Here is a 72,089-nt window from a genome sequence, read left to right as displayed (position 1 = left end):
GCATTTAATAGACATTTCCAATTGGAAAAGTGTGAGACCATATATTCCTTAGCTAGAATAATTTTATCAAAGATCATATGTCTAAAAAAAATTGTTTTTTAGATAGAAATACTCAAACTCAATCATTCTGATAAGTCAGCCTGAAAGGTGACACAACTTTGTACTTTTACCCCTCCACTATATTTTCCAATTTCTCAATGATTGGCTTGGCTCCATCAAGTGCAGGTAGGTGAATACATCAAGAAATATGCCCTTGATATCATGAAGTGCTTGTTTCTACCTATGCTCCCTTCTGAGAAGTTCTTGATGTCTTTTTTTGGCTAAAGCATCATGCAATTTGTCCATTTTCTATATGGTGATTGATGTAAGATCAAACTTTGGCACTTCAATAACTTCATCTAAGTTGATATTACCATAAGATGTGACCTCATCTACCTTAGATGTGCTAGGACTAGGCCTTGATGACTGTAAGGGTGTAGCTTCTACACTTGGCCGATGAAGTGCTTGACAAGGAATAGGAGTGATATCATCTGGTAACGTAACCAATGTTTAAATTGCTATCACTTCCTCTGGTTTCATAGTCAAGACTAAATCTTCAGTCCTATCCTTCTCCTTTTCTCTGAACTCTTCATCACCCTATTCTTGTGTTGTAGGTACAGAATTGGCTTCTTGACCTGTTTGGACTGGTGTCCCATCTTTCTCATTTGTTGAAATTGCATGTACAAAAACATTTTGCACCAATGTGCTGATATGTGAGGACATTATGTCTTTCCTTTGATAAACTATCATAGGCATGGTAGGTTGCACTTCTATAGATTGAGGGAGGGCACTAGATAATTCTTGAGTTTTCTTCCTTGCAGATACCAATTTTTCCTTCTCAATCTCATCCACACTCACCAATACAGGATGGTTGCATATTTTTTCCTTTGTGGTGGAATCAACCAATATCTTCTTCATATCCTCCTTTGTTAAGGGATTGATTTTCTAAGTGGTGTTGTCAAAGACATCCTTGATCTTTATTGTGTCTATTTGTCAATCCTCTTTGTCCACATGAGGTGGAATGACACTTGGCATATGTACCTCTACTACATTCTGATATTGTTGTTGCTCTACCTTAGCTATAGCCTTTGTATCTACTTCTTTTATAGTGCCTTCCTCATGTCCTTCCCTTGAAAATTCATCTTTTGTTACCTCAACTTCCTCTTGTTCTACTTTGTCTTCACCTACTTCCATAGGTGTCTATTTGTTTGACTCAATTATTGTTACCCCATATATCACTTTCCACATCTGGGTGGTCTTTTGGACAACATCTTCAATATTGTTTTTAAAAATGTTAAAGGCTTTATATTTTGGAGAAAATCTCCCCTTATACTTATTAATGGCCTTTGTCATGGTAGACTTGTCCAAATTTGGCATCACTCTTCCTAGAGTAGTCTCTCTAATATTCCTTTTAGTTGAGAGACTATATTGCCACCTTTTCTCAACTTTGTAAGATAGACTTTTGGGTAAAGAGTTGGCAATCTCAATTGGAGTTTTGTTAAAAGTTTCCATCATGGCATACATAGATTATTCTACTTTATTCATTTATATCTTCCCAATTTTATCAAATTCAACATGTGCGAACCCTCATAAATCAATAGTGTCCTTGATATTATCACACAAGTTGTTTAAATTAGAAGAGGGACTCTGACTTACCACTTTGAATTGGATGTTGTCATCTGATTCAGTCCTCTCCTCATCTAATTTAGTTGGAGCTATATATTTCCTTCTTTGTCTTTTCTCAAATTCATCTTCCTTAGTAGCTATACTAGCTCTCTTTCCTTTAGGCTTCTAAATAACCCGAGTCATCTTAGTAGTAGCTCTTGTGCTAGCCATGGTGACAGGAACTATAGGCTTTTGTTGTGAAGGTTTCACAACTTTCTTTGGTTTTCTTGTTGTTGGCTTCTTTTCTTTTCTCTTCTTCCTGGCTATAGAGATAGGTGCTTCATTGGCTTCTTCTCCCTTGACACCTTCATCAAATTCTACTTCTTCTTCTCCTTGGTCCTCACCTTGACCCTATGTGAGAGCAAGTGCTTCTTGGGAAGGTGTAGCTTCTTCATCATCATCTTCTTCTTCATGTCCTTCTACCTCTTCACCAAATTGTTCCTTGATCTTTTTCACAATCTTGTTATTCATTCTCATCATATAAGTTGTCTTCAAGTCTATTGTGATTTTAGAAATGGCTACATCATAATTTCCAAATTTAGTAGCATTCTTGTCTACTTCCTTTGCTAATAAAGAAGTGATGGTTTCAGATGCATCATCCACATTAATTCCATAAGGCGATGGCTTGAGCCATCTCACCCTTGGAACAACAACTTTAACATATGTGAAATCAACACCAACTAGAAAAAAAACATCATTGAAATGTCTCTCTACTAGTGATACTAGCATCCTCTATCTTTTTTATTGACTTCTTAAAGTCTTCAAAATAACGTGTCATTATCGTCTCAAAATTATCTCCAAGTTTCTCTATGTATTCTCCAATTTGTACTGCAATAGACCTGTTGATCTTCCAAGAAAATTTGCCAAATGATGGAAAAGTGTTTTGCACATAGAAAAATATACAAACAAGTATTGAACCAAATTTGCATTGTGCACTTTTGTCTTTCTTATGGTTCCCAAGTTTTCTAATAACTGTTGGAGTTGTAACTCGGCAAGGTCATAAAAGTGGTCCTTCTTGACTATTATATAGCCTAAATCCACAACTATACATGGTACATTGTTCAATCTACTAGATTGAAAGAACTTATGTGTAATGACCCTTACTACAAATGCAATTAGGGGATCAATGATTGTATCTATGGTCAAACCTCTCTTATTCCCTATTGCCCGTGCATTCTTTTCAATTGCCTCTTTTGCATCACTCCTCAGAGTCTTTGTTTTGTCTACAATAGGATACCTTGTTACCCTTTGAATAATTCTCTTTGTGATCTTAATAGTTTCATCTTCTAACCATATAGAGTTGTCATGTATCCTACTGAGAACTATCTTAATCCACTTTGTCTTGAATATGTTAGGAAAATCTAGGGCACAGTTCAAACCTTTTCTCTCTACAATTTTTTTTCCCTCTTTCAACACTCCACTTTCACACAATTTTCCATACAAGTCTTTGATTTCTATGTCTCCTATACTTCCTACCTTATAAGTTGAAAGTGAAAATGTGAAAGTTGATTATTTTCTAGATACTAAGGCAATTGATGATTCAAACAAGAAGGAAACAAATACAAGTTAGGATATGATGTTTATCCAACTACAAGTGTAAGAAATTGACATGCAAAATAATAAAGAGAACGAAAAGGTGCAACTAGTGAATGCTTAGAAAAAGAACAAATACCTGAACAAATATTGTCAAGGTATGTGAGATTAAATCACCTTTCTAATTAGATTATTGGAAATGAGAATGTACGATGAACAAATACTTGAACCAATATTGTCAAGGTATTTGAGATTAAATCATGTTTCTAGTTAGATCATTGGAAATCAAAATGCAAGTGTGTAGATAAAAAGGAAAATAAGAGGAATTATGTGCTTACTTTTTGAAGTGGATCCAAGAATAGATAATGAAACCTTGAAGTGTGGTGATTGAGTTAAAGCCATGGAAGAGGTACTTGATCAGATTAACAAGAATGGTAGTTGGACTTTGGTGCTTAGACTAGAGAACAAGAATTTTATTGGTACAAAGTGGATCTTTGGGAATAGATTGAATGAGGATGGAAAAGTTGTTTTGAACTAAGAAAGATTGGTATCTAAAGGTTATGCACAAGAAGAAGGTTTAGACTATGGTGAAACTTTTGCATCAGTATCTAAAATTGAAGGAGTAAGGATTTCATTGCTATATGCAAGCCACAAAAAATTTAAAGTATACTAGATGGATGTAACATCTACCTTTTTTGATGGATTTTTACAAGAAGTCCACATAGAGCAATTGGATGGGTTCACTCTATCAAATTATCAAGATATGGTCTATACACTGAAGAAATATTTATATGGTTTGAAGCAAGCTCTAAGAGCATGGTAATTTAGTTTACATTCATACTTAGTGAAGATTGGTTTCAAGAGAACAAGATAGTGATTTGTATCTTAAATTGAAAGGGGAGAGATTGTGTGTATCCAAAGATTTTTTGGATGATGTTATCTTTAGAGATGATGATACCTTGAGTATGGATTTTGCTAAAGATATAAAGTAAAAGTTTGAGATGTCTATGATTAGAGAGATAAAATTCTTCATTAGACTATAGGTCATAGAAATGCAAGATGGAATTTTCATTTGTTAGCCAGAGTATGTCAATGAGGTTTTGAAGATGTTTAGGATGAAATATTCAAAACTAGTTGGTACACCTATGGTCATGGGTTATAAACTATCTAATGAAGATACCTCAAGTTTAGTAAATGAAACTCTTTATAGATCTACGATTAGTAAGTTTCATTATATATTTTATAGCATGTTGGGTATTGCTCATGAAGTTAGAATAGTAGCAATATTTTAGTCGAACACCAAGGAAGCACATATGGTGGTAGTGAAGAAGATATCTCAAATATCTCAAAGGGACAATTGATTATGGTTATTGGTATTCTAACAATGGTGATTTTTTCTTGAAGGTATTTACTAATGTAGATGGGGAGGAAATATACATGAAAGGAAGAGCATAGGTGGTGGTGCATTCTTTCTGCAAGGAAGATTAGTTTATTGCATCAGTAAGAAGAAAGATTATATATCTTAGTAACCACTAGAGTCAAATATGTTGCAGCATCCAATAATTGTTCGCAAACTATATGTATTAAGCAAGTCTTGGAAGGAATTAATGTGAAGTTTACAAAACTAGTTACTATCCATTATGATAAAAACAATTTTAATAAACATATTTAAGAATCTAGTACATCATCTAAAGACAAAACACATTTCCATTAGGTATCATTTTCTAAGGGAAAAGTTACAAGAGAGGGAAGAGGGAATGGATTGTGTTACATAAAAGAAGAAAGTTGTAGAAATTTTTACTAAACCATTACCTAAAGATGTTTATGAGTATTAAAGAGGTAAGTTATGGGTTCATTCCACTTTCAATTCAATTAAGATGCAAATGGGAGCATCGATTCATAGGAATTAATGATTGTCTTTCTATGGATTGGTGTGATGAAGGTTACTTCTCTAGCAAGGGTAAGTAGTTGGTTGGATTAGTTGTTGATTGATTTGTCAGAAAGTTGTTGGAGATTCAAAGTATTAATGTGGAATCATAAGTGATTAAAGAACCTTCATTATTATTGTTAAAGGGGGAAAATAAAAAGTGAATATAAGATCAAAATATACAAAAAACTCAGGAGAAGATCAATGGGGATGATCAAAGAAGAAGACAAGGAAAATGGTAGAAAGATGAAGAAGAATAAGAAGTGAGAGAAGATAACAAAGGGGGAAGAATTGATGATCAAGGAGATCATATTCCTAAGGGGTGAAATTTTTAGAAGTAGAAGCATATATAATAACATGTCAAGGAATGTTTAGTTAGTACTATGTTAGTTATTGTTGTTGGTACTATTTGGTGTTTTTATCGATGCTAAAGGGTGATATTGTTGGCATAATTGATGATTACTGATGCATATGTCTTCAAGAGTTGCTAGAAGATTGTATAATGTCTTTAAGAACATTTTTGGTGATGATTCAATCAATTGTTGTATTCTCAATAATGCCAACTTGATAATGCATGTTGAATTGTTTATTAGGAAGAAATTAACTTATTATACAAGTGAGAAATAAAGTTTGTGGTTTATTCGTATGATGACTTAATCTGTGTTATTGGTATAGGAGACTTAGATATGTTCTAGTTGCTATGTTTTCAATTTCATGTACTCAACATAAGATTTAAGTGGAACAATCTTATCAAGTTAGTTCATCACAGGTAGTGAATGATTGTATTGGTTTATCAAATTTGTGTTGTTTCAAGAGATAAAACTTGGGTTTTATGAAGGGTACTATGTTAATGAATTAATGCTATAGTTATAGATGTTAGCATGAATGTTGATGATACTACTTTGGGGGAGTATCCTAAGCATTGGAGAGTATTGACATGTTGCATTCATGACTGTGTTTTTCATTGATGTCAACATAGTAGTAAGTCTGTGAAGATTGCAGAGTAGCAAAGAAATATTGTAGTTGTACAAACAAGGTGTTGTTTGTCTAGTGATGTGTGGTCATGGACATATTTAGTACTATGTTCAGATGCCGTGATTCAATTCACAACACATGAGTCAAAGACATACAAAATTTGTACTTGATTTACAAAGAGCAATACATAAATAGAGTATTAGGAAAGTAGTTCTTGATGTTTGTTCGCTATCTTACATTTTAGATGCACAGTTAGCCAGTGACAGAGGATAGTCTGTTGGTGATGTCAACAAGTGTGTAAACCCTAGTATTGCATGTGTGAAGTTTTGTATAAACTATTAGTCGATAGTTCTATTGTAATTGTAATAAATAAATTATCTTATAATAATTAATTGGGAAAGCCTCAAGGCTAACTCAAGGAATTATTTTCCTTATTTGTAATGTGTTGTGATTATTTTATGAAATGAGAAGTGTCAAAAGGAGTAGAGTGTTTACTAAATGTGAGTAAGAGATGCAAGGGATTATTGGATGTGAGTTTTGTGATCTAGTTACAAGATTAGAAGGAGCAAAGATTTGTTTGATAGGATAGAGATAAAGGAAGGAAGTACTATTGATTTCTATTATTCTACAAGGAATAATATATAGATCATTTAGATAGTGGGTTCATTGGTCTTAACCTCGAAGCTATTTGGACAGTGGGTCCAACTATCTTCTACAACTCCTAAAAGGGTTGAAATCTCCTAACAGGGATTCAAAATCTCCCAACAGGGATTGATATGTATTGAATGTATTCATAGACACCTAACAGGGTCCATCCTCTAACAAGGAACATTTATATTAGTACATTATCTTATGGGTACCATCCCCACCAGGGTTTTCCCTCTGATCAAGGGTTTCCCTAGTTAACATATTTGGTGTTATTGTGTATGAGTATCTTATTATGGTTTATGATTATATTACTCATATGGTTAAGTTTTGTTTAAGTTTGATAATTGTGATAATAGTTGGATTATTGATTTACCCCCCCCCCGTCCCCCCCCCCCCCCCCCCCCCCCCCCCCTCTTAGTTATATTTGTGGACTATATATTCTAAAAATTTCTATTAGAGCATCGGGTTCTTAAAGGATAAGCTTAACAACTTTGGGAGATTCATGGCGAATCTTTTTAGAAAGGATAGTCCTAAATTTGATGGGGCCAACTATGATAGTTGGAAGGAGAAGATGAAAACTCGTATGTTGTGCATGGGTCTGGGTTACTAGATTTTGACAAAGAGTGAGAAGACCATTTTAAAGAAGAAAAGCTTGAAGAATGTAGTGAAGCATAGAGAGATCTATTAATGTGTAACATGAAAGCAAGAGAAGCATTACTATCAACCCTCTCTGAGAATGAGTACAGTCAAGTAAATTCACTTCAAACATCTCACAAAATTTGGAAAGTATTAGAATCTACTTTTTGTTGGAATTACAATAGGAAAGGTAAACTTCTAAGAGGGAGGGGCATGAATCAGTAGTTTAAACTTGGACCCATTAAAACTTTCACCACACATCCATCTCATACATTTACTAAGTAAACTAAAATACCATGTAAAGCATGCACATCTAAAACATGAAAGCAAGTAAACTTCGACACACATATAACACTAGATATGATTACCCTCCAACGAGAAGGTAAAACTAGGGTCAGGATGACACCCACAAATCTTCACTATTGAAGTAATAATATCCAATGAAGTTTGCAATGTTTTGAACATGAAACATGATCTACCCTGTGAAAGGTTTGTCATGTTAAAGGCTTACAAAGACTATTAGGTCTCACCTTTTTAAAGGATTTAAACACCCTATTATAAGTGTGCCTTGTCAAAGGACTTCAACTCACAATTAAGTAAGCACCTTGTTAGAGGATTTCAATACAGTCTGTTAGGACTACCTTGTTAAGAGATTTGATTGATTCACCTGTTAGAATGATTCGGCAATGATCCTGTGATTAGCACTTGGTTGCTTGATGAAAGATCACCTCTAAACTAATGTATTCTTGATCCTTCTTAATCAGATGTCTATTTGTTGTATACTCTTCTCTTTCCTCTATTCTACTCTAATTGATTCTACAATCTTCATAACTCCTTAGCCACCATGAATGCTCTATTTTTCACATGCAAACTACTCTCTTCGCTCCTTCATACACCTTACACATGCTAGAGAGTTTAGGGTTTTTTATCCTTAAGAAGACTTTGGTGACTTAGGTTTAGGTATGAATCAACAGTTGTAATTCATTCATTTTGGCACTTAAACCTTCCCTTTTTTAGATTGGTTGCATGTAATTGCATTGAAAATCTAACATAATATTCGTCCTTATCTCCAAAATATCATAATTCATCCTTAAGTTGGCTAAAAAAATGCTTTACAAAGTTGTTTGTGCCTTTACAAACAATTATGTCAAAACTATGTCACTTGAGTCTCTGATGCTTAGCATAAACTGATCTCTATGCTATGACTTGGCTTCTGTATCACTCGACATGCACTATTTACTCAACTCCTGAATCACTCAGCATATACTGTCTATTCGGTACTTTAGTGACTCGGCACATGAGTGGCTCGACACTCGCTATTAACTCGACATGCTCTATAATATATATGTTGTGCTCGACATGTATTACTTATTCAGCATGAACTAAGTAAATGACTTAAGTGTGTGGACACTCAATTGTCAAAACTAATATGAGATCAATACTTTTGAAGGTGATACACATACAAAGAAAATTGGATTTCATAATTGGATATGTGCATTTCAAGATGCCAAAATGATGGAAGATGAATCTGTAAGAAACTATATTAGTAGAATATCTTAAATTATTGCAAGAATCTGGTCTTATAGTGGAACCAAGGAAGAAAATGAGGTAGTATGGAAGATCTTGAAAAGTTTGACACAACCATTCGAGCAAGTCAGATGATTCAACTATTGATACCCTGCATTAAGGATTTTACCAAGGAAATGTTGCTTGGAAGATTAGAAGTTGCAGAAGTAGATCTGAGACAATCTGGAGATCTAGCAAGAGTGGAAATAGCTTTTCAATGCCCTTAACATTCGACCTAATTTGACAAGGAGTGCAAGCACACATGGAAATTTTTTTGGTAGCAATAGATTTGATGAAGACAAGAAGATTGAGGAAGGTATAGCCCTTCCTGTGAGAAGAGAAAAATATGGCAAGAAAATCTTTAAATGTTGGACTTGTGATGAATTTAGTCATTATGCATCTAAATATCCTAAAAGAGAGAAAAATTATAAGGGAAAGTTTAAGCCTAGAATAGACTTATTTGTTTGTATGCAAATGAAGATGAAGAATTTGATGAGAGGTCAAAGTGAGAGTGATAATGAATTGAGATTTTGGCTATCAAGGAAGATGATCTTGATAGAGAAATTAGAGAAGAAAGAGCTCTATTTTCCCAAGTTGAAAAGAAATCTAATTGGATAATTGATAATTGATGTTCACATCACATGACTGGTTATATGAATAAGAGTTGGTAACAATGCAACCTATCATATAACATGAATTGGATCCATTACTCTTGATGGTAAAACTAACATTGATGATGTTTATTTTGTTGATGGATTAAAGCATAATTTTTTGACTGTTGGGTAGTTAGTGGAAGTGATTATCAGTTACAATTCACTAAGAAGACCTGCATTATCAAAGATAGAGATGGTAAGTTGATTGAAATAGGCACAAGATCTAGAGGCAATGTATTTCAATTGAATCTTGTTGAAATGACATGTTTGGTAGCTAAAGTGGACAAAATTTGGTTATGGAATAGAAGATTTTGTCACATAAATTTTGATAATATTGTGAAATTTAGTAGTACATTTGCAGTCAGAGACTTGCCTAAGATAATAAAGCCTACTAATGTTCTTTGCAAAAAATGTATTTTGGCTAAATAGAAGAAAGTATCATTTCCTAGCAAAAAAGTTCACTACCACAGAGAAGTTGGCAATCGTTCACACATATTTGAGTGGTCCTTCAAGAACAAGAGGATTCTATGGTGAAAGCTATTTAATGATTTTTGTTGATGATTTCACTAGAATGATGTGGGTAGCATTTCTCAAAGAGAAGTTTGAAGCTTTTGATAACTTTAAAATATTTAAGAATAGAGTTGAGAATGAATTTGGTGTTAAGATAAAGTGTTTGAGTTCAGATAGAGGAGAGTACACCTCTAGAGAGTTTAACATGTTTTGTGAAGAGAATGGAATCAAGAGACAACTATCCTCACCTAGAACACCTGAGCAGAATGAGATTGCTAAAAGAAGAAATAAATCAGTAGAAGAGGTGGCAAGAGCAATATTGTTTGAGAATGATGTTTCTAAGACTTTTTGGAGAGAAGAGATCAATAAAGCAGTATACACTCTAAAAATAGTACAAATCAGAAAAGGTATGAGACAGACACCTTATGAATTATGATTTAGTCATTCACCATCAGTTTAGTATTTTAGAATATTTGGAAGCAAATGTTACATTAAGAGAGATTATGACATTGGTAAGTTTGATCCAAGAAGTGATGAATGTGTGTTTCTTGGTTATTTATTGAAAAGAAAGGCATACAAATGTTTTAACTATAGAACTAAGACAATAGTTGAATGTGAAAATGTAAGGATTGATGAAAAGTTTGGAACTAAGGAAAAGATGGTAGATTATAATTTAGATGAAGAAGAAGATAATTCTAGAATTGTTAGACAAAATGCAGAAATTTTCTTTGAGACTAATAATGATCTACAAAATGATGTGTTAACTGTTGAGGAAAGAGGAGAGCAAAGATCTGAACCTAGAGATGAAATAAGAGTTGAGATGTCAACTCCTACCCCTAACAAGAATATGACAAAGAATCACCCTCCAGAGAAGATAATTTCAAGCAAAGACAAAGGTGTGATGAAAAGAAATAGAAATAATGAAGACATATGTTTGATTTCTCAAGTTGAACCTAAGAGTGTAGATGAAGCATGCAAAGATGATCATTGGATTGAAGCAATGAAGGAAGAATTAGATCATATTGTGAAGAATGAAACATGGGAGTTAGTTCCTAGACCTAAAGATAAGAATGTGAAAGGAATGAAATGAGTATTCAGAAACAAGATGAATGAGCAAGGCAAAGTTGTGAGGAACAAGGCTAGAATTGTATGCAAGGGATATTAATAGCAAGAAGGCATAGACTATGAGGAGACATATGCACCTATGGAAGCAATGAGAATATTCTTGGTTTATGAAACAAATAAGAAGTTAAAGGTATTTCAGATGGATGTTAAATCAACCTACTTGATTGGAGAACTTAAAGAAGAGGTATATATTGAGCATCTTGAAGGATTCCCTCTGATAGAAGACAAAGACATGGTATGAAGACTAAAGAAAGCTTTGTATGGTCTAAAGCAAGCACCTAGAACTTGGTATGCAAGGTTGGACAACTTTTGGCAAAGCTTGGATTTGCTAAAGGTACAATAGATAGTAACTTATATTTGGAAGACATATAGAATGGTTTGTTGGTAGTAGTAATATTTGTTGATGACATCATATTTGGAGGTAATGACGAAGCAAGTGATGAGTTTGCTAAAGAAATGAAGAATGAATTTGAAATGAGCATGGTATGAGAAATGAAGTTTTTCCTAATATTGCAGATTGTGTAGAATAGTGAAGGAATTTTCATTCAACAAGCTAAGTACCCAAAGGATTTGTTGAAAAGGTTTGGATTAGAAAGTTGTAAACCTATTGGTACACCTATGATAACTGGTCACAAGTTATCCAGCAAAGACGAAACACTTGCAATAGAGAAGAAGAAGTACATATCCATGATTGGAGGTTTCCAATATCTAACTCACACCATACCAGACATGGAAAATGCAATTGGGATTGTAGCTATAGTTTAAGTTGATTCTAACAAATATCATTATGCAATAGTAAAGAGGATATTTAGATATTTGAAAGGAACATCTATGGAATTTGGTATGATAGATCGAGTGATTTTACTCTATGTGCATGTACTGATGTGGATTGGGCATGCAGTATGGAAGATAGAAAGAGCACCAATGGTGGAGCATTTTTTCTTGGAGGAAGATTGGTTTTTTGGCTAAGCAAGAATGAAGATTGTATTTCATAGAGTATAGCTAAGGCAGAGTATGTTGTAGCAACAAAAATCTGCAACCAAGTAATGTGAATGAAACAAATGTTGAAGGATATCAAAATTGAGTTTGCAAAACCTGTTATCATTTATTGTGATGACACAAGTATAATGAGCATGTCTAAGAATATTTTATTGCATTCTAAGAATAAGCATATATCTATTAAGTACCATGTGTTGAGAGAGAAGGCAACAGAAAAAGAGATTAGATTAGAGTATGTGAGTACCAAAGATCAGATTATAGATATCATTATGAAGCCTTTGCCTAATGATACATTTGAGTACTTCAGAGGTATGCTTGGGGTCATGCCCTTGCCTACTTCTAAGAAGATGATGCAGTAAGTGCATTAGTCCAGTAGTACAGAGAACTATCGTTAGAGTGGATTAAATTTTGATGCTTCCCATATAGAAGAGTATCTGTGATGAGCTGAGTCATTAAGGATTCTTGGTATTTGGCCTTGAACAATGTCTTTGGACACTTGAGGTGGTTGAAGACTTGGATTAGTGTATTAACAATTGGTATATTGTCATATTGAGGCCTTTGACATTGATCTCAATGGGGGAGAATATTCATGAAAAACATCTCCTAAGAATGTATGAGGGAGATATCTCTTTGGGGGAGAAGTTGAGAGTTGTTTAGCATGTGAACAACTGATGCTAATCCTAGAAGTATTCCAGAGGATTTGAGAAGATGAGAACAACAACAACAACAACAACAATAGAGTACTATTTGGTATTCTTGGAACTTTGATATTTTTCATCTATGTTGACATCAATGCCAAAGGGGGAGATTGTTAGCATGAATGTTGATGATACTACTTTGGGGGAGTATCTTAAGCATTGGAGAGTATTGACATAGCAGTACGTTTGTGAAGATTGCCAATGTAATAGAGAAAGATTGTATATGTATTGACAAGGTGTTGCTTGTCTAGTGATGTGCGGTCATGGACATATTCAGTATTGTGCATGGATGACATGGTTTAATGCACATCATGTAAGTAGAAGACATACATAAGTTGTACCTGATTTACAGGGAGTAGTACAAAAAGAGAGTATTAGGAAATAATTTCTTGATGTTTGTTCGCTATCTTACACCTGAGATGCAATAAAGAGATGTGTAGTCCGCTAGTGACAGAAGACAATCTGTTGGTGACATCGGCAAGTGTGCAAGCCCTAGTATCGAATGTGTGAAGTTTTGTATAAACTATGAGATGACAATGCTATTGTAATTGTAATTAATTAGTTATCTTATTATAATTAATTGGGAAAGCCTCAAGGCCAACTCAAGGAATATTTTGAAGATAAGGTATAAAGGAAAGATGTTTTCCTTAATGTGTTATGATTATTGTATGAAGTGTGAAGTGCAAAGTGTGAAAAGGAGCAGAGTTTTTACTCGATGTGAATAAGCAATCCAAGGGATTATTGGATACGAGTTTTGTGATCTGGTTATAAAATCAAAAGGAGCAGAGGCCTGGTTGATAGGATAGAGATAGAGGAAGTATTATTTATTTCTATTATTCTACAAGGAATGATACATAGATCATTTGGACAGTGGATTCATTGGTCTTAACCTTGAAGTTGTTTGGGTAGTGGGTCCTGCTATCTTCCACAACTCCTAATAGGGTTGGAATCTCCTAACAAGGATTCAAAATGTCCTAACAAGGATTGATATGTACTAAATGTATTTATAGACTCCTAACAGGGTCCATCCTCTAACAAGAAACATTTATATTAGTACATCATCTTGTGGGTACCATCCCCACTAGGGTTTTCCCTCTAATCAAGGGTTTCCCTAGTTAACATATTTGGTGTTATTGTGTATGAGTATCTTGTTGTGGTTTCTGATTATATTACTCATATGGTTAAGTTTGTTTAAGGTTGATAATTATGATAATAGTTGGATAACTAATTCACCCCCCCCCCGTTGCCCCAAGATATATTAGCGGACTATATATTCTAAGAATAGAAGGTTTGGTTTATAGGAAGGTATGTTTTAGATTGATTGAACTTAGTTTTGGAAGAAAAAAAAAGAACAATAGAAATGTTAAGTTTGATCATGAATTGGTAACATGTATGCCATTTTTGGTAGATATTTCAAGTTAGTAAGATGGATGATGACATGGAAGCAAAAAAAAATTGAATGATAAGATATACATTGGAGAATAAGATAAAATCCTTAGAATTGTGTTTGTTCATTGAAAAGGGTGAAAAGAGAAGATGTTTGATGTTAGATTGATGCATGATTGAATATATTGATCATGTGGGGAAGGATAATTATGGAATAGGGTTGTATAAAATGTTTTGGTCAAACATTCTAAGATTTCCATGGGTAACATATTTAGGACAAGGGTTATGTAATGATGCAAGGTGCATGTATATGGAAGAAAGATCATGTGAAGTGTGAATAGAAAAGGAGTTATAAATTGATGATGTAGGTCCGCTCTGATACCACTTGATAGAGGGCCACACCACTCTAACAACTCACAACCAAGAAATGCAACAATATAGAGACCAAGAAAAAAAAAATGCTTCACAAATAATTTTATTATACTTGAAGATTCTTACAACACCCACAAGATGATATCAAGTCTCTCCTTGAGCTTCTCCTTCCACAACTTCTACTTCTCAAGTTCTACTCCTCGAGCTTCTCCTTGAGCTTCTCCTTCTCGAGCTTCTACTCCTCAAGCTTCCCCTTGAGCTTGATTTAGAAATGCTCATATGCCTTGCTTAAATAGGCACTTACCACCCCATGCATGACTTATCCACAACCTTCTAGAATTCCTCCACAACCTTCTACAACTTCCACAACCTTCTACAACTTCCAAAACTTTCTACAATATACATAACTTTCTAGAATTCTACCCACTCACCTCGATAAATGGAATGACAACCATTTATTTTTTTATTTTTTCCTATTTTGCCACCTATGCACCTCGAAAATAGAAATTACCTTTTCCTTTCTTTTCTCCTTTTTCCCTTTTTTTATTTTTTTATTATTTCTCCTCTAATTTTCGTCACTTTCTCTCTCCTCCACAAATTCTTTTTTTTTTTTTTTTTTTTAAATTTTACATTCAACATGTCTCCCCTTTATTTTGGATGCAAGATGCTCCTGCATCAGACTCCCCAGGTCCGAAAAGATGTTCTAATAGCTGGAAGAACATCTTTCGGGATTCAGTACATAAATCCCAAACTGGTTCTTCACATATATGTCCTCCAAATCTTCAACCTGCACACTCTTTCCCTTGTTTTTCTTCTTCTCCTTTACATCCACCATAGGTGTTCTATAGGTTTGCTTCCCATGCTGATTTTCAATCTTCTCAAAATTTGCCAACTCAACTCGACTGCCAACACTCAAGTTTCTCCTACCGAGTGCTTCATTCTGCAAAGGAATCAAGGAAAACTTCCTACCACCTTTCTCAATAGTAAACACATTCCTAACACAATCATGCATAGCCCTGCAATCATACTGCCAAGGTCTACCAAGTAATACGTGACAACTGTTCATATCCACAATATGGCACAATACTTGATCCTTATACTGCCCAATCTGAAAATCAACAAGACATTGCTCTCTCACTTCCAAAGCATGCTCACCTTGCAACCAGCCAATTCTATAAGGACAAGGATGTCTCAATCTCTTCAAACCAAGTTTTTGAACCATCTCCTCAGCAACAAGGTTATCAGTACTACCACTATCTATAATCACCTTGCAAACTTTCCCACCAGACTTACAACAAGTTTTGAACAAACTAGTCCTCTGACAAGAATTCAATGTCTTCTTACCCATTAGTACTCGCCGAGCCAACAAACTTTCTCCTTCCTCAGGCTGATTTTCCTGGACTTCAACCTCATTCACAATAGTAGTTGTCCTACCAATAGAACATTCAAAAGATCTATGCCCTTCTTGACCACACTTGAAACAATTACCTATGAATACACCTCCACCTGTCCTTCTTCTTTGTTCAATAGGTTTTGGTTCACCTTCTACTTTTGGTTTAGCTTGTACCGAACTATCTTGCTTCTCCTTCCCTCGGGAACTACCTTGATTCTTCCTCTTTAGCTTCTCCTCTGCTCTCAAAGCATACTGATAAGCATCCTCAACTGTGGAAATATTCAGCATACCAACCTCATCTTGAATATTGAATCTCAAACCATTAATATACCGTGCTACCTTCTCCTTTGACAATTCTCTATGCCCAGACCGAATAGTCAACTTGTAGAACTCCTCAATGTAATCCTTCACAGTCATATCCTTCTGTTTCAGATTCTGCAACCTCTTAAACAATTCAAGTTTATAATCAGCCGGAATGAACTTTGCCTTTAAATTGGTCACCATCAATTTCCATCTAGTGATCTTCATTTCACCTTCCTCTTCTCTGTCTCTTTGTAGTTCCTTCCACCAAAGAGCAGCATGTCCCTTCAACTTAGTTTGTGCCAACCTTACTCTCAATGGATCTTCAATACCCTCAAGCTCAAAGTAGTCCTCTAATTCACCAATCCAATCAATTAGGTCTTCAGGATTCAAAGTACCTGAAAATTTAGAAACCTCCATCTTATGCTTCAACTTCAACTGAGATCCAGGTCGAGCAAACTGACTAGCCCTAATTCCAATAGGTCTCTCCTCATGATCACTTCTATCCTCACTAGTAGCTTCAAAGTCTTCAGCAACTTCGTCATATCTGTCTTCAGTACCCACATGCCTAGGTACACCACCCAAAGCACTCACAATTTCAGCAATCATGTCACTCTTTATCAATGCAATTTCTGATTTGACCTCTGCTCTTATCTTCTCTAAAATTCTTTCTTCCATCGCTTCACTAAGGTCATCATTTTCCTTGGGGTCCAATCTTCTTGGAGGCATCTTCCAAAAATTTAGCAAACCCTAAACAAATCCACCAATCTAAAAGATCAATCAACCACAAGATCAACCTTCTTTGCAAATCCTGGTGTAAACTGCCTCACGTTCGGCGATCTGTCCACACACTCAGGAACTCCCGCTCTAATACCACTTGATGAAGGGTCACACCACCCTTACCCACTCACAATCAAGAAAGCAACAATATGGAGACCAATAAAAAAAATGCTTCACAAGAAATTTTATTATACTTGAAGATTCTTACAACACCCACAAGATGATATCAAGTCTCTCCTTGAGCTTCTCCTTCCACAACTTCTACTTCTCAAGTTCTACTCCTCGAGCTTCTCCTTGAGCTTCTCCTTCTCGAGCTTCTACTCCTCAAGCTTCCCCTTGAGCTTGATTTAGAAATGCTCATATGCCTTGCTTAAATAGGCACTTACCACCCCATGCATGACTTATCCACAACCTTCTAGAATTCCTCCACAACCTTCTACAACTTCCACAACCTTCTACAACTTCCAAAACTTTCTACAATATACATAACTTTCTAGAATTCTACCCACTCACCTCGATAAATGGAATGACAACCATTTATTTTTTTATTTTTTCCTATTATGCCACCTATGGACCTCGAAAATAGAAATTACCTTTTCCTTTCTTTTCTCCTTTTTCCCTTTTTTTATTTTTTTATTATTTCTCCTCTAATTTTCGTCACTTTCTCTCTCCTCCACAAATTTTTTTTTTTTCCAATATATATATATATATATATATATATATATATATATATATATATATATATTTTAAATTTTACATTCAACATGTCTCCCCTTTATTTTGGATGCAAGATGCTCCTGCATCAATTGAAGAAGTGATCGACAAGAGGTGTCCAATCAGGGTGATAACTGAATGGATGCAAGAGGAAGAGAACAATAAGTTGAAAAGGATATGTTCAAAAAAATGTGTAGTGTTATTCCCAGATCATTTCACTTGGTTAATCCTAATAGGTTAGCAAGTTAAAATCCTCTAATGACGTCACTTTTAACAAGGTGAGCAAGATTTTTAGTAGGATTTGACACTAATTCCATTAATAGGGTGGATCATTAATTTTGAATAGAAATCCTCTAATGAGGTTACTCCTAACAAGGTAAATATCCTAATCAAGCCATAGGCAAATCCCTTAATCAGGTGACTCTAAACATGGTCTATTCTTAACCAAACATTATTGTAAGGTCCTCGCAGGGCTTAGCTCTTAACCATATGCATTTTAGAAGAGTGCAAAATACTTGTGAGTCTCAATCCTTGTAATGGATTTTCCCTTCGACCAAGGGTTTCCATGATAAAAATACCAATGTTAGTATATTACTTATGTGAATGGATCTTATGTGCTTCTTTATGATTAAGTTTCACAAGTTAACATGTGTGGATGAATGAATGATTTGATGATAAGATTAGTATTGGTTAATTAGTTTGATAAGTTTGTGGTTTAAGTTTTAAGATAGGTTAAAGTTGGTGATCACTAATTCACCCTCCCCCCACCCACCCGCCGCTCTCCCTAGTAATCTATGACCTTTAATATATTAATAACCTTACCACTGAATCTTCAAGTTTATTTTTAGGAGTGTGTATTGATCGTAATAAATTCCAATTAACTCGTCTACCTCCTTATATTTGATTGACTCGTTTCCTAGTAAATCTCCAATGCTACATAATATCATAATATCTTCAATTTCTTCTTTTCTCACTTGATAGGTTTTGCCTAAAACTACGTATACACTTTTCAATAACTAGGTACAAATCTCATGCTCACAAATTGGACATCTAACTAAGTAGCTATTTGTCCTATGGAAAGGTTCACTTAATATGTCAATGTAGGGGTGTAACTTGAAATGGTTCTACACAATCCATGCAATAAATTTCCATTGTAGCCACACCAATAATTATTAGTAAAAGAAAGTTGCAAGAGAGTAAGTACTTGAAAGTAAACCTATCTAAATCCTATCTATAAAAACATAACTGGACATAAAAACTAATATAGATTTACTAGGCATAAACTACTTTTCTCACTTTGGTTGTAGGAATAGATACATGAACTATTTTTGTGTGGCTACATGAATAGACAAAGGACTAAACAAAAACAAGGAAAATAGTAAAAATGCAAACGATTACTCACCAAGTAGGACCCCTTGATTGAGTGAATCCAAGTTCTTAACACACTATATGCTTGGAACAAAAAATGCTTTATTCATTTAAGTGAACTACATTACACATAGTATCTTGAAATTGGAAATTATATTTTTGAAATCAATTACATCAATATTAGCCTAGTTTTGATTAACTTCTTCTTTTCTAGCTTACCATACATCTCTCTCCTTAAGTGCAAAGAGTGATTCAACAATTTATTTATGCTAAAACTTATAACTTAGTTTGATAACCACTTCCAACAGATTGAGCATATGACATTATATATTACATTAAAGTAGAAATGAGAAACTTTCTCAACAACAAAGGAAGTCTTTTCTTATCTATAAGAGAGAATATAGTATAACTATTGTCAATGTTCTTAGGTACTAAGATGGGGGGTGAATCAATGCAAACAAATAATGTGAAAATTCAACCATCGATTTGCTAAATTGAAATATCGACTTCCACACCACTAAGAAACCCTTGGATAAAGAGAAAAATTGTGGTGGGGATGACACCCACAACTCTTCACTATAGTAAAACATTATGTGTTGTTAGGAGCTACAATTGTCACCTTCAAAGTGATCTACCCTATTAAAAGTGATTGATACATTGTGAGATGTATCTTAAGTCCTAATAAAGACTTTATAGTGTTCACACAGTTAAGGGATTTACAATCAAGTCCTGTCAAGAACTACCTTGCTTGAAGGATTTTACAACTTGTTGAAACCGTTAGAAAAACAAGATAAAAGTGACCTATAATTGCCTTCTCCAAAAGTTGTTCAAATTATTTATGCTTAGTGTATGCCCATACACTCCTCCTGTAGACTCTTTGAGATCACTCCTCGATTGTGCATCAATTTCCCATTCAAATATTGTTTTCTCATCATGGGTTCTTCATGATACTTAATTCCCTTTTAATCCCTTCTTACCTTTGCATAGAAAACCTAATTAGGGTTTTAGAATCTTCCATGGCTTCCTTTAGAATCCAACCATCGTCAATGACAAAACTAGTGGATGCACCTTGTGATGGAAAGCTCTTATCCACAAGTTGAGGGTGAGCATTAGCTCAATTTGGACACCCTTATCATTAGAGGTGGCCAAGGCGACTAAAATTTGGGGTACAAAAGACACTATTTTGTCCTCCTCCAATACAATTGCATGCACAAGAGTACAAATTAAGTTCCCTTTTTTATTAGAAGCAAGAGCAATGTCCAAGGCATTTGCAACAACTGGGTTTGGGCCCCAAAGAAGTTTCTTGGAGATCTCCAAAAGTCTGGAAGCCCATCCATAGAAGTATATTCATCAATATCAATATCAAAACCCAAAACTTTGAGGGCGCATGAACCATAAATGTGAGGCAATGATACCCTTTAGTTTTCGTTACTCTTTCTCATGAGACTTACAATTAGAAATCATATGGCCTGATTTGTTCTAGTTTTGGTAGAAGACCCTGGCAGTCTCATAGTAGCATTATTCAAAAGTGAAATTAACTCTTTATAAAAATTAGTAGAACTTAATTGATTAGCGTAAAGATCGCATCCTAGACAACTTCAATGTAATGACTTAAAATAACAAGTTATTAAAAGGATTTAAAGTTGATGTAAATACCTCATTAAAAAATACTTTATAAAATTTATAAAACAAAACAAAAATGAATTTCAATTGCTCCCAATTTAATTAAATAATTAAATATTTTATAAATAACAAGAAACGTATTTCTATAAAAATAAAGTCAAAGTAAAAAGTACTTTTCAATCCATTTTTTTTTTTTTCCATTTTAAAATTTAAACCTTTGCAATGCCCACGGCAGCGCTCCAAAGGCATTTTTTATAATATGGCCAGGGTTCTGCAATGTTGCTCACACCAATTACATTTTAAGGTTACCAAGGTCTTTGCGGTGCATATCATAATTCATGGGGACAATAACTTCTAATGTGGTTGAGGGAAATACCCTTCGCAGGGATTCTAAGGCAGCACCTCAAAGGCACTTTTTAAATATAGGGCAGTTTTTCAGGGTTCACTTCCACCACCAACACAAATTGAGACTTAAAGGGCTATCAGAGTCTTCATGGTACATATCATTAATTTATTATTTGCAACCCACCATTAATAAAGGATTTCAATCTCTCAACAATCAATTTACAGTCACCCAAATAACAAAAAGCATAAAAATCAGGCATGTTTTTGCAAACCAACAGTATTTTTGTTTTCCCATCAGGTGAATCTCTGCAAAAACTCACCGAGTCTAGGCTGAAATCTCGTTAAGCCTCATCAAGAAACTCGTTAAGCCTCATCAAGAAACTAAGTATCGCAGACTAAAACTTAAGTTTGGAAGAGTCCATGTTGCATGTAGAATGTCGCTATTTTCAGAAGACCTTCGGAGGGTTAGGTTCGTGTTAGAAATTCTTCTATACCATATAAATATGTTTTGCCAGAAAACAAGCTATGATATATCAATGAACCGAAAACCCTGCTGCAACTCCGATTTGATGTTGTGGATTCCTAGCCCATAAATAAATAATTACATCAAATCCGATGGTGTAATTACGCACATGATCAGCCAACACTGGTCACGGTACATTTGAATGCTTGTCAATGTTGATACAGTACAGTGGAGTATGTACAATGTACATATATAAAGCTAGCAGGTGGCACAAGGAATAGGATCTTCACCCAGGAATGAGAAGTTTTCGTATGTTTAGATTTATTCATATTGGGTGGTTTTGATTCCTCATCTGAAATGATTGGCAAAAGCTGCAATTCCACTACAATTTAAAAGTTTACACTTTCCAGATAAAGTGCAGGAGGAACTTTATTTTAATTCACGATGTTCCTGGCCATAAAATCTATTTAAAAACAATTTGTGATCAGCAGAGATTGAAGTTTGAAAAAGAATTGACCAAACAAATATTTCTTAAATTTGCAAACAAGGCAAGCTGCCACCTTGGAAAAGTCTTTGGCCATTTTCATTAACATTTGCACTTTTGATAGCATTGGTGTCAAATCCAGTCGAATACAGAATTCTGGAATGTACCAAAACAATCTGCTCTGTCGGGTCCACCCGCTTTTCTATAGTTTTTTATTGTTACAATTAATTTTCTGCTTCTCTACGAATTCATATCACAGCCACCACGATCTGCTCAGCAGAGCAATTAGAATATTCCACAGGTTTATATTATATTGCTATTATGTGTGTGTGGGTCGTTTTTGGAAACCAAGTTTTTCATATTTTAATTTGTTCCCTCTCCATTTGAAAATAGGTTTTGGGTCATAGTAACCATGGTTTGGAGGCTCGGAACCCATCAATAATTAATATGTTTGAGGTCTTGTTCATCAAAAAACTTATAAAATAATAGCTTTCAAATTTTCACTCCACATATTTATACCTCCCCAACTTAGTAAATTATCAAAATATTAGCCATCCCTGACAAAAGGCAAGGAAATAATAAGCGAGTTGGGCAGAGACTTGTTCATGTCAGCAAATAAAATCCTAACTGAAACCTGGAATCTATAGCCTTGTGAATTTTGTGCAAGATATTACGAACCCAAATAACTATCACTGTCACTGACAACAAAATAATTGCGCTCGAAACCAGAGTCATGATAATATATTATAATATTTGTGTTTCTCTGATTGTTTCGACTATAGCTCTCTATTTTCCAAGCACATCTCATGTAAAATGTAAATTTAACTTGAACGTTCAGTTTGACACCACTGTAAGTGCGAGATGAGAAATGGTTAAGAGAGGCTACATTTGAGAAAGATATTTGATCATGGTCAACTTAAAAATAGTTGGAATAGACAAAACTGGTCTAAAGTTGGATTTTTGAGATTATTTCCACAGCATTCATTTTGTGAAGCATCTAAATGGACATCATTTTTGTTCAATCCACCTCATTTTACCCCACTAAATTGAAAACAGTGGATGTCCACAAATATGTTCAAAATAGTTTGAAACATATATTTAGCCTTCGCTGGTCAGTTTTAAATATACTGATAATCAAGATCCTAAGGAAGAACTTCCATTTGAAAAAAATTCCACTTGACAAACCTCACACTGAATAAATTGAACTGCTCGTATCACAGCTCATAAACTGACGAGTCTACAAGAAGTGTAATTCAACCGGGAAGAAAATCATGCAACTTACTGGAAAAAGTCAGTGCAAAAAATCAACCTTTACATAAATCGTGAACTGGGTAAAAGAAACAAAATACAGTTTTCTGGCATCATTATGCATTATCTGATATGTCAACATGTCAACAAAATGAGGAATAATTGATTGCATGCAATAGCCTATCATCAATAACAACAGAACTTGAATGTACATATCTTCTCAGCATTGAGTTTCCAAAAACATTCATGAGAAATTTTGTTCCATTCAAACAAGCCTGTGTTGGGGCATCAGGATGCACCCATCTACAAATATCAAGTTTGAAAAAGTGAAAGAAGTTTTTGAAACTATGAAACCACTAGTTAAAAATCTGTTAAAGAAAACATCCTCATGTACCTCATAAGCCCTTCAGAATTTTAGCCTAAATTTGATATTTTATATATCTTAAATTACCAAATGCCCAACAAAATTGAGACAACATATCGAGATAAAACCAGTAAAATAGTTTGCGCAGCTCCTCTTAACAGTTGATGCATCTAAGCAAGATTAATTTTGATGCAAGATACAAATCAATTGAAGAACAACACTGTGCAAAATATTTGCAAGCTTGTATGTGTTCTACAAAACCAATCACGTAGAACTCAAAGGTGTTCTCCTTTAGGAAGGCTATTCAACATTAGGACAGAGTATAAAAACAGTGGATGCAGCATAATCATACATAAAGCATCGTGTCTGGATACTTAGGCAGTATAGCAAAACGTGATATAAGGTCTCAAAAATAAGATTATTTAACCTGGAGTAGGCTTACATGGCTGATTATATCCATTATGTCAAAGCAAAAATTAACTTTGCAAACAATTGAAAATTAGTTTGTTATAAAGCATTCACCAATGTTGCCAAAATTAAATGTGACGGTTTCTGTATTACATTCAGTCATCAACAAGTTCATAGACGATTTCATCAGCATCAGTCAGAGAATTTCAATAACCAAAATTTGCAATATTTCCAATTTTGAGCTATAGCAAGCTCATATATAAATAATAAGATCCACTTGCAACACATTTTGGCCCATGAACAATCACCCTATATACTCCAAAATAACCTCTATACCATACTGGTAAGCATATTGATTTTGTCTTTCATAATGTCTACAAGCTGTTGAGTCTAATTTCTTTATGTAAGAATGCCATTAATTTAAAATTTTGCAAGTACTTCAAGGTATTCCATATGGATTACTGAGTTTCAGCCAGGTCCTCACATAGTTGGATTAGCTTATCTATCATATAGGTTTTGAGCTCTTTCCTGCACAATAAAAGCCTTCGATCTTTCATGATCTCCTAACTAAGACATTGCGTCTAAAGATGAGTGTGTGGCATGACTACATTCTGAATCTAGTAAGTCAAGGAATACATATCAAAACCAATTTCCGTGAGATTTGACTTGCAAATTTATTTTTTCCCACAACTCCCAACTCTGATCCATCATACAACTCAAATATACATTTAAACTTTGAACACTGTCCTCTTCAAAGGAATAATGAAATGCAAAATTATTGCTGTCAGGCAACTGTTTAGCACTCAATTGTCCGGATTTGATTTGAAACAAATATGCTTTCTTTCCACACAACAAATACTGAGATGGCATGCAAAAGGAAAATTGTTGATGTTGGATGCAATGTAGAATCTAGAACAGATATGGATGAACAGAGTAGATGAAAGGATCAGGAGTGGAGTATAGGATTGAGATGCAAACAGAAGACTTAAATTGACCAAGATAAGCAGTTTTGTAGCAAACTGATGAGAAGAAGGATGCAAGTAGAAATAGGAAATAGGGAAACATGCATAGAAGAGAATAATAGGGTGTCTGAGGTGTTAACAGCAAATACACCCATGAAACGCTTGTGGTAAAAGGATCTAGTGCACAGAGGTTAAATTCCAATACCGCTTGGAATGAGGCTTAAGGTTCACATCATACTTTTTATATATGACTAATAACTTTTTAATAGTACATTTGAGTACATACAAACAGACAAGGATGTATTGCATTTGACTCTAATTCACCACTGTCTCTTATGCTCTTTCCCAGTTTAATATATTTATAACGTTGTTGGAAAATTAGAAACAGGTATTGTGGAGTTGTCATCTCTATAACAAGAGATAATAGGGCTTTGCTCTAATCGTACAGACTCCAAACATCCCCCACTGAGCTATACCTGCAGTGCAGACTCAATTGAAACTACTAATAAAGCGGTTCAAAGTGCAGATTAAGCTAATCATGAAAAAAGAGTATAGAATGTCACTAATTTGCAAGATGGATGTCTAGTTGGACTCTTGATTCTGATGTACATGTGTCTGTAAAACAGCAATTCTTTTTCCAGTGGAATTAACATTTTAGAAGATAAAAGAATCTAAAAACTTGCGACTTCTGAGATTATAAAAATGCAAATTTACAGAAAACACAGAAGAGATGCTAACAAGGCTCAGAAAATGCAGAAAATGACCAAAAAATTACAAACTAGGTCAAAATTGTTATCTTCCACTTAAATCATATGCCTTGAATTTCAGGCAAGAATTATTGACAGGAGGATTCCATAAGATATAAATGAAGCTTATGTACTACTACCTTTAGCCCGTGAGACCACAATAAAATCTCTTATGGATCAAAAGATCATGCTAAACAATATTGAAAACCCTTTAACATAATAATCTTGACCATTGATGACAAACTCAAGCCTTTCACTAAAATTATTGCATTAACAAGAGCAAACTACAGACCACAACTGTTAGAGGCAAAAAAAGTTAGACCAGCTCAATAACTAGCAAACGAGTAATTGCAATAGTAAACCTGAAAATGAGAACATTTCACTGCTAATACTATGTAGACTACAAAACCTGGATTTTCCTATTATTTCATTTGTATGGGGAGCCTCACCTCAAGCGCCTGTTTTAATTATTCCTAAGCAACCATAAAGTTTATGGTGCTTCAATTATTCTATCTTGGAAGAAAATCTATACCTCCTGAGACTAACTCAGGCATTCACAAATTGCAGGTGTACAGAAAAAATTAAATCGCAAGAATGGCTCTTCTTCTATCCTTAAATTTCCTTATAAGGTGGGTTATAATATGTGTACTGATCTAATAGAAAAGGTAGCAGTCATAATAATGAATAATCCTAAATCTATAGGACGAGGATCTACAGCTGTACTGTTCTCACTGATCAAACTCAGTTTGGAAAGGTTGTGTGAGTATTAACAACAGAACTGATGTACAAGATCAATATTGGAGCTTGGGTACAAATAAACTCGCTCCTCCTCGCTCTTTTCTCCCTCCCTTTGAAACCAAAACCATAAGAAAGGGTAACAGAGGCAAAGAGAACAGTACAAAGAATTCAATGCTAAACTCCTAGATTTAAATGTTACATTGCCGGATCTGGGAAAACCTCATTTAGTACATCATCCTCACCGTTTGCAAAAAGCTCTGCATCTTTCTCTTCCTCATTAACAAAGTCCCTCCGCTCCAGCCTTGCATGTGAGGCAATGAATATCATCTTCTGGACTCTTTCCATAGCTGCCCTCGAATGCCCGTGAGTGTATACCCACCTCATGAATGACCAATTACATTTCAGACCACAAGAAGTTGCATGAAGGAATATCAATCGGACAGCTACTTTGCCAAGGGCTTTGAATTCACTCAAGCACGTCTCCCACACAAGCCTACTGCTCTGGGGATTGGCAATTTTCATTTTACCTGTTATAGGGTCCCGTTGTTTTACCTGAACTGCTTGAGCATACAAAGGGTCCAGACCTTCCGCACGCCACTTCATGAGCTCCATTAGGGCAATGTGTGCTTCCTCTCTTGACACCAACCGAGTGATCAGCCTATCCACATCTTTTTCTTGTTCTGGTGTCAGGAATTTGAATGGGGGCAAGTATTTACCGCTGGTGTCTCTGAGGAGATATAGAGGATCGAGAATAAAAGCTGCTGACCACGCGGGATGGTAATTCTTGGCAAACCTTTTCTCAATGACGTCTTCCACAGGTGCTTCTTCTACGTTATACTTTGCACACCAATCCTTCACTTTGGTCCTCAGATCCTCCCAAAGTGGCAGGCATTGTCCCACCAAAGGCCTCTCCGTCTCAATCTCCTGTACCATCATCTTCACAAGCTTTACTAGTGACAACACTGCATCTAAATCATTCCAAAATCTCATGTCCCGGATCATATCTGCAGCTTCTCTTCCGTGCTGATCCTCAGCATATATGACCTTATATGCATCATCCAACACCGTGAGCTGCAGAGCACGGGCTGAGTTTGCAATGTCTTCAATCATCGCATACACACACATATAGTTGCCACTAGCCAAAGGAGGATCAGAAGGAACTCTTATCTGACTCACATGATCCATTTCTTGCATCTGATACTTCTGAAAGTAACTCCTTGCAGAATTCTTGCCATTGAAAAAGGTCGCCAGCTTCAAGCAATCCATGGCAACAGACCGAAACAGGACCAAATGCTTGTGAAAATCCTTCAGCAAGCTACTGAAGCCTTGAAACTGGCATGGAAGATTCACCATCCACCGGTTTTGATCCTCCAAATCACTGAGCGCCTTTGACTTCAACCTATCGGTGTCTGCAACTATGCCTACACATCTCTCTACCACACCCCCACATATCCCTGTTATAGTTTCCCACAAAGTTTCCTCTACATACTTCGCCCCCACCACCCCCCCGTTAGTAAAAACTGCCTTTCTGAACAAGCTGGTGCCATTGGGCAAATTTAGTGTCAAATTCACCAAGCTTTCACCTGCTGATGTGGATGATGATGATGACGGGGAAAAGGTGTTGCAGGTATTGCTCTTCCTCTTCCAACCATCCGATGCTAGCTGGAAGAACATGGCATCCCTGAGTTTTGCATCAGACTCAGTTCTTACTTCTTCATATTTTGCATCCAATTTAGTGCCGGCTATATATTTTCTACTAATGGGTGGGAGGCCTACCTGACTGAGAAAAGCCTTGAACTTGGGGTGCTCCACACAAGATAATGACACAGTTCCGCAGGACTCATAGAGCCACTCCGCCAGCAGATTGAGAGCTGAATCAATCTGAACCTTGGTTAAGGCCTGACTAGGCGAGCAACCCTTTCCACCTGGTGATTTGAGCTTCTTTACACTGTCCTCCAGCATTGCCAGAGCACCAAGGTCCTCCTTTCCACCTGAGAGCATCAAAGGAGCAGGTGGACTCACAAGTTCTGCACCAATCATGGTTAATGGCAATGGAGTTAAGGCCTGAGTCTGGGTTAGGGTTCTCTTCCTGTTTAGCTGTTGTTGCGATGAAGTTGAAGTGCTTGCAGTGTTGATTATACTGATGGGTGTCTTCGAAGAGGGGGTTTGTATTGGGCGGGGTATTGAGCCATTAAAGTTCGGGCATGTTCCTCGCTTCAGATGTTCGGATGCTGTCCTCGAAGGGTTTGATGCAGAGAACAATGCACTGCACAGACCACATCTCAATTTTACTGCTTTTGCTGCACCTGTTTCCTGGTTTTGCACTAGAATGGGCTCCAAGTGTACCCAATACCATGCCCCTTTTCCCTTTATTGCCTTGCTTCTTACTGTCACAAGACCCTCGTATCTTTTCTGCAGAGCCTTTGATGATAAATCTTCTTCATTACTGTTAAGGAGGCCCGGCGGAGCTGCCATTTAAAAACCTCCTCTCCCCCTTATAACCCCCTCATCTTCAATAAACCAAAACAATAAGGCAGGCGCAATATCACTGGTGCTCCTTAAGACCTTCTTATCCTCAAGAAATAAAAGCAGTCAAACAAACACAATGTCACCGGTGCTCTTCACAGTCAATGGCGCTGGTGCTGCTTAAAATATATTCATCGCCTTTAAACAAAACCAATTACACAAACGCAATATTACTGCTGCTTCTTAAAACGTACTCATCGATGGTGACAATCAAACAAAGATAACTCCACTGGTGCTCCTTACAACTGTAACATCACTGATGCTTCTTACAATCATGAGATCGTATCGCCAGTTATGCTCTTTAAAACCCACTCATCCTCAATCTGGTGCTCTCTAAAATCTTCTCTGTTCAATCAAACAAACCCAATGTCACTGGTGATGTTTACAATCACGTAAACCAAGCTGCTCCTTAAACCCTCATCATCTTCAATCTGGCACTCAAAATCTCCGAAACCTTAATTCGATGAACTACTTGCCACTGGAGCTCCTTACAGTGATCCAAATGCCACCTAACTAGTGCTCCTGCCCCTCAAAATCATGATCCTTGAAACCCCCTTGCCGTCAATATAGGTATTCCTAAAAACCGCTTTGTCCTTAATAAACACAAAAAAGTCGTTTATAATCATATGCTTCTTAAAAACTCCCCATTTTCGAACCTGCGCTACTTAAAACCTCCTCATCCTAAACCCATCCAACCCCATCCCCACCCTCCCAAAAAAAAATCAATCACAGGTGCTCCTTCCATTAAAATTTTGGGTCACGCTTAGTGACCCATCATTAATTAGATGGCAAATTCAAGCTCCTTATATAGATATACCCATCCTACTACGAAAATAATCGTCCATATCTACCACTGCATCCTCGTCCTCCTCCTTATTCATCTCATCTCAATACCAATATCAACAACAATAACAAACATCGACCTGATACATAAACCCGTCGCCCACATACAAAAAATTAGTGTCTCAATCAATTTCTTGTTAAATCAATCTTTCCCCTTAATGCAAACAACCAATTTCCTAATCAATCAAGCTTTCCACTTTTGCAAACGAATATCTTGACCCCGATCGCTGAGTAACACCCTTAAAAATCACCAAACCCAAACAACTCCACCCAACCCAGATTAATCAGCACACAAAGCAGGGATTTTTCAGAAATTCTCTCTCTACAACCAAACAAAGACTTCAGATTTTTGGGTACTTTCCTGAACACCCAATACAAGAATTTTGAGGATAATTTTCTATACCCAAAAACAAGGCTTTAATATTACTTCTTTTCTACATCGCATTCCACTACATTGATACATTCTGTTGCCCTTCGTTGCATTGAAATGCATTACAGAGAATATCAGTGGTGAAATGGCTATATTTCTACAGAGAGAGAGGGGGGGAGGGGAGAGACAAAAAGGCCAAATTGGCATGTGGGTCGAATTTCATGTGGGATAACAGAACCGCAAACGGCTTATAGAGGGACACACATATTGCATGTTGCCCAGTTAATGATATTTTCGTGCCTATAGTCGAATGCCGCTACCATGTTAAGAAAAACTTTAGCTCAGAGCATAAGCAATTTTTTTGTTGTTGTGCTTTATTTTCCGCTCTAGCATTTGCTTGACAATGAATTATTTCAATCCTAAAGAGCGCCATTTTCTTCTTCCACGTATGCTTCTCTTCTTTGTGCCCTAAATTTGGGCAGTCAATCTAAGCCGCCGATCACATGAACTTGCAATAGAGGTAAAAACATACTGTCCCTTTTTAACTTTTGTTAGGAACAAAAATACAAAGTCTTAAATGAGTATAAATGAATTAATGAAGGAATTTTGATAGCCTCTATAAACTAGTGGTTTAATGGGCTATGGAATACCAAATTAATTTGAATTTTCTCTATGTTGGTTATGTTGGAATAATTAATCAGTGTGTTAATCTTTTCATGCATACAGTAAAGTAGATGAATGAATGGTGAATTTGTTATTATGCTGAATTGGTTTAAATTTTAAAGCTTACTGATTCACCCCTCCCCTCTTAGTAACCTTGTTAGTCCTGAATATTTCCAACAGGTTATGTTGGTTCTTTTGCTGTGAATTTGAAGTAAGAAACTTGTTGTTTGTGTAATCTTACCTCTTTGAAAAGTTCATTCAGATTGTTCACATTTAAGTTGTTTGTGTATTGACATAGATTTATTTGTATGTTGCACATTCTTTGATAAAATGTCATTAAGTTTCTACCACCCTTTTGTTGCCAAAATTGACACTTCTTTGGGCACCATCCATCTATCACTTTTGTATCTCAAATTATGTGAGCTAGTCTTTAATTGTGTAATTAGAATTACGGCCTTTCTCTTGATTGTGGATCTTGAATAGTTGTTATCCTCATGTTCCCACACAGGATTAAATTCTTTACATAATATGTTTCTTCCACCTAATTGTTTTGTCCACGTTGTTGGTATGTTTGTCGTTGCACCAAAAGCTCGAGCTATCAACAAATGTCACAAACACCAGACTTACCCAGATCTGCAAGAGGCAATTAAGCCATGTTGTAAATCCTGAAGAAGGTGTTGACCACCAAGTCAACAATCTCCCCCTCAGTACCAATTAAGGGTTCCACATCGACGGAATGAAGGGGACCTCCCGAGATTCGAACCCATGACCTAAGACTCTGATACCAATTGTTGGAATGCAAACACCAATGAGATGGGGGGGGTGAATCGGTGGTTTAAAATACTTTTCAAAACTTGAAACAATCACAAGTTATAAAATTTAACGCATGAGAAAGATAGGTTATGCAAAACAAAGTGACACACTATTTTAACATGGAAAACCACTTAGGGTAAAAAACCACTTCAAATTTGAAACTTTATTGGCCTCTTGGGCAAATCTTTTAGAGCTACAACTCTAGGAAGCACCAACACCTTGTTTTAGAAACACCAATTTCAAGGAACGTCAATCTCTTACACCTGAAGCACCAACTTCATGAATACAAGAAGCACCAACTCCAAAATGAATAAATGAGATATAAAATTAGAGGATCATCTCTATTACAACAAAAATCATGAATCACTAGTTTCAACTTCTTGTTGAAAACATAATGCATGATATATTTCTATTCTCCTCAAAACATCTAGAATTCATCTCTATTACAACACAAATCATGAATCACTAGTTTCAACTTCTTGTTGAAAACATAATGCATGATATACTTCTATTCTCCTCAAAACATCCAGAATCCAAATATATTTTCTTTTTCCATTAAAAGATTTGATCAAATACTGATAAGAATGAATGAAGAAGCAATATATAACCCTTCTTCTACCTATGATAAACTTCTGCAATGGAAATCAAATCACAAATAGGAAAATAGAAACATAAAGCATTACCCTCTTCTTTGTTGTTAAAAATTTGCCTACAAATTGTTAGGTCTACAAGGAATTCCACACAAATCCTACAACTTCTATCAAAACCACTTATTGGATGTTTAGAGGAATGTATCATTTACTTACAAACCAAGAAAGTCAAAATTTTGGAGGCAAGTACATACCCTAAACTTCAGTTAGACCAAAACCGCTCACAACTACTAAAATTGTCATAACAATTTGGTAACTACTTATGATAAATAGAGTTTTCCTCTTCCCATACATGTGTTATGCATAAAATAACAAAGACCCATTTTACCTAACTCAAAGAAATTTCCAAAAAGGTATTATAGTTAGGGTCTAACTAATAAAAAGGCTTGTCAACTTTCTAATAGACCAAGACTATTTTTTTATAACTATTTTTTTAATCAATGTGAACATTAAGTGTTAATTGTATAACACTTAAGTGTTTGTCTTGAAGATATTTTGAACAATATTGACGGACATCAAATAAGATAATTACACGATGTTAACCATACCAAATGCTCATTATAATTTCATTATTGACATCAATGACAACAATCAAAGACCAAATACTAAGGGTTCAACATACTCCCCTTTGACATTGATGTCAATACCAACTTCCACATGTATATCCATGTGCACCTATATATTTTGTATTTGTACCTGTATATCCATGTGTACATGTATCTGTATATCCATCATGTAGACATCTTCATCTTCATTTTTCTCCCCCGTTGACATCAATGACAAAGGAGATATACCAAGGTTTTAGTGTAACAAAAAGATAAGCAAAATATGCTCCCCTTGAAACCTATCACTCATTTATGAACTTATGCAAGACAAAAGAAGGATAAAAACCCCATCTTGTTCTTAACCCTTCAAATATGGCCCTTGAGAGAGATTTTGTAAATATGTTAGTCAGTTGATCTGAAGAAGGAGCAAATTCTAATTCAACATTATCATTCAAGACATGTTCCCTTATGAAATGATATCGAACATCAATGCGCTTGGTGCATGAATGCATAATTAGATCCTTGAAACTACTAGCAGTGCTCAATTAGAGTGTAACATTTGTGTAACATCAATGACAATATACAATTGAATAATTATTTTCAACAATTTCCCTCTTTGAAATTGATGTCAACATAACATGTCATAAGAAAATGAAACGTAGAGTATTCAAAATGATTTGTAAGATTTTATAATATCCTTAGTTTCATTGTGATTCTTCATTCATGAGAGCTCCCTCTGAGATTCTCCTCTGACATCTTAACTTCAAACTCCATCTGATTAAGTTCTCCCTCTTTTCTTTTGATATGAACATGACATATTCAATCTCTCCCTCTTTGACATCATATGCCAAAGACTTGATATAATGAGTTTATAATGTACCTTATGTATTGATTCATATGCAATGAGTTTTGACTTATTTGCATTAACTTGATAGATCTTCAATGTAGTTTCGTTGATGCATCACTAATTTGTACTCTAGTGAGCATCAGATAGGGAAATAACCCCTAGCTTTCCTCTGAGATTGATGTAACACCCCAACCTTGCTTCCAAACCCCAAGCTCTCTCAAGGCTACCTTAGGTCATTCACTAGACCCACTAGGGCTTCTTCACACCCTATGCTTACTAGGACCTTGCTCAAGAGATCCTAATCCTTCAGTTGGGGCACACCAACAAAGTAACATCAAATTTCTTACTGGCTGGCTCCATTCTGCTTCTAACCCTCAAGTCCATCTATAGCTCCAAGGGTACTAGTTCTTCATCCAGGGTTTGTTTAGATTCCTTCTAACATCCATGACCCTAAAAAATGCTGATTTCATAGGTGCATTCAATTTGCTAGGGAAAATACACCAAATTGCTCCAAAAAGACTACTAGGAATTAGCCCTCCTAAATAGTTGGAAACAAGATTTCTTGAAAAAATTCTTAACAACCCTGCAAAAAAAATTACATTTATGGATACCCTTTTTCGAGTACTTCAAGATTCTATGATTTTGCAACTCCCAAACTATCCGTACAACCAAAGTACATTTTTAGGCCAAAAATGAGGATTTCAAGTGCTTTATCGCTATTGGGATGGAAAACCACCTTGGAAAATGTTCCAAGACCTCTCCCTTAGACTAAAGAAAGGTTAGACCTTCTCCTTACTCGTTGTGTGTCCGGATTGAGGTGTTTGCATGCTCAATCCCCTCCATAGCTCATTTTTCCAACTATGATTCCTAGCCAAGTTGCATTTGGCTTGCCTAGGGCATCACTTTAAAAATGCTTGCTGATGCTTCCAAGGGCCCTCCTTCCTGGTAAATAATGTACATGGACCTTAGTTCCAATTCCCAAAATACCAGAGGTTTCCAATGGTGGGAAGAGGCCCTAAGATCCCATTTTCTAAGTGCAACCTTATTCAGATCAATAACTTGGCAAGAACAAAAAGATTTTCTAAACTAATACAAACAAATTGAAATGATCAAACCAACACTACAAAAAGATGAAAAACAATATTTCAGAACTTTTCCAACACAAAAATCAGGCCATTCAATCCTCCTCTATTAAAAATGCCTTCAAATGCATAAAACCGACAACAAAATACTTGCACAATTTGTATAAATGCAAAACCAACTTGTCCAACCCATGAAAATGGTTGTCCTCACCTTTTTAAAGGATCCTCCATCAGTTCCATAACTGTTCTAAATAGTTAGGATGTTGCAAACTCAAAAAATGCAACAAGTTTCTTTTTGCAAGAAAATGTTGTCATGACAACATGACAATATTTTAGCAACTTTTGTTCTACATGGAGTTAGACCTCCAAATTTGGAATAAAGACCAAGTAGACATATAATATGAATAAAATGACTTCAAATAAACTATTCAAAGCCATTGGAACCTTTCTAGACCATTTTAGCCTTTACCGGACCTAAGTCACCTAGTTGACAATAGTCGACAACTTCTAGCAACTTGGTCATTTTGGGTCTTGCCAAGTCTCCTAAACACACCTAAGGACCACATAGGACCTATTATTAGACTAGTGATGTGGCTAGCATCAATACAAGCCAAAATAAGGAAATACCTAGGTTTCACACTTAGCTTGCCTAGGTGCTCCTGCACCAGAGATACAAAAATGCATCGTTAGGCAATGGTTTGGTAAATATGACAACAACTTGCTCCTTTGTGCTCACATATTCCAATATAACCTCTTTATCTTGAATTAATTCTCTTAGAAAATGATACTTGATTGCAATGTGTTTGTTGTAGAGTGCATCACTAGATTTTTGGATATGTTGATTGCACTTGTGTTATCATAATAGATAACCACTAGGTCCTTGATTTCTTCCTTTATTCCTAACAACAGTTGCTTGATCCAGATTGTGTTGGAACAATTAACTGCTACAACAACATATTTTATCTCTATTGTAGACTAAGAGATGTAATTCTACTTTTTACTGGTCCATGACACTAGCCTTTTTCCAAGAAAGAATGCTCCTCCATTGGTGTTTTTTCTATCATCAAAGCTTCCAGCCCAATTTGCATCAGTAAAGACTTTCAACTCAAGGTTTCCTCCTTTCTTGTACCATAGACCATAGTCTTAAGTACCTTTTAGATATCTCATAATTCTTTTGACTACCATCATATGATTTTCTCTAGGATTTGCACAGAACCTTACAACTATACCAACTGCTAATGCAATATCAGGTCTTGTGTGAACAACATATTGAAGTTTCCTAATCATAGATCTATAAGGAGTCTAATTTTCCTCTTTTGAATCATCATTCTTGGATAGTTTATGTCTAATGTCTATTAGACATAAGTGTTCCACCTAGTTTCGAATCTTCCATTCTGAAGATCTTCAATATCTCCTTGATATATTTTGACTAAGTAAGGTAAATTCCATTCTTCATTTGATGAAATTTTAAACCAACAAAGAATTTTATCTCTCCAAACATTGATATTTCAAAAAATTTCCTCATTTTTTTAACATAAGTCATCATGACCTGTGAATAATATATCATCCACAAATAATTATGCTAACAATATCTTATTTTATGGTCCTTCTTTTAAATAAAGACTACTATTATCATTGATTCTTTGAAAACCAATCTTTACTAGATATCCATGTAGCCTCGCATACCATGCTTTAGGGGCTTGTTTTTTACCATACAAAGCTTTGTGTAACTTATAGACCATGTCTTTTTTACTTGGATCAATGAAACCTTTATGCTAATCAATGTAAACTTCTTCCTCTAGAATTCCATTCAAGAAAGTTGATTTTACATCCATTTAATATACTTTGAATCCTTTGAATGCAGCATATGCAAGCAATGTTCTGATCCCTTCAAGTCTAGCAATAGGAGCAAATGTTTCTCCATAGTCTATACCTTCTTCTTGAGCATATCCTTTGCACGCTAGCCTTTCCTTATTCCTTGATACTTCACCATTTTCATTCAATTTGTTTCTAAATACCCACTTTGTTCCAATTACATTTTTGTCCTTGGGTCTAGGAACAAGAGTCCAAGTATTATTTTTTTCAATTTTCTCAATCTCTTCAATTATTGCCTCTATCCAACTTTCATTATTTAATGCATCTTTAATAGTTTTAGGTTCAAATTCAATAAGCAAACATGTACCTTTTAATTTGTTCCTTGTCATTGTGCCTTCTGTCTAATCTCCAATTATTTGTTCAAGTGCATGATGTCTTCTAACATATCTAGCAAGTACAAGTTCCTTTCTTCTAGACTTTAGACTTGTTTCACTTGGTTCATCATGCTTAAAGGTTTTGTGAAACTCTAAACTATGCTTTGTTTCCCCTATCTGAACCTTGGTTCCCATAGTCTGTGACTTGGGTTCCTCTTTCTGGGACTTAGTTTGAACTATCTCCAACTCGGGTTGCTCTGGCTGCAACTCAGGCGACACTGGCCACAATTTGGGTTGAACTACAGACTTAGGTGACTTGGGTGGTGTTCACTATTGGAGGGATGCTATCTGATGTTGCCAAATCACATTTGCTTATACCTTTGGTAAAGTATCAGGCTCAAAGTAAACAAAATTTATGTAGTCTTTAGGTTCCTTGTTGCTTTGTTCTTTACTCTTTTTTGCAAACTCATCAATTTTTACATGTACACTTTCTACAACTTTGTGAGTAGCAAGATTCAAACATTTATATGCTTTGCTCTTGTTGGAATACCCTAGGAATATGCCTTCATCACATTTTGCATCAAATTTTCCTTTTCTTGTCTATTTCAAGATATAACACTTTCTTCCAAATACTTTGAAATAACAAACATTAGGTTTGTAGCCATATCATAATTCATAAGGTGTATGATATGTACCTTTCTTTAGTTGAACTTGGTTCAAGGTATGAACTATTGTACTGATTGCTTCTTTCCAGTATTTGGATGCAACATTTTTTTCTATCATCAGGCACAATCCATGATGGATATATTCCTTCTTTTTGTTAGACCATTATGTTGAGGTGTACCAGGTGTAGGTACATGTCTTTTGATTCTTCTTTCATTGCATAGTTCATTGAATCTATGAGAGATGAATTCTCCTCCTCAATCTGACTCTAGACATTTTAAATTCTTCCATGTTTCTTTTTCAACTCTATCCAAATAACACTTGAACTTTCAAAAATCTTTAGATTTATCCTTCAAGTACACTACTGTTATCATCCTAGAATAATCATCAACAAACAAAATGAAATATTTATCTCCACTACAACTTGCTATGCCTATTGGTCCACAAAGATTTGTATGAACTAGTTCCAAGACTTCTTTAGTATTGTAATTCTAACTTTTGAAGCTAGTTTTACCCATCTTTCCTATCTAACATTGTTTTCATATGGTCATTTTAGGTTTCTTCATATTTGGAATACCTCTTACTCTTTTGTTCTTACTCATAGCAACCAGATTGTCAAAGTTTACATGACACATTCTTTTATGCCATAGCCAACTTTCCTCTATTTGTGCCAAAAAGCATGAACTTTCAGTGAGATCTAGATAGAATAGGTTACCTTTTGTTTGACTGCCAGTTCCAACTAGGTTTCATTTACCATCCAGAAACCTGACCTTCCCATTCATGAATTCTACCTTGTATCCAATGTTTTTCAGTTGTGCTACACTTAGAAGATTGTGCCTTAGTCCTTCAACTCAGTAAGCATTATAATATTTGAGTTCACCAGTCAATGGAATACATCATTTTCCCTTTACATAACATGGTTCATTATTTAATGGTTCATTGTTTTTTGCACAAGAGGTTGCATAGGTTATGCAGGAGCTGGAAAGAAAGATCGAGGAGTAGTTCTTATTTTTTTCCTTTTTGGCTAGCTTTTTGTTCTAGTTTTTGACTATTTCGTTTCGTCTTTTTGGTTTGGCCTTTTCTTTTGCCTTTGTTTATTTGGCTAGGCCTTGTGCTCTTTCAGCCTTTAGACTTGTTTCCTTTGTGGTTGGGCTTCTAACGCTTATTTTCAGCTTGATTTATATTAACTCTCGAGTTTCAGGATCCTTGTAAAACTTGTTTATCTAATCAAAAACATGGTTCATTGTTTCCAAATTTAACACTTCCACTATCATAGTGCTCCAAGTGTTCAAACTTAGTTTTATCACTAGTCATGTGATGAGAATAATCATTATCTATTATTCATGTGTCATTCTTTCTAACATAAGAAATAAGTGCCATCTTTTCATTATCCTCATCATCTGATTCATCTTTAATAGCAATATATATCATTTCTTCTTCTTCATCACTGTTAGAATCTTTAGCAATATAACAAGATTTCTTACCTTTATCTTTGTAGTCTTTGTAGCTTTTGAAATATTTCTTTCCTTTGAACTTTTTGAATTTCGTATCATCTTTTCTTTCATTTGGACACCTTGCAACAATGTGACCAATTTCTTCACAAGAGAAACAAATCAGTTGAATCTTGCCTTTATATTTACCTTTTCCTTTTGGTAACCTTCATGCAAGAATGGTTGCAATAGCTTCGAGGTCATCATCTGATTCTTCTTCTTCTTTACTATTAGACTATTTCCCTTATGAGTTTCCTCCCTTTCTACCAAGAGTTAGTTTGTTTTTGAATGTTGATTCCATGTTTCAAGATCCAGGAGGATAGTTATCAAAGTTATCTAACTTAAAAGTAGTTAACCTTCCCACTAGTGCATCCAAAGTTATATCATTTTTGGATAACTGAAACTCTAATTGCATAATTGAAACTCTAATTGAATAAGCTTAGGCCTATATCTCTTGAATAACTAAAAATCTAATTTCATAAATAGGAAGAAGAGTTCTTAATACCTTGCTGATTACAATCACATCATCAATTTTTCCTCTTGTAGCTTAGATTGCACTCACACTTGCTCTGATTCTTTCACTATATTTGGCAATGTTTTCATCTTCTCTCATTCTCATCTAATCAAATTGGCCTCTTAGACTTTCTTCTTTGTCTCTCCTCACATTGTCATCTCCTCCATAGATCTTTTGTAGCTTGTTCCACATTTCATGAGCAATAGGATAATCTTTGACTTCATCAAACTCAGAATAATTGAGAGAAGAAGCAACGTTAATCATCATTGTGCTATGATTCTTTTTATTTACCATTTGATCCACAATCAAAGGATTAGGAGGTGACACATACTGGTTCTCCAAGAAGCTTACGCCTATATCTCTAATGGTTCCCAAATACAACTTCATGAGTTCCTTCCATGCTTTGAAGTTATCTTTGTTCAACTTAGGAATCTCTCTTTTGCAAGACATCTTGATCTTTAGCTTAGGTCCTTAAAACCTTTTCTGCAAGCACCAACTCTGATTCCAATTATTGTAAACATAAGAGGAGTAACTAAGAGGGGAGGGGTGAATCAATTACCACTAAAATAATTTCAAATCCCTTAGATGTCAATACAAGCTTCTTATTAACTCAAATCCTTGCCCAGCTCAATTAGAACTAGATATTCATTGTAACTTGGGTAATAAAGAAATATTGAGATATTAATGTGTATTAACCTTTAGTAACTTAATTGCAGAAAGATAAAGCAGTAAGAAAATAACACAAACACATGAGATACTAAGATTTAATGTGGAAACCCAATTTGGGAAAATCGACAATGCAACTAGTTACAACTTTTCACTCTTTTGAAGTGAACCCTATTAGGAGCGAACCCTATCAAAGGTTACAAAATATGTTGTTAGGTGTAATACTGTTAAAGGATTTGAATCACCTTGTTAGGAGTGACATTGTTAGAGGTCTTAAGGCACTTCAATCTAGAAATGCCACCTTGTGAGAGGATTTACAAAATGACTATTAAGTCAACTCTATTAAGATATTTCTTCACTACTACAATTGTTACAGAGTAACAATGATTGACCTGATTAATGAAGCAACTGATTTGCAGATTAAGATCACTCTTCTAGCTTATGCTTTGGATCCTCCTTGATTAGAATAATCTTTGCAACTCTTTGGATGTTCTTCTCTTAATCAGATATCCTTCTTTATTTGTATCTTATGTTCTTCTACAACTTCCATATTTTGATCCACAACTTGACCTTTCATATATATGAAATCCAATGTCAAGCTAGCTTGAATACCTTTAAATAAACAATTAACATCCACTAAGTTAGCTTACATAAAAAAAAGAAAAAAAAAAACTATTCTGTTGTAAGTCGGTTGATACTGAAACTGGGTCACTCGATTACCATTGAGTTCCTTGGTAATTGACTTGACTTTTCTTACAATGAACCCCTTTGGTAACTGACCTGACTTGGTGAACACTTAAATCCTTCAATTAACAACCTAGTTTAGTTTACACTTGATCACTGAACTTAGCTTCTTTTGAACTTTTTCTCGACTGATATTGGAGTCTTCTGAGCTCGATTACTACTAGTAGTACTCAGTTAGAGTGTAACATCTGTGTAAGTCAATGACAATATACAATTGAATAATTGTTTTCAACAATTTAAGGGTAGCCCAACATGCAACTGTATTCTCCTTGTATGCTCCATTATTGTCATGTTCATGCGTGCAATCACTCCATTTTCCCGTGGAATCCTTGGAGCAGTTTTTGCCTAAAAATACCATTAATAGAGAAATAAACTTCAAATTCATAACTGCAATACTCACCACTATTATTAGATCTAAGACATTTTAATCTTTTACCAATTCCATTTTCAACCAAGCATTTTCATTTCTTAAAAGTTTGAAATACATTACATTTATGTCTAAGAAAATAAACTCGTACTTTTCTAGTTGCATCATCAATGAATGTAACATAGTAATGAGAGCCACTAAGGGAAGATACTTGAGTTGGTCCCCATACATATGTATGCACAAGTTCTAATTTCTCATTTTCCTTTTCCTTTCCACTCTTCACAAAACTCACTCACTTTTGTTTTCCATACACAAAACTTTCACATAAATCACATCAATAAATTTCAAACCTAGTAAAACTTTCTTTGAATGAAATAACTTCATACCTTTATCACTCATGTGTCCAAGTCTACTATGTCATAGCATTGTATCAAAATCTACAACAACTATTTGTTCTCCCCACTCAACTACAACAATTGTTCTTGAACATTCATTTTTCTCTAAAACAATTAAAGTAGAAGGAACAATATGACTTGTACAAAGATATAAGATGCCTACTTTCACACCTTTTGCTACTAAAAGGACCTTTTGAAACCTTCTAATCTTTTTCATTAAAAGTAACTGTGCAACCTTCATCACCTAGTTTCCCTACTGAAATTAAATTTCTTCCCAGTCTTGAAACTTGTCTTACCTCTCGTAGAAGCCAATAATTCCCATTTTGCAACTTAATCTTATTTTTTTCCCTTTTTAACAATCTCATAGGGTTCATTATCCCCCAAATATACTATAGCCCAAAATCCCCTTGGACATAATCAAGACAATAACCTTTATGGGGAATAGCATGAAAGGAAGCTTCTAAATCTAGAACCCATGAATCATCAACACTTTCTAAATACAGAAGCAAATCATCCTCTTCCAATTTCTTACTTACAACATTTGCCTCATTATTTTTGTCTTATTTTTATCCTTTGTTATTCTTTCATGTCCAACAATCTTTCTTCTTATGCCCTGGTTTTCCATTACCCCAGCAATCTCTTGGTCCTCTAGATTGAGACCTCTTTCCCTTTGATTTTCCTATTGATTTCCCACGATTTCTAAAATTGTTTCCCCTATAATGCCCCGCTCGGAGATCCTTGGAAACAAGGATTCAAATCAAGCCAAGATATATATATATATATATTACAAGTATGAATGCACATGACAACATCATACAGTGATCACAAAGATCACAATGGAAGACTTCACCACAATCCCAGCAACCAATAAATCTTCGAACGCCACTACCAAATTGACACACGCAAACAAAAGCCAAAAACCACCACAAACAAGATGAGGGCTCAAGAAACGACCACTCATCAACAAAACACCAAGCTGGGGTAAAATGTAGAATCCTGAAATCTGGCTAAGCCTGAAATCCTGAAGCCCTGAAAATTGGCTAAGTCTGGATTTTTGAAGCCCTGAAATTTCCTAGAATCTTTAACTTGTCTCCAAGAGGTTTGAAACCTATCTCAAAAGATTCATCGCATATATTAAAATATATCTTAAGTATAAGTCAACTTATAATTAAATGATATATTTTAAACCCCAAGAGACTGAATACAGAAACACACACCATGGAAATAAAAAAGAAACACCAAGGGATTGAAGAACACCTAAGAGGGTACCCCGAACCATCCTTAAAAAGTTCAAATTGGACCAAAAAGTGCCCGCGCAGGTTTCATAAAAATCATGCGACACTTTATCAGCACTGTGCGATACTCTACCAGTGTCGTACAACATTTCTCCAGAAGGAGGTTGACACAATCAGGGTTTGGGCAATACTTCTCCAAAGGGCGTGTGATATTGAAAGTGTATTGTATGATGTTTCTTCAAAGGGAGTGCAATACTGTGAAGTATCACATGACAAAACTCCAAGAGGTGTGTGACACAAACAGGGTGTGCATGACAGACTTCAAATGGGCGTGCGACAGTTTATTGTATTGCACCATGTTGACACATGGTCGCCTAGGAAAAGACAAGAAGACTTCAAAGGAAGAATGTTAAGCCAAACAGAGTTGGAACCTCCACACTAGGGAGTACTGAAACCACAATTTGAGGAGCAAACACTCGAGTGCATAAACAACAACATGTCAAGAAGGAGATACATCTATCCATCTAAAATTACAACAGAAAAGAATGGAAGGAACCTCACAATGAACATAAACAACATCGCAATGAATTGAACAAACAAACTACGTACATGGTTCCTCCCAATTGTCAATAGCATCATAAGACCATCATGGATCCTAGCCATCCCCTGTGCATAACATCTCAAGTCACCAATCAGATCATCAGTACTGTCGTAATAGGGACATCACTACTAAACATGCAAAAAACCAAAAGCATAAGAAAATCTAACATGCTAGTAGAAAAGAATAAGATAATCCTACAGTAGATAACATCACCTATCACATGCTAAACATCAATAAGCAATATATATGCTACTACAACAATTCACATCATCTAATCATATGCTAAACATCATAATATGGAAATGCGTCAAATAAACTAACATCATCTAAATATGATATCCAAGCATTCCAATGAAAGCATAAATCACAAGAAAGCATACTTCGGAACTCGAAGTACCAAGTGAAAATATCTACAAACGATCGCACTAGGACAAAAGACTATCTTTGTACATTGTTCCTTGGCAGTGGTGAAGGTAGCTACGCCTCCCAACCACGTGGAACCTGTAGGTCCACACCCACCGTGCTGATGGAGATAAAGATCCAACCACAAATTCACAAAAAGAACAACATCCAAGGCTAACACTCATGCTAGACAGTATGATGGCTGTAACCAAGAACCTAAGATAATGCAAGGAGTACAGGTCTTGGTTAGACACTCAATAGGCTACTAAGTAGGGGCTGACATCATGGAGAGTTGCTTGGCATCGACAAGCCCAAGCTCAGATCATGTGTGGAAACTCTCGCAAGGTACTTCCCTCTCGAGGTACTCCCTTGGAACCATCACATGAAGTTTTATTATCTTAAGTTTTATTATCATTCACTCATTTTCTTTAGTTATCACTTAATCAAGCTCCTCTCAGCCATACCCATGGCGTAATGATCGCCGGGCTGTGAGATAGAAGCCCCCTCCATATGCTACTCTACCCTACCCATGCTCATCCTACGACAAGTGCCTGTGGGCATGCATACTCCCATCCCAACCCCAATGATCATAACTTTCGAAAAATCCATGGAAGATTGAGCCTCACAAGTCACCCAACAAATGTACACGTACGTACTCGTGTGTGGCGCACCACCATCACGAAGATCATAAGACATGGACAGGAATGAGAACACAATGCAAAACAAAACACCCAACCAAAAGTAACTCAAGAGGATGGATTCTACACGAATCCCAAAGCCAATAAAACCATACATCATAAAATCACTCAACTAGCCTCAATCCGAGAGTATGGATTCTACACGAATCCTAATGATGTAACAAGACCAAAAATCATGAACTTACTCAACCGATCTCAATCCGAGAGTATGGATTCTACACGAATCCTAGCATCCATGAAACAAAGCAAAGGTCTAAAAGAAATAATAACAACAGGTATAAAATCACTCAACCGAACATAACGTCGGGAGTACAGATGCAACACGTATCCCAATGCAACATAAAAGTAAAGAAGTGGTCTGACTGATATCCAAACAGATCATCCAAGTCCACAACCCACATTGTGCCAAGAAAACTTGAGAAAACAGGGTGGCACGCAAAATGAGGTAAAAAATCCAAATTTTAGAAAAATTCCAAAATTAAAACCCATTTGGCCTTTGGGTTCGAAAACCCCAAAAATCCAAAAATAGAAGGAATCGAACACCGTATGCAAAAATGGCCAGCATAACGGCCCAAAAACACAAACCCTCATCCCAAAAAATAGGGAAATGTTCATACCTGCCCAATCGGGTAGAACTAGCATACAAAAATAGAGGGGAACACTAGTTCTCAACCTCCAAACAAACGGCTACCAAAAAAAAAAGCAGAAACGAAGCTGAAACAATAAAATGGGAAAGCCCTACCTCACAGCCAAAAGGACAAAATGGGAATCTAAACCATAAAATAAATATCTCGCAGAAGTAGCTAAAAATTGCGACAATCCAAGGTTTCCCCAAGCTGGATCCAATGAGCCCAACCTCGTGACGATCCCATGCCCGTAGCTCCCACAACGAACAAAACAATAAATTCTCATGAAGAGGATTTTTGGTTTTACTCTCCAACTTTCTAATTCAAAAGTGAGAAGTGAGGAATTAAATTCCTTTTTGGATACTTATTCACTTTTTGAGTGAATAATCGATTAGGGCAAATAACCAACCAACCTAGTTAAACCCTGAATCGACCCAAATGAAAACAGGCTATTCCTATAAATAGGAATTCATCTATGGCAAAGCTGCCAGAAATTAAAATAAATCAATTAAAAAGCTCGAAAACCCAAAAACACATAAATCTCCTTAATGACTTTTGCGACAATGCGAACCTCTAAATGCATAGACATGCTTACTAGTCTAATCACATAATGCAAATGAGTTTGGATTTCATAATCACCGAAAGGTTTAATTTAAACATTTAATAAAGGATACATTGACCATATAAGGACGACATTGGTAAAATATGAATGGTTGAATCACTAACTCCATGTGCTACTGCTGAGGATATAAATCTTGCACACTACACAACACGATCAAGTGCAATTGCATATAATGACATAGCCGAAGCAATAAATGCATTAAATCACCTAATTTAACCATTTATTTAATTATATTAAAATAATCTATTTACATCACTCACGTTCGCATAAAGCATAACAATGCAGTAATGAAGCAAATAACCATAGCATTAAATCCATCACATAAAATAATTAGAGGTATAATTAGATATCATCATAAAACACATTGTCATCTCAAAATGGCATCGTCATGCAATATGATCAACTAAACAACATAGTAGTCCAAAATCTATGATACTAGAATCAAGGTGTAACATCTGACCCTCAGGTCCTCTCAAATATAAAGCATCACATAAGAACATATATCTCTCAGATCAAAATATAACAAGGTAAATGTTTGCAACACACAACCAAATAATCCAACATGAAAAATCCATTCTAATTACTTAAGCATTTAATAATGATTGATTACTCTACATTAAAAAGACATTTAAAACACATAAACAACCATAGTCATAAACATGACTAACCACTACTACAGGAACCTAGTCCAGTGTAGCATGGCAATAGTACATAGTGCAATCTCTGCACACATCTCAAGGTAATCACAGAACAACCTCATGATACCACATCGATCTTGGTAACCACTGGCACAAACCTCAGTGAACCATAAATCACATCATAATCTCATAGATCAGTCAAAAGCATAATCAAAGCAACTAATACAAAAACATAAATCCAAACACCTCGACGGTGTAGACCACGTAGGGTCACAATCATGATCCCATCTCAACAAAAAGATCAGCAAGGTTGCATCCATCAGGATGACTTATAAAATTCAAATGGGAGAGGAACTACATCTCCTCTTAGTCATTTTGCCTCTTCTTTGTGCATTCAAAAAACTTCCCAATGTAGATCCACCCGAGCTTTTCCTATGAGTTTTCTCACTCAAAATAACACTAATTACATCATCAAATTTTAAGATATTAGACCTAGAAAAAAAATTACTCATAGCCATGACCAAGCCATTCTACCTTTTCAACAAAGAACATAAAATTAAGAGAGCCCTAATTTCTTCATCAAAATTAATATTCATAGAAGATAAATGACTAGTAACTATATTAAACTCATTTAAATGATTTGAAACAGATCCACCTTCTATCATCTTCATATTAAATAAATGCTTTATGAGAAATACCTTGTTCAAAGTGGAGGGCTTTTCATACAACCTTGCTAGGGTTTCCATTAACTCTTTCATCATCTTTTCTTTTGTAATATTAAATGTCATCGATTACGCCAGGCTTAAACGAATACTTCCAAGTGCCTTTTGATAAAAAATCTCGCAGTCATCTCATTGTTGTCTCTTTCCTTGTAATAGCTACCATAAGTCCTTTTGATAAAGATAGTCCATTTGCATATTCTATAACTAAAAGTTCCGCCCATTAATCTTCTCAACCTTTAGCTTACCTTCGTTTGCCATCGCTCCCACTCAATTGTGAGACTCCCACTCAACCATGAGACCTGCCTACAAAGGATAGCTAAAAAAATGATGACACCTCATCTTAATACCATGATTAATCACAAATATAAATACTAGTTACTTACAAATATAACCAATATAAGAAAATAATAAATTGCATAGAAGAGAACACAAGACACCAAGATTTAATGTGGTTCACCTAATCTGTGAGCTATGTCCACCAACAACATGTCCACTATTATTATTATCTAGTGCTTACAATCCACAATCCCTTATAGCTCAATACCACTGCAAGAAGATACAATATCATCATACATTATAAAATCCCTAACCCTAAATCATTTTATACAATCTTTTGTCACTTACAAAATTAAGGCTAGAATAAATCGTCTAATAGAAAAATTGTTAGCATGAATGCTGATGATATTGTTTTGGGGGAGTATCCTAAGCATTGGAGAGCATGTGACAATATTGACATGTTGCATTCATGACTATGTTTGTTATTGATGTCAACATAGCAATAATTTTATGAAGATTGGCAGAGTAGTAGATATAGATTGTGACCGTACATACATTGTATTGATGATCAAGTGACATGAAGTAAAGGGCATGTTTGATATTATGTCATGATGATGATGTTAACTGTGCATAACCTAAGTCAAAGAGATAAAAATGTTTTATGTGATTTATAGAGAGTAGTGTAGAAATAGAATACACGTATAGCAATTTCTGATGATTATGATTTATCTCTTTATAGAGATATAATTAGAATACACAAAGTTATATAGTGACAAAGGATAGCCTGTTAATGACATCTATAAGTGCACAAGTTCTAAAGTCACATGTGTGAAGAGTTGTATAGACTGTGAGTCAAAAATGCTATCATGATTACAAAATAATTAATTATCTTATTACAATCCTATTATAATTAATTGGGAAAGCCTCAAGTCTGACTCAAGGAATTATTTTGAGGACTCGGTATAAAGGAAAGTGTTTTCCTTGTTTGAGAAGTGTGTGTGAGATGCAAAGTGTTTAAGTAATAACAAGACAATAGTATTTGGTAAATGTGAATAAGCAATCCAAGGGATTATTATATGCGAAGATTGTGATTTGGTATTAAGATCAGAAGGAATAAAAGTTTGGTTGGAAAGATAGAGAAAGAGGAAGGATTAGTAAAATTCATTTCTATTATTCTTTAAGAAATAATACAAAGATCATTTGGATAGTGGGTTCATTGGTCTTTCCCCTAAAGCTATTTGGATAGCGGGTCCATCTGCCTTTTATAGCTCTTTATAGGGTTAGCACAACTCCTAATAGGGTTGGAATCTCCAAACAAGGATTTAAAGTCTCCTAACAGGGATTGATGTGTACTAAATGTTTTTATAGAATCCTAAAAGGGTCCATCCTCTAACAAGGAATATTTATATTAGTACATCATCTTGTGGGTACCATCCCCACCAAAGTTTTTCCTATGATCAAGGGTTTCCCTAGTTAACATATCTGGTGTTATTATGCATTGATGAGAGCTATTTAAGCCCTAAATGACACCATTATTTTAACCTTCATATAAACTTTCATAATAACTTCCCTATTCAATTTTTATTCTGTTATATCCCATTTTTCCATTTTAAGTTGCATATTTTACAATATGTATAAGTAATATTCATTTTAGTTTCTAGATAAAATATATGAATGATTAATATTTGATTGTATTTTACTGACATATTATTCTATGGAGTTTAATATTTCACATGGAGAAAAACACACAATCAATGAAGTCATTGATAACTACATAGATCTATAATTTATTTTTAATGTGTTTCTAAAAATTAAAGGCAGTTTGATTATTGTAAAATGGCAGAGTGTGGTTAAAACACGTAAACTTCTCCATACTATTTAGTAACCTTACCTATTATTATGCAATTGTAGGTCGTAGTAACAAACTTGTCACCTTCATAAACATGTCGTCCATTATGAAAAAGTGATGTGACAGTCACACATTTGCAAAGGGCCGATAGTTTGAAATGTCCACCTCACATTTCTCATATGCTTCAACAAAGTTATATTGTTCATGGTTTTTGGGAATAGTAATAAAAAAATGATACTAATACATATGCATTTTCGATAATAGAGATAATGATTTCTCTTATATATTGTACAAAGCACTGCTGAGGAGGGACAATGATTATTATAAGCATATATATTCATTTCTAAGATTGCTATACTCAAGTCTAAACTGTATCACTTTGTAATAAATAAAAGAATCATTCTTGCATAGCCGTAGTAGTGTAGAAATCATCTTGTTCTACTCATTGTGCAAGCTGAGGAGTTAGGGCCCACTCTTTGGTAAAGCATGATGGTATTTCTACTAGTGTTAATGTATTATCTACGAGTCTAATTTCATGTTTAGTTTATTTGATAAATTAGATGTACACATTTTTATCTATTTAGTGATTTTTAGCTAAGTTTATTCAGAGTTGAATTTAATATTTGTATAAATATTTATGTTATTGTTATTTATTTCATAATTTTTTTTATAGATTAATGTTTATTTCTGTTTTTAATGTTCTTGTCACCAGGAAGTGACAATTCTTGTCATTGAGATTTATTTGGCTTTTCATAGATTTTCTTTTGTGAGTTGTAGCTGCATTCGTAATCCCTCATCTCACAACTATCACCCCTTGATGACATATTGCTCAGACACCTTTCACAAGCTTATCCTCTTAGATTGACACATTTAGACCAAGCTGAACTTTATCATAACTTGTTAATTCTCTCTTATTTATTTTCCCCAGTATTGGCCTATTATGAATGAGAATCTTATTGTGGTTTCTAATTATATTGATCATATGGTTAAGATTTAAGAAGGTTGATAATTATGATAGTAGTTGGATAACTAATTCAATCCCCCCCCACCACCCCCTCTTAGTTATATCGGTGAACTATATATTCTAGCAATTGGTATTAAAGCATCAAGTCCTTGAAGAGAAAGCTTAATAACTTTGGGAGATCAATGGTGAGTCATTTCAGAAAAGATAGTCCTAAATTTGATGGAGTCAACTATGATAGTTGGAAAGAGAAGATGAAGACTCATCTGCTATGTATGGGTTCAGGATATTGGATTTTGACAAAAGAAAACAAAACGATTATGGAGAAAGAAAAGATTGAAGAATGTAGTCAAGAAGAAAGAGATATGTTCATGTGTAATATGAGAGTCAGAGAAGCTCTACTAATATCCATTCTTGAGAATGAATACAGTTAGGTAAAGTCAATTCAAACATCCAATATAATTTGGAAAGCATTATAATATATTTTTGAGGGTGATATAAGCATACAAAAAGGATAAGGTTACAAAGTTGGACATGTTTATTTCAAGATGCTAAAATGATGGAAGATGAATTTATAAGAAGCTATGTTGGTAGGACATTTGTGATTATTTTAGGAATCAAGTCATATGGTGGAACCAAGGAAGAAGATGAGGTTGTGTGGAAGATCTTGAAAACTTTAACACCACCATTCAAGCAAGTAGCACATATGATTGAACTTTTGATACCCTGTACTGATAAGTTCACCAAGGAAACTTTTTTGGGAAGATTGGAAGCTAGTTTGAGATATTATGGACATTTGACAAGAGTGGAGACAACTTTCAATGCCTTAAAAATTTGGCCATGTCTATCAAGAAGTGCAAGAACTCATGGAGATTTCACTAGCAGTTGTAGAACCCGATCTGATGAAGATAAGAAGATTGAAGAAGGTATAGTCCTTCTTGTAAGAAGAGAACTAGATGGTAAGAACATATTTAAATGTTGGACTTGTAATTAATTTGGTCATTATGCATCTAAATGTCCTAAAAGAGAGAAATTGTATAAGGAAAAGTTTAAGCGTAGAAGACCTAGAAATTGTTTGTATGCTAATGAAGATGAGGAATCTGGTGAAAGAGTTCAGAGTGAAGATGATGATGAGCTTGGATTTATAGCCATCAAAGAAGATGATCTTGAAAAAAAAATTAGAGAGGAGAAAGCTCTAGTTTCTCAAGTTGAAAAGAAATCTATTTGGATAATAAACAATCGATGTTCACATCACATGACTAGTGATATGAACAAGTTTATTAAATTCAAGAATCATGATAGAGGTATTGTTAGAGTTGGTAACAATGTAGCATATCACATTATAGGGACATGATCTATTACTCTTGATGGAAAGATTAACATTGATGATGTTCACTTTTTTGATGGTTTAAAGCATAACTTGTTGAGTGTTGGACAATTGGTGGATAAAGGTTACCAGTTACAATTCACAGAAAAGGCTTGCATTATCAAAGATAAAGATGGTAAGCTGATTGGAATAGGTACAAGATGAAGAGGTAATTTATTTTAGTTGAATTTGACTTAGATGACATGTTTGGTTGCTAAATTGGATAACAATTTTTTATGGCATAGGAGGTTTTGTTGTATAAAATTTGATAACATTGTGAAGGTTAGTAGTTGTAATGCCTTGCCCGGAGATCCTTGGAAAAAAGGATGAAATATAAGCCAAAAATTTTATTTATTTTTTAATACAAGTGTAAGTGCACATGAAAAAAACATACATGAATCACAAAGATCACAACAGAAGACTTAACCACCATCCTAGCAACCAACGAATCTCCTACTTATCAAAACAATAGACAATGAGAGACGCATAACTGAATTCGAATTGAACACATTCCAAATTCAAAATGTGACACCAAATGACTAAAGAATACCTAAGAGGGTACCCCAAAAAACTTCCAAAAAGTTCAAATCAAATTGAAAAGTGCCCATTGCCTGCCCACATAGGTTTTTACAAAACCCAAGCAATACTTTGATACAATACTAGAAAGTATCACGCAACATTCGTAAAGGAGGGCGACACTTTCAGGGACTGGAAAATACTTCTCTCGAAGGTGTGCGATACTTCAAGGGTATCGTACAATAGTTCTTACAAGGAGGTGCGATACTGGAAAGTATCGCATGATATTTCTCCAAGAGGCATGTGATACAATCAGGGGATGCATGATACAATTTTAATGGGCATGCCATACAATATTTTATCGCACCATGATGATAAATGGTCACCCAAGAAACTCAAGAAAACACTTAAAGACAAACAATAGACTAAAATTGAGTTCAAAACCTCAACACTAGGGAGTACCAGATCCACATAAATTGAGGAATGAACACTTGAGTGCATAAATAACAAGTAAAGAGGATCATCTAACCATCTAAACCAAAGCAGTAAAGAATATATTGAAAGCAACATCACAGTGAACAAAAGTAACAGTGCAATGTACATAAATAACAAAACAACCAAACTAAGTATATAGTTCTTCCCAACCATCAATAGCATCATAAGACCATCATGGATCCTAGCCATCTCCCATGCGTAACATCCCAAGCCATCAATTAGATCATCAATACTATTGTAATAGGGACGTCACTACTAAAACATGCTACACTTAAAGCATAAGGAAATCTAACATGCTAGTAGTGAAGCATAAGATAATCCTACTAGTAAATAACATCACCTATCACATGCTAATCAATATAATAAGAAAATCTAACATGCTAACCAATAAGCAATAGATAATCCAATACAACAATTTACATCATCTAGTCATATGCTAAACATCATAATATAGGAATGCATAAAATAAACTAACATCATCTAAACATGATATCCAAGCATTCCAATAAAAGCATAAATCACAAGAAAGCCTACTCTAGAACCTGAAGTATCAAGTGAAAACATCCAGTAATGGTCGCATTAGGATAAAAGACTGTCTCTATACACTAGTCCCTAGCAGTGGTGAAGGTAGCTATGCCTCCCAACCACATGGCACCATTAGGTCCACACCCACCATGTTGATGGAGATAATGATCCAACCACAAACACACAAAATAACATCCATGGCTAACACTCATGCTAGACAGTATGATGGTTGTAACCAAGAACCTAAGACAATGCAAGGAGTACAGGTCCTGGTTAGACACTCAATAGGCTACTAAGTAGGGGTTGACATCATGGAGAGTCACTTGGCATCGAAAGGCCCAAGCTCAGATTGTGTGTCCTCAAACTTAAATGGATGCTCACACATTGTTTCCTCAAACTTAATTGGATGCTCACACATTTTATTATCTTAAGTTTTATTACCATTCACACATTTTATTTAGTTATCACTTATATAAAACTTCCTTTGCCAACCCATGGCACCATGATTGCCAAGCTAAGAGATAGAAGCCCCCTCCATATGTTACCCTACCCTACCCATGCTCATCCTACGACAAGTGCCCATGGGCATGCATACTCCCATCCCAACCCCAATGATCATGAATTCTAGAAGTACCATAGAAGATCGAGCCTCACAAGTCACAGACAAATGTACGTGCACGTACTCGTGTGTGGTACACCACCATCATGAAGATCAAAACACAAGGATAGGATGAGAACACAATGCAAAACAAAACAACCAACCGAAAGTAACTTAGGAGAATGGATTCTGCATGAATCCCAAAGCCAATAAAATCATACATCATTAAATCACTCTACCAGCCTCAATCCAAGAGTATGGATTCTACACAAATCCCAATGATGCAACAAGACCAAACATCATGAACTCACTCAACCGACCTCAATTCAGGAGCATGGATTCTACATGAATCCTACTATCCACGAAACACAAGCAGAGGTCCAAAGAAAGCATAACAACAGGTATAAAAATCACTCAACCAAACACAAAGTCGGGAGTACGAGTGTGACACACATCCCAATCCAACATAAAAGTGCAACAATGGTCTAACTGATATCCAAATAGATCATCCAAGTCCATGATCCACATTGTACCAAGAAAATTTGAGAAAATAGGGTGGCACACAAAATGAGGTAAAAACACCAAATTTTGAAAAAATTCTAAAATTAAAATCCATTTGGCCTTTGGGTATAAAAACCCCAAAAATCCAAAAATAATCATGTTTGAACACCGTATGCAAAAATGGTCAGCATAACAACGTAAAACCCCAAACCCTCATCTCGAAAAATAGGAAAATGCTCATACCTGCCTGACCGAGTAGAGCCAGCATATAGAAATGGAGTGGAACACTAGTTCTTAGCCTCCAAAAAAAGGCTACCAAAAATAGAAGTAGAAATGAAGTCAAAACCATAAAACAAGAAAGCCCTACCTCACAGGCAAAAGGGCAAAATGAGAATCTGAACCATAAAATAAATAGTCCGCAGAAGCAGCTGAAAATTGCAATAATCCAAGCTTTCCACAAGCTAAATCTAACAACCTCAACCTCACAATGATCCCATGCCCATAGCTCCCACAACAAACAAAATAGTAAATCCTCATGAAAAGGATTTTGGGTTTTATTCTCCAACTTTCTAATTCAAAAGTGAGAAGTGAGAAATTGAATTCCTTTTTGGATATTTATTCACTTTTCAAGTGAATAATCATTTAGGGCAATTAACTAGCCACAAAACAATAAAATACGAAAGCCTTATCTCACAGCCAAAAGGGCAAAATGAGAATCTGAACCATAAAATAAATAGCCCACAGAAGCAGCTGACAATCACAACAATCCAAGCTTTCCCTGAGCTAGATCTAACAAGCTCAACCTCGTGACGATCCCATGCTCGTAGCTCCCACAACAAACAAAACAGTAAATCCTCATGAAGAGGATTTTGGGTTTTACTCTCCAACTTTCTAATTCAAAAGTGAGAAGTGAGGAATTGAATTTCTTTTTGGACATTTATTCACTTTTCAAGTGAATAATCGATTAGGGCAATTAACTAGCCAACCTAGTTAAACCCCAAATCAACCCAAACAAAAATAGGCTATTCCTATAAATAAGAATTCATCTATGAAAAAGCTGCTAGAAATTAAAATAAATCAAATAAAAAGTCCAAAAACCCAAAAACACAAAAATCTCCTTAACAACTTTTGTGACAATGAGAAACTCTAAACGCACAGACACACTCACTGGTCTAGCCACATAATGCAAATGAGTTCGAATTTAATAATCATCAAAAGGTTTAATTAAAAAATTAAAATAAGGATACGTCAACCACACAAGGATGACATTGGTAAAATATGAATAGCTGAATCATTAACTCCATGTGCCACTGCCAGGGATATAAAGCCTGCACAATAAACAACACGATGAAGTGCAATTGCATATAGTAACATAGCCAAAGCAATAAATGCATTAAATCACCTAATTTAACCATTTATTTAATTATATTAAAATAATCTATTTACATCACTCACATTCACATAAAGCATAACAACGTAGGAATGAAGTAAATAACCATAGCATTAAATTCGTCACATAACATAGTTAGAGATATGTCCAAATATTGGATAACCAGATATCATCATAAAACACACTATCATCTCAAAATGACATCATCGTGCAATATGATCAACTGAACAGTATGGTAGTCTAACATCTATGATACTAAAATCAAGGTATAACATTCGACCCTCAAGTCATCTCAAAAGTAAAGCATAACATAAGAAACAAATATCTCTTAGATCAAAATATAACAAGGTAACTATCCACAACACATAACCAATGAATCCAACATGGACAATCCATTTCTAATTATTTAAAAATTTAATAATGATTGTTAAAACAACATTAAAAGGCACTTAAAACACATAAGTGAACATAGTCATAAACATGACTATCCATTGCTACAAGAACCTAGTCCAAGGTAGCAGGTAAAAAGTACACAGTGCAATCTCTGCACACATCTTAGGGTAATCACATAACAACCTCATGATACCACATCGATCCTGGTAACCATTGGAACAAACATCAGTGAACCATAAATCACATCATAATCTCATAAATCAACCATAAGCATAATCAAAGCAACTGATACATCAAATCAGCTCTACGATGTAGACCACTCATGGTTACAATCATCATCCATCACAAAAAAAAAGATCAACAAGGTTGCATCCATCAGGATGACTTACATAAGTCAAATGGGAGAGGCACTGCAATAACACATTTGTAGTTAGAGATTTACCTAAGACAATAAACCCTGCTAATATTGTATGCAAATAATGTATCATGGCTAAACATAAGAAAGTATCATTTCCTAGCAAGAAATTTACTACTACAGAGAAGTTAGAGATTGTTCACACAGATTTGAGTGACCTTTCTAGGACAAGAGGATTCTATCGAGAAAGGTATTTCATACTTTTTGTTGATGATTTCACTAGAATGATGTGGGTAGCATTTCTTAAAGAGAAATATGAAGCATTTGAAAAGTTTAAGATATTTAAGAATAGACTTGAAAATGAATCTAGTGTTAAGATAAAATGTTTGAGATTAGATAGAGGAGGATAATTCACGTCTAGAGAATTTATCATGTTTTGTGAAGAGAATGAAATTAAGAGACAATTATCTTCACCCAAGACCCCTGAGAAGAGTGGGATTGTAGAAAGGAGAAACAAACCAGTATCAGAGGCAACAAGAGCATTGATGTTTGAGAATGATATATCTAAGACATTTTGGAGAGAAGCAGTCAATATAATAGTATACACATTGAATAAATTACATATTAGAAAAGGTATGAACAAGACCCCTTATGAATTATGGTTTGGTCATTCACCTTCTGCAAATTATTTCATAATCTTTAGAAGCAATTGTTACATAAAGAGAGATGATGATGTTGGTAATTTTGATCCAAGAAGTGATGAAGATATGTTTCTTAGTTACTCATTGAAAAACAAAGCTTACATATATTTTAATCATAGAACCAAGACAATAGTTGAATGTGCAAATGTAAAAGTTGATGAAAAGTTTGGAATTAAGGAAAAGTTGATGGATTACAATTCTAATGAAGAAGAATATAATACTTGAATTGTTAGACATAATGTAGAAGTTTTCTTTGAGACTAAAAATGATTTGCAGAATGATATACAAATTGTTGAGTAAAGAGGAGAAATAACTGAACCAAGAGAAGAAGTAAGAGTTGAGTTAACAACTCCTACCTCTAATAGGAATCTAATAATCACTCTCTAGAGAAGATAATTGGGAGCAAAGACAAAGGAGTGATGACAGGAAACAAAGTTAATGAGGAACTATGTTTGATTTCTCAAGTTGAACCTAAGAGTACAAATGAAGAATATAAAGATGATCATTGGATTCAAGTAATGAATGAAGAATTAGATAAGATTGTGAAGAATGACACATGGGAATTAATTCCAAGATCCAAAGACAAGAATGCTATTGGAACCAAATGGGTATTTAAAAACAAGATAAATGGGTATTGGAACCAAATGTTATTCATAACTAAATGGCCTTGACTTGTATGCAAAGGATATTCACATCAAGAAGGAATAGATTACGAGGAGACATATGCCCTTGTAGCCCAAATGGAAGTAGTGAGAATGTTCCTAGCTTATGCAAAAAATAAGAAGTTCAAAGTGTATCAGATGGATGTTAAATCAGCCTTCCTAAATTGAGAACTTGAAGAAGATGTATACATTGAGTATCTTGAAGGTTTCCCTCTAATGTAAGAAAAAGATATGGTATGCAGATTAAATAGAGCTCTACGTGGTCTAAATCAAGCACCTAGAACTTGGTATGCAAGGTTGGAAAAGTATTTGGAAAAGCTTGGATTTGTTAAAGATACAATAGATAGTAACTTGTACTTGAAAGAACTTGAGAATAGTTTGCTAATAATAGTAATATTTGTTGATGACATAATATATGGAGATAATGATGATGCAAGTGATAAGTTTGCTGAAGAAATGAAGAATGAGTTTGAAAAGAGCATGATAGGAGAGATGAAGTTATTTTTAGGTTTGCAGATTGTGCAAAATAATGATGGCATTCTCATTTTACAAGCGAAGTATTTGAAGGGCTTATTGAAGAGATTCAGCTTGGAAAGTTCTAAGCCTATTGGTACACCAATGATAACTAGTCACAAGTTATCTAGCAAAGATGAGATACCTACAGTATAGAAGAAGTAAAGATCCATGATTAGAGGTTTGTAGTATTTTATTCACACCAAACCAAATATAGTTGGGATTTTAGATAGATTTCAAGTTGATTTTAAGGAGTATCATTATGCAACAGTAAAGAAGATATTCAAATATTTGAAGGGAACATCTGACTATGGGATATGGTATGATAGATCAAGCAATTTCACTTTGTGTGCTTATACTAATGCATATTGGGTAGGAAATATGGATGAAAGAAAAAAACATGAGTGGTGGAGCATTCTTTCTTGGAGGAAGATTTGTTTCTTCGCTAAGTAAGAAACAAGATTGCATTTTGCATAGTACAATTGAGGAAGAGTATGTAGCAACAACAAATAACTATAGTCAAGTTATGTGGATGAAATAGATGTTGAAAAATATTGGGATAGAATTTTTAGAACCTGTTATCATATATTGTGACCACACAAGTATAATAAGTATGTCTAATAATCTTATGTTGCATTCTAAGACTAGGCATATATCTACTAAGTATCATGTCTTGAGAGGGAAGGTAATAGAAAAGGAAATCAGATTGGAATATGTGAGTACTAAAGATTAGATTTTAGATATCTTTACAAATCCCTTACCTAAAGATATATTTGAGTACTTGAGAGGTATGTTTGGGGTTATGCCCCTGCCTAGTTCTAAGTAGATGATGCAGAGATTACATAAGTCCAGTGGTACAAAGCACTATTGTTTGACTGAACTAAATGTTGATGCCTCTTATATGGAGGAGTATCTGTGATGAGCAGAGTCATTAAGGACTCTTGGTAATTGGTATTTAATAGTGTCTTTGGATACTTGAGCTAGTTGAAGATTTGAAGCAGTTGATTGACATAATGAGGTCTTTGTCATTGATGTCAATGGGGAAGAAATGTAGATGAAAACCATCCTCTAAGTGAATGAGGAAGAGACTGTTGAATTCTTTATTAGGGAGATTTAGAAAGATTCATGTAAGTAAGAAGGAATATCTCTATGGGGGAGATACACAACATGAATGATTTTGATGTATGGGGGAGATGTAGAACAAAGCAGTATTCTAGAGGATTTTAGATTTAATTGATGAAGAGGATATGAAAAGATGGGAGCAATAGTAGCAACTGAGTGTTGTTTGCTATTCTTGGAATTGAGAGTTTTTTCATCCATGTTAAGCCAAAGGGGGAGATTGTTAACATGAATGATGATGGTATTCTTTTGGGGGAGTATCCTAAGCATTGGAGAGCATGTGGCAATATTGACATGTTGCATTCATGACTATGTTTTTCATTGATATCAACATAGCAATAATTTTGTGAAGATTGACAGAGTAGTAGAAAAAGATTGTGATCGTATGGATGCCATCTTGAGGATTAGGTGACGTGAAGTTAAGGGCATGTTTGACATTATGTATTGATGATGACGTTAAGTTCACGTAACCTAAGTCAAAGAGATACATAAGTTGTATGTGATTTAAAGAGAGCAGTGTAGGAATTGAGTACCTATAAAGCAATTTTGATGATTATGATTTATCTCTTTACAGATATATAATCAGGATACATGAAGTTATATAGTGACAAATTATAGTATGATAATGATGTTTGTAAGTGCACAAGTCTTGAAGTCACATGTGTGAAGAGTTGTATAGACTGTGAGCTAATAGTGCTATTGTGATTGTAAAACAATTAATTATCTTATTAAGGTCCTATTATAATTAATTGGGAAAGCCTCAATGGTGACTCAAGGAATTGTTTTGAGGACTTGGTATAAAGGAAAGTGTTTTACTTATTTAAAAAGTGTGTGAGACGCGAAGTGTTTAAGAAAGTGTGAACAAGAGAAAAGTATTTGGTAAATTTGAGTAAGCGATCCAAGGGATTATTGCATGTGAAGTTTGTGATATGGTATCAAAAGTAGGAGTAGAAGTTTGGTTAAAGTTTGGTTAATAAGACAAAGAAAGAGGAAGGAGAAGTACATTTCATTTCTATTATTCTGCAAGGAATAATATAGAGATCATTTGGACAGTGGGTTCATCTTCCTTCTACAACTTCGAGCAGGGTTGGCACAACTCCAATAGGATTGGAATCTCCTATCAAGGATTTAAAGTCTCCTAAAAAGGACTGATATGTGCTAAATGCTTTTATGGACTCCTAATAGGGTCCATCCTATAACAAGGAATTTATATATTAGTACATCATTTTTTGGGTACCATCCCCACTAGGGTTTTTCCTCTAATCAAGGGTTTCCCTAGTTAACATATATGGTGTTATTGTGCATGAGTATCTTGTTGTGATTTTTGATTATATTGCTCATATGGTTAATATTTAATAATGTTGATAATTGTGATAAAATTTGGATAACTAATTTATTAGGATTAACCTCAGAAAAAATAATAGTTACATGCAAATATAATCAATATCAGTAAATAATAGATCGCACATAAGAGAACACAAGACACCAAGATTTAATGTGGTTCACCCAATCCCTAGGCTATGTCCACCAACAACAAGTCCAATATTATTATTATTTAGTGATTATAACCTGATTACATCTATAATCCCTTACAACTCAATACCACTGCAAGAACCAATTTTCACATTGCACATTATGAAAATCCCTAACCCCAAGCCTTTTTATGCAAGCTTTTTTGTCGCTTACAAAATTAGGGCTAGAATAATAGAATAATAGTAGTCAACACCTTTTACAATATAAGGTTAATTTTGGCTTTAGGGGCCCTACCCCTGAAAACCCTCATGGGGGTATTGCCCCTCAACCCCACCCCTTACTATGATAAGAAGCACACCTGGGGTGCTGCCCTAGGACCCCATTTTGGGGGCACTACTCCCAAATCCCTATAGAAATAATATGGGGAGAAAAAATGTACCAAATAAACCTCTGAGTCTTATTAAGCTCCACATCACAAAAATCTCCCATTTTGAGACTAATCAGGCTCCACAATAATAACCTCCCACTTGGAGATTTATCATAGCACTGTTAAACCTGGAGCTCCCACTAGAATATATCAAACCGCCCTAGACTCTACTATTCTCTTATTTTGTTTAGTCTAGAAGACCAACTAAAATAGAAGAGGAGTTCAAATTCTCCCTTGTTACTACCTTGGTAAACATATCTATTGGATTATCATTTGTATGTATCTTCTCTAGCTTTAACTGTCCATCATCTAAAACTGACCGAATGAAATGGTACCACAACTGAATGTGTTTTGTATTTGAATGCAAAGCTGAATTCTTTGCAAGATGAATGACACTCTGACTATCTGTAGACAAATAATTATCTCTCTAAGGGTGTCCCAATTCTTCCATGAAGAACTGAAGCCATATCACCTCCTTGGCCACCTCTGTAGTAGGAACATACTTTTCTTCTATAGTGGATAAAGCATTAACCTTCTACAACCAAGAAACCCAACTCACTACTACCCCACCAATAGTAAATACATAACCTATAGTACTCTGACTGATATCAATATTACTGACCAAATTTTAGTCAACATAGCCCTATAAATCAGTAGTAGAGTACCCAAAATGTAAACACTTACTAGATGTTCCTCTCAAATATCTAAGAATCCATTTAACTGCATTCCAATGCTCAATTCTTGGATGACTCATATACTTGCTAATGAGTTCCATTGCATGTACAATAAATTGGCCTAGTACATACCATAACATATATCAAGCTTCCTATAGCTGAAGCATAAGGTACTTTAGACATCTTATCCTCCTCTTTTTGTATCTTGGGACACATCTCCTTAGTCAACTTCAAATGACTAGGTAAAGGTGTGCTCACAACTTTATCATTCTCCATAAAGAAATGTTGCAACACCTTCACAATATAATCATCCTAAGATAATGTCAATTTCTTTTTCTTCCTATCTCTGCAAATATTCATACCAAGGATTTATTTTGCTACCCCCAAATCCTTCATAGAAAATGTATGTGCTAATTGACATTTCAGCCCCTTAATGTAATCAATGTTAGACCTAGCTACAAGCATATCCTCAACATATAAACATAAAATAATGTAGCTGTCATCATCCAACCTCTTAAAATAAACAAAATGATTTTAATAACACCTATTGCATCCATGCTCATGCATAAACTTGTCAAATTTTAGATACCATTGTTGAGGTGCTTGCTTCAAGCCATACAAATTTTTCTTCAATCCGTACACTAAGTTCTCCTTACCTTTGATCTCAAACCCTTGTGGCTATGCCATATATATCTCTTTATCCAAATCACCATGAAGGAAGCCTATTTTAACATCAAACTACTCCAAATGCAAATCTTTAGTAGCCACAATACTTAGAATAGTGCAAATAGAATTCGTTTTAACAACATGAGAGAATATCTCATCATATTCAATGCCTTTTTTCTATGCAAATTATTTTACACCTAACCTAAATTTAAATCTTTTCTTTCCTCCATCCTCTTCTTTTAACCTATAAACCCATTTATTCTGTAATGCCCTTTTACCTATAAGAAATTTGCATAAATCCCATGTCTTATTTTCCAGCAAAGAGTCCATTTCTTCTTTCATTTCAAACTCCTATTAAATCTTTGTTTCCACCTACATAGCTTCATCATAACATTCAAGTTCACCAGCATTAGTAAGTAAAATAGAGTACAAAGAAGAATAAAATATTTTTGGAGGTCTACTTAGTCTTGTTGATTGTCTAAAATTCACTAGGGTGTGTGGTATTTTTTGTTGTGTTTGTTGCAGATTATGAGGAATTACTGGAACATCATCTTTTGGAGTATCATTCAACATTACATAATCATCTTCTTTCTTCTCACGTTGCTACAACAGATCTTTGTACAACACTTTCTCATTGAATATGACATACTTGCTTCTTAAAATTTTATGATTTTCAAAATCTAAAAGCCTATAGCCAAATTCATTAATGCCATATCCAACAAATACACATTTACTTGACTTAGCTTTTAGCTTTGTTCTATTTTTAGAATCTATACGAGGAAATGTTTCACACCTGAGGGTTTTGAGAAAAGAATAACTCACCTTTTTACCAATCCATGCTTCCTTTGGAATACCACAACCCAAAGGAGTAGAGGGACCTCTATTAATCAAATATATAGTAGTATGGATAGCCTCTTCCCACATGTTTAGGGGTAACCCTGCATGCAACTTCATGCCTCTTACACACTCTATTATAGTCTTGTTCATGCATTCAACCACTCCATTTTCCTATGGAGTCCTTGGAACATTTTTCTATCTACAAATACTAGTAGTAGAGAAATAATATTCAAATTCATGACTACAATACTCACCACCATTATCAGATTTGAGACATTTTAATTTCTTCCCAATCTCATTATCAACCAAGCATTTCCATTTCTTAAAAGTTTGAAATACATCAAATTTCTGTCTAAGAAAATAAACCCATACTTTTCTAGTTGCATCATCAATAAATGTAACATAATAATGAGATTCACCAAGGGAAGATACCTAAGTTGGTCCCCATACATCTATATGCACAAGCTTAATCTCTCATTTTTCTTTTCCTTCCCAGTCTTCACAAAACTCACTCTTTTGTTTTCTATATACACAACTTTCATAGAAATCCATATTGAAAAATTTCAAACTTGGTAAAACTTTCTTTCAACGAAGTACTTTAATACCTTTCTCACTCATGTGCCCAAGTCTGTTGTGCCATAACACTATATCAGAATCTACACCAACTATTTGTTCTTCCTGCTTGATTGAAACAACTATTCCTGACCATTCTTTTTTCTCTAAAACAATTAAAGTAGAAGGAACAATATGACCTATACAAATATATAAGATGCCTACTTTTAAACCTTTTTCTGTTGCAAGGGAGCTTTTTGAAACCTTCCAATTTTTATCATTAAAAGTAACTACACAACCCTCATCACCGAGTTACCTTGCTGAAATTAAATTTCTACTCAGCCTTGGAACATGTCTTACCTCATGTAGTAGCCAATGATTCTCATTTTGTTACTTAATTTTAACTTTTCCCTTTCCAACAATCTGATAGGGTTCATTATCCCCCAAATAAACAAGCCTAAAATCTCCTTGGTCATAATCAATAAAATAACCTCTATGAGGTGTAGTATGAAATGAAGCACCAGAATCTAAAACCCATGAATCACCAATACTTTCTACAGAAAGAAGCAAAGCATCCTCTTCAAATTTGTTACTCATCACATTTTCCTCCTTTTTCTCTTCTAGTTTATCTCCTTCATTGTTCTCTTAAGCCCAACAATTTTTCTTCTTATGCCCTGATTTACCATAGTATGAACAATCTCTTGGTCCTTTTGATTTAGACCTCTTCCCCTTTGATTTTCCTCTTGATTTCCCATAATTTTCGAAATTATTTCCTCTCTCAGTCGTTCTACCTCTACTTTGTGTGTTCAAAGCACTTCCTAATGTAGATCCACCTGAGGATTTCCTATGAGTTTCCTTAGTCAAAATAACATCGGTCACATCATCATATTTTAGGGTACTAGATCCAAAAACAAAATTACTCACAACCATTACCAAGTCATTCCAGATTTTAGGCAAAGAATACAAAATCAAGAGAGCCCTAATTTCTTCATCAAAATTAATACCCACAAAAAATAACTAACTAGTAATGGTATTAAACTCTTTTAAATGATCTGCAACAGATCCACCTTCTGTCATTTTCATGTTAAATAAATGCTTCATGAGAAATACCTTATTTGAAGCAAAGGAATTTTCATACAATTTTGCTAGGATTTCCATCAACTCTTCCATCATCTTCACTTTCATAATGTTAAATGTCACCGATGGTGCCAAACATAACCAAATGCTTCCCAGTGCCTTTCTATCTAAAATCTCTGATTCCTCATTTGTCATAGCTCCTTGGTTTTTAGTTTTTCATTCTAAAGGCTTCCATAAATCCTCCTAATTAAGATAGTCCTTCATTTGCATCTTCCATAACTAAAAGTTCTGCCCATTAAACTTGTCAACCCTTAGCTTACCCTCGTCTACCATGGCTCTGACTCAATCGTTAGAGTCCCACTCAATTGTGAGACTTTCCTATAAAGGATCACTTAAAAAAAATGACGACGACCTAGCTAAAAAAATGATGATCAACTAGTTCTGATACCACTTGTTAGGATTAACCTCAAATATAAATAACAGTTACATGCAAATGTAACCAATATCAAAAAATAATAGATAGCACATAAGAGAACACAAGACACCAAGATTTAACATGGTTCACCCAATCCCTGTGCTATGTCCACCAATAGCAAGTCCAATATTATTATTATCCAGTGATTACAACCTAATTACAATCCGTAATCCCTTACATCTCAATACTGCTGCAAGAACCAAATTTCACATCACACATTATGAAAATCCCTAACCCTAAGCCTTTTTATACAAACTTTTTTGCCACTTACAAAATTAGGGCTAGAATAATAGAAAAATAGTAGTTGACACCTTTTAGAAAAATAATAGAAAAATAGCTACCCCTTGACCCTATCTTGAGGGTACTGCCCCCAATCCCCATAGAAATAATATGGGGAGAAAAATGCACTAAATAAACCTCCAAGTTTGATATCACAACATGATTCAACACCCCCCCCACCTCTGAGTTATGCTGGTGGACTATATATCCTAACAAAAATAATAGATGAGGCCTTTTTATTAAAGTAGAGTAATTTTTGGCACACCTAAGGCACTACCTAAGTACCCTGCAATGGGCACTGCCACTTGACCTCATAAAAATAATCTGGGGGGAAAATTGATTGAATAATAGTTTGAGTCTAATTAGGCTCCACATCATAACAATATTCTACTTGGAGACTGATCAAACTTCGTAACAATAAGCTCCCACTTGGAGACCAATCATAACATTGCTAAACCTATAGTTTCTATTGGAATATCAAACCACCCTAGACTATCTTGTTCTTTTATCCATTTAGTCTAGAAGACCAACCAAATCTGAAGAAGAGTTTAGCTTCTAAATTGTGTCTACTTTTGTAAATATATTTACTATATTATCATTTGTATGAATCTTCTCTAGCTTTAATTATCTATTGTTCAAAACTGACCGAATGAAATGGTACCACAACTATATGAATTTTCTCTTTGAATGTAGAAAAAAATTCTTAGCAAGATGAATGACACTATGACTATCTATAAACAAATAATTATTCCTTTGTGGGTGTTCCAATTCTTCCATAAATAACTAAAGCCATATCATCTCCTTAGTTGTCTCTATAGCAACAACATACTATGCCTCTATAGTAGATAAAACATTAATTGTGTGTAACTAAGAAATCCAACACACTACTATCCCATCAACAGTAAACACATAATATGTAGTACTCCACCTGATATCAATATCAATTAGCAGATCTAAGTCAACATAGCATTGTAAATTAGTAGTAGATACCCCAAAATGTAAACACTTACTGTATGTTCCTCTCAAATATCTGAGAATCCATTTAACTACATCCCAATGCTTAGCTGCTCGCATGGCTCATGGTGCTGCATGTCACCATTTTGTGCCTTCATGATGTATCTTTTAACTATGTGTTAACCAGAGTGACCCTACCCACTAGTGGTTGTCGACTAACTACTAGTTACGCAATCAAAATTACCAGCTTGAAAGTGCCATCCTAATCGTTGATCGCACAAAATTGCTAGTCAATGGTCAAAACTGCTAGGCTGAAACCACTAATCTGACCACTAATTGCACAAAATTGCCAACCAAAACCACTTCATGTGTTTGGAATCACTAGCACTTCACTGCTTCCTTGACTATCAACTACACAACCATTGGGCCTACCTACAGATGTGTGCCATGTGTCATGCTCCCATTTTCTCGCCTGCCTCAAAATTTGTGCAATGTCATTGGTTTTCTACTCAAATTGTGTGCCACATGACACTCTATCATTGGTCAACATGACTACCACATAATCACTTGTTTGGTCAAGAATATCTTATTGCGTCCTCTAGCTAGTCGTGGGCCCCATGCATGAGCCTTGTGTCTAAAAAGGCTAACGCCTTTAAGACAAGTCCATATTATGTATTGGGGTATTTAAATATCAAAAATTTCCCTCCCACAACAAATGTGGGATTATTGCATTTTCTATTTTACATATAACACTCTTGTGCTTGAACGAAAGAATGATGGGTCTATATGATTCATATAAGATGATGTCCCTAACAACAATCCATACCTTCTTATGCATCTTACCATGGATATGAAAGAGATGAATGGTTCTATCAAGTGCCTCACATCGGCCATTTACCAAGCATTCTAAGAACCTTGGGATATTCTTATCCATCTTCCTTGAAAACCAACTATTTCTTTGATCAATCATAATGCAGATGGCAAAGATAATCATATATAAAAGGAAATCCTAGATTAGAAAGTCCATTGAAAGCAATGAGTGACAGTCGTGCATGATCTATGACATGGATTCACAACTCCACCTCTTCTCCAAAAATGTGAGAATAATATGATCTTATCAAGTGTACTCCTCTAATTTGTGCAATGGTAGACTTGGAGAACACAAGTCATTCCTACAGTAATGTCTAAAACATGAATAGTGAAACACCCACTTCAAATGAAAATCATAGAGAAGGAATAAAGTCTTCCCCCATCTGCTTCTTCATCCTTACTCAAACCATGGATAGTAGCTACCTTGCACCATTTCTCTTTATTTTTAAGGTAGGGCCCCCATCAATTAGTCTCACACCTCAAGACAATTTGTATAATCTAAACCATTTGTGCATGGCCTCCTCTTTGTCTCCTTTTCATTTTCATGAGAGCCATGTGATCATTGATTTATCTTTGTCTGAAACTTATCCCCTATGCAAAAATTAGGAAGTGCTTTTCAAAATCTTATACTTTGTGGATAGATTGCAAAGGGTTTATGAAAAGCTCATAACATATGATTCATGACAAAAACACTCATAGTAGTGAGCCTTGATAGGAAGAAAAGAAAGATTCTAAGCTAGTTCCCTCCTCTTTTAGTGTAACATCTTGTATTACTAATTTCTCAACCAAATTGGACCTTTCCAATACGTTGTGACCTGTATATTATGGTGCATTTTTTTATATGTACACATTAGTTTGGAGTCCATTTCAAGTTTGCAATAGGTTTTTTTCATTTTTGTTATTGATCCATAGCATGCATTGCATATCTTCATTATGTGTATCTTGGTAGTCAGCACCCTAGACTTAGACTAACCTTGTCTTGACTAATATTTTTCATTTTGAAAAGTCAAATGTAATTACTCAACACATGTTTTATAATGACAAGACAAGCATCAAGAAGATTGGAAAGAGGATTCATAAAGGAGGTTCTTGACTTGGCTATAAATATTCTCTAATCAGGCTACATTCTACATATGAAGAATTAAAAAAGCTCATATCGTTAGCTAAGCTTTACATAATAGTTTAACAAATATGGCTATGTGCAAAAATGAACCTTGACTTGTGTAAGCTTTGGAACCTCCTTGATATGTTAAAATTCTTTCTTCATTGTTCATTAAGTATATCATACCACATAACCATTTAATCTCAAATGGTGATATATGCATATCAAATTAAATGTGAAATCAATGCTAAAACTTGATCTTGGCTGTACTTTCCACCTCCAAAATTTTATTTTCTTCATGGAACTAGCCAGGCCCCAAAGTGGATCTAGCTATTTAAAAAAAAAAATTGAGACACTTGGTCCTTCAAATTAATCGATTAAATTCATTTTATTGATTGGAATCAAGCTTGATAATTGGTTGATCATTTACAACTCATCTCCATCCCTTTCCGAGAACTTCCCATTTAGTGTTAGAAGGCTTTGGAATTGGCCTTAAAAACTAACCGAGACAAATAATCGGGCCCTAAGATCTGAGGTATCTATTATTTGGTTCACATTCTCCTACCTTGTTATATTTTGTCTCATGATGACTTTAGGGTCAAAAGATATTGACCATCAAAGTTGCATACTTCAAATTGCCTACAATCAAATATGTTAGAAAATAATAAAATGCATTCCAATTCAGCTTTGAAAATAGGTCAAATAGACACTTGGGGTCCTAAAAACTAGGGAATTAGTTTACTATCAAATGGAGAGTATAGGTATGTGATTTATGCTCATGATGAATAATTGGGAAAATTTTGAAGTTGTGCAATGTTGGGTACTCAAAATTGTAGAACTAGGAACACTAGCAGAACAATGGTTTCCACAAATGGAATGGACCTCAAAATTTGTGTACACGGATTCATCAAGACTTGAAAACTGGTAGACTTGAAGTATGTTTAGAGTAGAACATAATGGTACAATCCATTTGGCTCAAACAATCATGGATTCAAAATTATATCATCCCAAATAGGGCTACTAATCAATTTGCACTGTTAGACACTAATGAAACTTCATAAATTGCATTTGGAATCATGTTTGAAAACTAGTCAAATAGATTTTTCATAGGCTCAAATTTGGGAGATACAATGTCTCCAATTATTGGAATGCAAATAAAAAATTATTTCTTCAAAAGGGTCAACTAGGTCAAAGTTATAACTAGTCAAAAATGGATTCCCAGAATTCTAAACAATATGCATCAACATGTCAATAGCAAATGATAAACATTGAGGGATTCAAAACTTAGTCAAAACATATCAAAACAACATGAAATCTGAAATATAGACTCTTTAATATGTATAATAGATAATCCCAAAGTTGAGAATCATGAAACTTAACTGGGTGTAAGATATTCAATTGCAAACTAGGTTTCCTATTGCTATTTGACACTTAGGCAAAAATGTAGATTTGAGCAATGCTCAAAATGATGCTTCATGAAATGATTCAAAATGACAATTTATCATCATAGGATGCATGCATATACTGAATGAAATGTGTTAGACACATGAAATACTTCATGGGCCTTGAAATGATAGCCAAGTACATATGCATGAAAAGCTCTTATAGGGGCTTAATTTGACTCAATTTTTAGAATGGTACTCAAAATCAATGCTTCAATTTTGAGTCCCAAAAAAACCTTCCAATTTTCATCATTAAAAGTAATTATGCAACCCTCATCACATAGTTTCCCTACTAAAATTATATTTCTTCCTAGTTTTGGAGTATGTCTTACCTCTTGTAGTAGCCAATGATTCCCATTCTACAACTTAATCTTAATTTTTCCCTTCCAACAATCTGATAGGGTTCATTATCCCAAATATATATTAGCCCAAAATCCCCTTGGACATAATCAAGAAAATAACCTCTATGGGAAGTACCATGAAATGCAACCTCTGAATGTAGAATGCATGAATCATTAGTACTTTCTAAAGACAGAAGAAAAACATGATCTTCTGATTTATTACTTACTACATTTGCTTCTTTGTTTCCATCTTGTTTTTCTATTTCATTGTTCTTTCAAGTCCAAAAATCTTTCTTTGTATGCCCTAATTTTCCATAGTACCAAAAATCTCTTGGTCCTCTAGATTGAGACCTCTTTCCCTTTGATTTTCCTCTTGGTTTTCCATAATTTTCAGAATTGTTTCCTCTCTCAGTCATTCTACCTTTTCTTTGTGCATTCAAAACACTTCTTGATGTAGATCCACCTAAGCTTTTCCTGCAAGTTTCCTCACTTAGAATAACACCAATCACAATATTAAATTTTAGGGAATTAGAACTAGAAACAAAATTACTCACAACCATGACCATGCCACTCCACCTTTCAGGAAAAGAACATTAAACAAAGAGAGCCCTAAATTATTTATCAAAATTAACATTCATAGAAGACAAATGATTAGTAACCATATTAAACTCATTTAATTGATCTGCAAAAAATCTACCTTCTATCATCTTCATATTAAGAAAACACTTTATGAGAAATACCTTGTTTGAAGTGGAGGGCTTTTCACACAACCTTGCTAGGGTTTCCTTCAACTCTTTTGTCATTTTTTATTTTGTAATATTAAATGCCACCAATTGTGCTAGGTATAAACAAATACTTCCAAGTTCCTTTCGATCTAGAATCTCCCAGTCCTCATCTATGATTGTTATCTCTTTCTTGGATTTTCCTTGTAATGACTACTAGAAGTCCTTTAGATAAAGATAATCCTCCATTTTCATCTTCCATAACTGAAAGTTTTTCCCATTAAAATTCTCAACCTTTATCTTACCCTTGTCTATCATTGGTCCCACTTAACCATGAGACCTACCTACAAAGGATAGCTAAAAAGAAATATGACAACACTGATCCCTAATACCACTTGT

At 34.9% G+C, this 72,089-nt stretch overlaps 1 protein-coding gene across 1 annotated transcript; it reads right to left on the bottom strand.

Moving 5' to 3' along the window:
* Window positions 1-26,511: 26,511 nt before the first annotated feature.
* On the bottom strand, window positions 26,512-30,527 carry LOC149541129 (uncharacterized). Its single transcript, XM_089802123.1, has one exon. It carries the CDS (start codon window positions 29,141-29,143, stop codon window positions 26,864-26,866), a length of 2,280 nt encoding a protein of 759 aa, XP_089658249.1. The 5' UTR covers window positions 29,144-30,527; the 3' UTR covers window positions 26,512-26,863.
* Window positions 30,528-72,089: the final 41,562 nt, after the last annotated feature.

The sequence above is a fragment of the Cupressus sempervirens genome, chromosome 9 (assembly GCF_028749045.1).
Source record: "Cupressus sempervirens isolate cs-2001-9-10 chromosome 9, ASM2874904v1, whole genome shotgun sequence".
In the NCBI taxonomy this organism is placed as follows: Eukaryota; Viridiplantae; Streptophyta; class Pinopsida; order Cupressales; family Cupressaceae; genus Cupressus; species Cupressus sempervirens.
This window is presented reverse-complemented; position numbering and strand designations above follow the sequence as displayed.

Excerpts from the sequence above, each read along its gene's own strand:
- LOC149541129 (XM_089802123.1), bottom strand. The coding sequence starts at position 29,143 with ATGGCAGCTCCGCCGGGCCTCCTTAACAGTAATGAAGAAGATTTATCA.